At 37.0% G+C, this 72,089-nt stretch overlaps 2 non-coding genes across 2 annotated transcripts; one reads left to right on the top strand and one right to left on the bottom strand.

Annotated features, from left to right (window-relative positions):
* Positions 1-41,433: 41,433 nt before the first annotated feature.
* LOC148555566 (small nucleolar RNA R71) lies at positions 41,434-41,541 on the top strand. The gene has a single exon (XR_015886599.1). It is a non-coding gene; the product is annotated as a small nucleolar RNA R71 (small nucleolar RNA).
* Positions 41,542-54,853: 13,312 nt separating this feature from the next.
* LOC148555565 (small nucleolar RNA R71) lies at positions 54,854-54,961 on the bottom strand. The gene has a single exon (XR_015886355.1). It is a non-coding gene; the product is annotated as a small nucleolar RNA R71 (small nucleolar RNA).
* Positions 54,962-72,089: the final 17,128 nt, after the last annotated feature.

Below are 72,089 nucleotides of genomic sequence, written 5' to 3'. Positions count from 1 at the left end.
AACTAAAATTGGCATTTCATCAAACACATAAAGGGCATAATCATAAAATATGGAAAAATTGGGAAAATGATAAAAGCTATGAATCATAAATGATCAAAATCAACAAAAGCAACTCAATAAACATATAAAAATCATCAAACATCAAATTCATTAACCAAAACTCAAAATTGCAAAACTATGTATATATTAACAAGAGAAATTGAAATAGGAGCAAGTGTAGAATAAGTAATGTGATAAAATGAAAGCAAAATTGAACTATAAAAAGCTACATCAAAACCTAATTAAAACTCTAAGAGAGAATTTTGTATACTACACTACTCCTACTCCTACTATGTGTTTCTAATCTAAGATTGAGCTTCCTAAGCTAATTTAAGCTAATGCCTTCATATGTAATGTTGCCCCCTTCATATAGCATCTAAAATCAGCCTCAAGGCCTTCAGAAATGGGCCAAGAAACCTTCAAAATCGCGAGCCACGTGACTTTTTAATGAAGTCACGCGCTGGTACCTGTGCGTATGCACACATGCTGAAATTTTCTCTTGTGCGTAACAGGGAGTTGTGCATACGCTGATAAACCCCGTTTGTAGGATTTATCTTGTGTTGAATTTAGAACATTTTATTAACCTTTCCTCACATTTATTTAATGAAATAGCATGTTTTTGTGATTCTTCCTTAAATTGAGCTTAAAATGTGAAAACATGCTTTTAGACCTTTAATTAGTTAATTTAGATTCACCTTTGATTCCACTAGATGCCTTGATTTATTTGTTAAGTGATTTCAGGAAGAAAAGGGCTAGGAATGGATCAAAGGAGTAAAGAGGAAAGCATGCAAAGTGGAGAACACATGAAAAAGCCAAGGATTTGGAAATCTTCATCCACGCGCACGCGCACTATACGCGCAAGTGTGGATTGCGAAATCTCAAGGGACGCGCACACGCACTGTACGCGTACGCGTCGGTGGCCGCACGTGATTTTTAAATGGAAAACGTGCCCAGCAATTTCTGAGAAGCTGTGGGGCTGATGAGCGGATAATTTATACGCTTTTTGGCATTGCTTTTAGGTAGTTTTTAGTATATTTTATTCACTTTTTATTATATTTTAATTAGTTTTTATTCAAAATTCACATTTCTGGACTTTACTATGAGTTTGTGTGTTTTTTCTGTGATTTTAGGTATTTTCTGGCTGAAATTGAGGGACCTGAGCAAAAATCTGATTCAGAGGCTGAAAAAGGACTGCAGATGCTGTTGGATTCTGACCTCCCTGCACTCAAAATAGATTTTTTGGAGCTACAGAAGCTCAATTGGCACGCTCTTAATTGCGTTGGAAAGTAGACATCCTGGGCTTTCCAGAAATATATAATAGTCCATACTTTACCCGAGTTGAGATCACGCAAATTGGCATTTAACGCCAACTTTCTACCATATTCTGGCGTTAAACGCCAGAACTGGCATAAAAACTGGAGTTAAACGGCAGAAACAAGCAGCAACCTGGCGTTTAACTCCAAGAAAAGTGTCTACACATGGAAGCTTCAATGCTCAGCCTAAGCACACACTAAGTGGACCCCAGAAGTGGATTTCTGCACTATCTATCTTAGTTTACCCATTTTCTGTAAACCTAGGTTATTAGTTTAGTATAAAAACTACTTTTAGAGATTTATTTTGTACCTCATGACATTTTTACACTTCATATTGTATTTCTGACGGTATGAGTCTCTAAACCCCATGGTTGGGGGTGAGGAGCTCTGCTATGTTTCAATGGATTAATGTAATTACTACTGTTTTCTATCCAATCACGCTTGATTCTATTCTAAGATACTCATTCGTACTTCAATCTGGAGAAGATGATGATTCGTGACACTCATCATTATTCTCAATGCTATGAATGCGTGCCTGACAACCACTCCCGTTCTATCTGAGCTCAACGTAGTCATTGGCGACAGCTTGAGTGTGTATCTCTTGGGTCCCTGATCCATGAGATCATAACCTTTGTGGTGTAGGCTAGAACAAATTGGCAGCATTCCTGGGATCCGAAAAGTATAAACCTTATCTGTGGTATTCCAAGTAGGCTCCGGGAAGGGATGACTGTGACGAGCTTCAAACCTGCGAATGTTAGGCGTAGTGACAGTGTGCAAAAGGACAAAGGTCCTATTCCAACACTAGTGGGAACCGACAGATGATTAGCCGTGCGGTGACAGCGCAAATGGATTTGTTTTCATCCGAGAGGATCATACAGCCTGCCATGGAAGGAAGCCATGCGTGTTTGGAGAAGCAGACAGTAGGAAAGCAGAGATTCAGATGACAGAGCATCTCCAAAACCTCAACCTACTTCTCATTACTGAATCACAAGTACTGTTTATTTCATGTTTTTTATTTTAAAAAATATAACCACTATTATCATTAATCTCCTGACTGAGATTTACAAAATAACCATAGCTTGCTTCAAGCCAACAATCTCTGTGGGATCGACCCTTACTCACGTAAGGTATTACTTGGACGACCCAGTGGACTTGCTGGTTAGTTGTGCGGAGTTGTGAAAAGTGTAATCACAATTTCGTGCACCAAGTTTTTGGCGCCGTTGCCGGGGATTGTTCGAGTTTGGACAACTGACGGTTTATTTTGTTGCTTAGATTAGGAAAAATTTTTCTTTTTTGGTTTAGAGTCTTTTATTATTGTTTTTGGTTAAAATTTTGAAATCCTTATTTTATTTTTCTAAATTATTTTCGAAAATTTCTTTTTACCAATAACTTCATAATTTAATGTTTTGTTTGAGTTTAGTTTCATATTCTAAGTTTGGTGTCAATTGCATGAATTTATTTTTCTTTCATTTTTTTTGTTTTGAATTATCAGTGCTCAGAATATAAAAATTTTTAAGTTTGGTGTCCTTTATGTTTCTGTTTTCTTAAAAATTTTCAAAAGTTGCTCTTAGTGTTCATTTTTGATATTCAAAGCTTCCTTGTTTGTTTTCTTTTCTTTGTTCTAAAAACTTTAAGTTTAGTGTCATTTTTCCTGTTTCTCTTTTTTTTTTTCATTAAATTCAAAAATATCTTTTCTCTTTATTTTAATTGATTTTCGAATTCTACCTTTAAAAATTCAGATTTTTATTTTAAAACTTTTTATTTTATCTTATCTTAGTTTTGGAATTTCAAAATTCAAATATTTTTCAAAAATCATATCCAAGGTTTTTCAACTTTTCTTAATTAATCAATTATTCTAGTTTTCAAAATTTTTATTTTATTTTTCATTTATTTTATTCTATTTTATTCGGTTGTTTTTAATTAAATAAAATAAAATAAATAAAAATATAATTCATTTGCAATTCATAGCAATTCCCTTTTCTCCATCATGGACATAAGTGGAATTGAACAGTCCAGAAGGACTCTGGGGTCATATGCTAACCCCATTACCGCTGCATACGGGAGTAGTATCTGTATACCTCCCATCAAAGCAAGCAGTTTTGAGCTAAATCCTCAGCTTATTATCATGGTGTAGTAAAATTGCCAGTATTCTTGTCTTCCACAGGAAGAACCTACTGAGTTTCTGGCACAGTTCTTGCAAATTGCTGACACAGTACATGACAAGGAAGTAGATCATGATGTCTATAGATTATTACTGTTTCCATTTACTGTAAAAGATCAAGATAAGAGGTGGCTAAATAACTAACCCACAGCAAGCATAAGAACATGGAAACAGTTATCACACAAATTCCTGAATCAATATTTCCCTCCAAAAAGGATGACACAGCTAAGGCTGGACATCCAAGGCTTTAAACAAGAAGATGATGAATCCCTACATAATTTCTGGGAGAGGTACAGAGGGATGCTAAGGAAATGCCCCTCTGAAATATTTTCAGAGTGGGTGCAGTTAGACATCTTCAACTACGGGCTTACAAAAAAAGCTCAGATATCTCTAGACCTCTCAGCTGGTGGATCTATACACATGAAAAAGACTATTGAAGAGGCTCAAGAGCTTATCGATACAGTTGCTAGAAATCAGCATCTGTACATAAGTAGTGAGTCCTCCATGAAAGAAGAAGCTAAGGCAGTATCAACTGACTTTAGTCCTTAGGAACAAGTTGCTGAACTCAATCAGCAACTATCTTCTATAACAAGGCAGTTAGCAGAATTTAAGGAGATGCTACAAGAAACCAAAAATGCTAACAAGGATATGGAATCACAATTGAATCAGACAAAACTGTAGTTATCAAAATAGATAACAGAAGAGTGCCAAGCAGTTCAATTAAGAAGTGGAAAAATATTGAATACCTCAACTCAAAGCAGCAGAAAGCCAAGAAAAGAACAGCTGACAGAGGACGAGCAACCTGCTACCCAAAATCCCTCTGAGGACAGTAAGATCCCAGAGAAGAATATCTCTGGCATTCAAACGCCAGAAAATGGTGAAAAACTGGCGTTAAACGCCCAGTCCATGTCCAGTTCTAGCGTTCAAACGCTAGAAATGGGAGGGAATCAGGCGTTAAACGCCCATCCAGCTCCAAGCCTGGCGTTCAAACGCCAGTGAGGGATCAGACACCTGAAAGTGCTGATGGTAACCCCTCTAATAAGGCTTCTCCAACCACCTCTGTAGGGAATAAATCTGTAGCAACTAAGGTTGGAGAATACAAAGCCAAGATGCCTTATCCTCAGAAACTCCGCCAAGCGGAACATGATAAACAATTTGCCCGCTTTGCAGACTATCTCAGGACTCTTGAAATCAAGATTCTGTTTGCAGAGGCACTTGAGCAAATACCCTCTTATGCTAAGTTCATGAAAGAGATCTTAAATCATAAGAAGGATTGGAGGGAAACTGAAAAAGTCTTCCTCACCGAAGAGTGCAGTGCAGTCATTTGAAAGAGCTTACCAGAAAAGCTTAAGGATCCTGGGAGCTTTATGATACCATGCACATTAGAGGGTACTTGTACCAAGACAGCTCTATGTGATCTTGGGGCAAGTATCAACCTAATCACTGCATCCACTATGAGAAAGCTTGGCTTGACTGAAGAGGTCAAACCAACCCAGATCTATCTTCATCTTGCTGATGGCTCCATTAAATACTCATCAGGCATAATTAAGGACATGATTGTCAAGGTTGGGCCATTTGCCTTTCCCACTGACTTTGTAGTGCTCGAAATGGAGGAGCACAAGTGTGCAACTCTCATTCTAGGAAGACCTTTCCTAGAAACTGGACGAACCCTCATTGACGTCCAAAAAGGGGAATTAACCATGAGAGTCAATGAGGATGAGTTTAAGTTGAATGTTGTCAAAGTTATGCAGCATCCAGACACCCCAAACGACTGCATGAGCATTGATATTATTGACTCTCTGGTGGAAGAGGTTAATATGACTGAGAGTCTCGAATCAGAGCTAGAGGACATTTTTACAGATGTTCAGCCTGATCTGGAGGAACCAGAGAAAACAAAAGAACCTCTGAAAACTCCTCAGAAAGAGGAGAAGCCTGATAAACCACTATTTCATGGTTTATATTATGTTTAATTGTGTGGTTTTATCATGATCCTTACCCACTTATCCATTAAATTAGCATGCATTTAGATTTCCTTCCCTGAATTTATTACATGTTTGAAAACTGCTTCCTAGAGACTTTAATTATTCAATTTTAATTCTCCTTTATTCCATTCGATGCCGTAATCTGTGTGTTAAGTGTTTCAGACTTTATAGGGCATGAATGAGTTGGAGATTGGAAAGGAAGCTAGCAAAAATGGAAGGAGCACAAGAATTTGAGAAGATAACCAGCGAGAAGTGACGCGGTCGCATGGCTCATGCGACCGCGCGAAGGAGAGCAAATCGCAGTGACGCGGCCGCATGGCTCACGCGGCCGCGCGGATTGGAAAAGTTCTGGCGACGCGGTAGCGTGGACGACGCGAACGCGTGGTGAGGAAAAGCGCGAATGACGCGTCCGCATGGATGACGCGATCGCGTGACATGTGCGATCTGCATAATCTGCAGAATTCGTTGGGGGCGATTTTGGACCTTATTTCGACCCAGTTTTCGGCCCGGAACAGTAGACTAGAGTCAGAGAACATGCAGAAACAAATAATTCATTCATTCAGAGACAGTTTTAGATCTAGTTTTACTCTCTTAGGTTTTTCTCTCTAGGTTTTTTGAATTTTAATTTTCAATTGGTCTTAACATTGGAACATTGAGAAGAGTTATTTCCTCATCAAGACTTCATCATTCTAGTTTGTTTTCTTAACTTGGTTTCATTCTTCCATGTTCTTTGCCTCATTCAATTTTGTCATTCAGATACTTTTATGATTATTTAATGCTAGGATTATTTCTTTTTAATTTAATTTCAATTCCAATAATCATGTCTTCTTTTAATTCCCTTTCATGTGCTGTGGATTCTTTATTTACAATGCGTGAGTAGTTTCCTTACTTGATGGGGAGTTGATTAAAAGGAACTCTTGAGTTGGAAGGATTGAAAGAAAAATTTGTAATTGGGTTAAATGTTGGATTGCTATCCTATCACCAACGCCAATCCCTTTGAACTAAGTGGGTTGCAACTTGTGAACAGATCTGGCATCCCAGCTTGTTTGACTTTCCCTTACTTAGTAAAGGATAACCAAACAAAACAACCATTAATTATAAATTAATCTTACAATCACTCCATCAATAGTAGAAATTCCAACCAATCAACTCCCAGTCAAGGCTTTTATTCATATTAATTAAATTTCCTCAATTTAAATTCCAATTTACCCAACTCAACTTCTTCGAACATCTGATTAATAAGATAGCACACTTTTCTGCAACTCGTTGGGAGACGACCTGGGACTTAAAACTCCCAGTAATTTTTAATTCAAACTCTCTGTGACATACTTCTAAATTGATAGGCATATTTTCGGTGAGTTAAGAACTATACTTGCAACGTAACCATTTTAATAATTTTTAATTCACCAGCTTCTGCGTCTCATCAATTTTTGGCGCCGTTGCCAGGAAATTGCAAACGTGTGCCTTATTATTGGTTATTGTAAATATTTGCTTTTTGATTTGTTTTTATTTTTATTTTTATTAAATTAAGAGGTTATTGATTTTTATTTTAAAATTTTTATTTTATCTTATCTTATTTCAAAAAAATCAAATTTCAAAATTCAATTTTAAAAATTTTCAAAATTTAATTTTCAAATTAAAAATTTAAATAACCTTTTAATTTCAATTTGTTTTTAATTTCTATTTACTATGAACTCTCACCCCTTTGGCTATGAGTCTGGTTACAATTATGTTGCAGGAAGAAGAAATTACATTGAGAACAGGCATCAAGGTTGGAACAATCAAAGATGGGATGAGCCACAAGGATTTGATCAACCCTCATGGCAACAACCACCTCCAATGGACTATCAACAACTACCACCATATGCCTATGAACCCTTTCCTCAACACAACTTTGAACTACCACACTCACAAGCCAACTACCACCATTCACCTCCATAAGACCCTAACCCTCAACCACCATACCAACCACCTTATGAGCCATATGAACCATATATAGAACCACCCCAATTCCAATCCAATCACTCCCAACCACCACCACTTTCTTTTGTATCATGTCCAAGTCCGGCAACCCGAGAAGCAGAGGATCGCCTAAGGGAAACAGTAATTAAATTTCAGGCAACCATTCAACAACTGGAGCAAGTATTAATTCAATGGGCTTCTAGACGCTCAAATATACAATGGTCAGCCACAGCCCCATGTGAACAGTCTAACGAAGAGCGTAGCATGAAGGAGATACTAGAGGCTCCAGTGGACAAGACAGAGCATGAATTCATACTAGAACAAGTAGAAGAAGCTGTCATTGTTCAAGAAGAAGAGTTGGTTGAAAACTTAGGAGATGCAGAACCTCCATGGGAAAGTCCAGTCATAGAACCCCCTTCCAAGACGTTTGGAATTGATGCTAAGGAGGGTGTACAACCTCCAAAGCATATCACAGTTAAAGACTTGGAAGAGGTTGATCAAGAGATGGAGATTCAAGAAGAAGAAGCACGACCTCCCATGCCCTTGGAAAGCAATGAAGAGAAGATTGAATTGGAAGAAAGCTACCAAGAGGAAGAGGTTGAAATTGAAGAAGTTTGCAAAGAGGTGGTAATTATCAAAGAAGAGCACAAGGGAGTGGAGCTTGCAATTTCATTAAAAATACCTCCCCCTAAGTTGCCATCATCCTTCACAACATTCAAGTGGGTAAAATTCATATCCCACAGCTTTCTAATCCCACTTGAATATGGGCTACTGGAGACGGATGGTCAACTTAGAGCTCTTTGTGGCATTAAGAGTAAGAGGAAGATGGCCAGTGGTAAGAATTGTCCTGCAAGGTTCATTATGGTTGGAAGCTTTAAGTTTAAACGCAAAGGTTGGTATAAAGCTCAACTGAATGGGTCTAGGAAGCTGTTTGGATGTCTCAGTGAGAATTCTGACTGTTCACCACCCAAGTGGAAAAATGATGATCAACAAGAAGATGGGTGCAAAGGTAAGGTCTGGGACCCCGAAATTCAATCTAGAAATCAGTACTCTTGGGGCCTTGTCACTTGCTTTAACTTACTTAAAGGCTTTCTGCGCCTAGTTTGGGATCCCGGAGGCCATTGGAATTACAAACATTGGTAGAGATTCCTGGATAAGTTCAAGCACAAGCCACCATAACAGGGAGCTCATCAAATGTCCAACTTAAGGACTTTAACTAAAAGTGCTAGGTGGGAGACAACCCACCCTGGTATGATCATTCATTTTTCATTTTTATTTAGTTTTATTTGTTTTCGAGTTTTATTTTATTTTATTATATTGAACCTGGAGTTTTGTATCACATTCATATTAACACTGCATTCTGCATTTTTCAGATTACAAAAAAAAAAAAATTTTTTGCCACGCGACGCGATCGCATTAGCGACGCGTCTGCATCGCAAAGGGGGTGGAGAAAACAAATAAACGAACAGAGAGTTCGGCTGGAGCGTGGCTGGAGGCGTGCCAATGGCACAAATCGACCCACGCGACTGCGTCGCTGACGCGTTCGCGTCACATGGGAATCATGGCCTCCCACGCGACCGCGTGCTCCACACGGCCGCATGCCCTGAATTTTTGACGTAAAAGGGTGCACACTGAAATATTGTGCAAGAGTAGTGCTGGATTGGTGCTGGAAGTACAATCCTTTTCACGCGACCGCGTCGCCGACGTGGCCGCGTCATCTATTTTCTGATGCACCCTCATGGGATCGCGTGCCCCACGCGATCGCGTCACCCCAATTTGGCAATTAAATTAAAATGAACAAAGAGTTGTGCTGGAGTGAGGCTGCACTCGCGGCAGCAGCGTAACATGTAGCGTGACCGACGCGATCGCGTCCCCTTACCTGATGCGCACCCACGCGAACGCGTGTCCCACGCGGCCGCGTCGCATGCGCCGCACAGCTCAACCTAAAATTGCCACATATCTTATCTTCCTCTCCCCCAAATCCTAATTTTTCTTTTCCCTCCTTATTTTTTCCTTCCCCCTTCCCCCTTCTATCTCACCTTTCACTCTCTATCCCTCTCACCACCATTAACAAGGTTTTACTCTCTTCTTCCTTCTTCTCTTTTCCATCATTCTTATTATATTATACTAGCGGCTCAACAGGCACTAACGTGCCTGTTCAGCCGCTTTTCTATTGTTTTTAAGAAATTAATTTTATTTTTCTGTTAATATATTATTTACTTCTCAAATTTATTAGATAAATATTTTTTTATTTTAATATTGACGTGATCTTATTTATATCATATTTTGTTGAAATTATAATTACTATAAAACACTTTAAAATGTTAAATTATAAAACCACACAATAAAGAGGTAATATAAAATCGTCATAGTTTAAAGTTTTAGTTAATATATGAGGTGAAATATTCGATAGAGTAAATTTTTATTCTCAACTATTCTAAAATATACAAAAAGTATTTTCAGAATGATAATGCTTCTATTGTATTTCTTTAAAAATTTTGAATGTGGTCTATTAATTTATAATATTTTTAATTTAATTTTTTAAATTTATTATGACAAAATAACGATATGATGAAGTTTTTGTCCGCTAAAATTGCGAAAATATTTTTAAAAATTAGTTTATTCATTGTACTTTATTTTGTTTTTTTTTTTTGTGTTAATGTTATATTCCATACATTATTAAATTTTAATTTGATAATTTTTTTATCATCAAGGACTTATTATTTAGTTACTGTAATTTAATTAATATTTATTTTTCATCACTAAATGATGTTATGTGTATTACGGTTATTGCCATTAAATAATATTAAATAATATTTGTAGTAGCATTTTTTTAGTTTGTACTTAAATTAGTTATTCAATAAAAATTTGTCCGATAACTCATAAAAATATATACAATGTTATCTATATTTTTAATTTGAGGATTTTTAGTTTAGTTACCTATTGACTTATAATATTTAATATAGTATTTTGATATTTTTTAAAAAATTAGAACACATTTTGCCATGACCAAATTTTACTATCTATTAAATTTTTAATTGGGTAAAGATTCTATAATAAAAAGGATCCATATAATTTATACAATACATTAATAAATACATGAGATAAAATAAGACATATTTTTGTACTATTTTATAATAGTTGTTATTTTGTGTTTAAGGTAGATCTTTTCTAATTTTACTATTTAATTTTAAAAGATATATGTTGTTAACAAAATTTTATTACAAAGTTATTATTATTATTAGTCTTATGAATGTATTGCCTATTTAAAATTTATAGTATTTGTTAATTATTTGTTTTATTTTTTTATTATAGAATTCATAATTTTGTTTAACATTAGGCATTTTATATAGTAGTGCACAATATCAAACCTCTTAATTTATTCAATACAAAAAATATTTTAAATGAATATTATGCGATGAAGATAAAATATTAAAAATATAAGTAGAGTAAGTGAGTACTAACTTCATATTTGCATGGCATTTAGTATTGGTTCATTATAAGATATTAATTGAGGCATTGAATTAGTAGCAGTGGTGTATGTCTCGACCTACACTAATACAAAAAAAAAAAAAATACAAACTTAATATGTTTTAGATTATCTTAAAAGAATTAAAAATTAGTTCTCAGAAACCAAATCAAATCGCGTAAATTAAGTTAATTAATTTTGTTAATCTTCTATATTAACATTTAATGTATAGGCAAAATGACTTAAAATGACGTTATTACATGTTTTGAATATATAGGGTACTAACGAGTTAGGACATCACCACATCTTTTACTTGAACAACTTCATTATAATGTGATTCCAGACCTATATTTTTAAAGAGCAATACAGATAATAAGCATAATTTGAATTCATAAGATTAAAATTAGTTATCATGATTAAAGTTAACTTTTATGTCGCGTATAAAGGTGATTTTAATTATTTTAAATTTGTTTAATTTTATTCTGAAACAGAGAATATTTTAAAAATAATATTCTTCTATTATATTTTTTTCAGTGATTTTTTTCAAAGATTGAATATCGTCCATTAATTTGTGACATTTTTAAATTTATTTTTTTAATTTATTATGATAAATTAACAATATGATGAGTATTTTGTCCGTTAAGATTGCAGAAATATTTTTTAAAAAATAGTTTATTTGTTATATTCTAATTTATCTTTATTTTTTGTGTTTATATTTTAACATTTCACATTAGAAATTTATTACATATTTAATATTATTAAATTAATATATTTTTTAATAATAAATAATGTTACGTGTCTCATGATTATTATTACTATTGGCTAATATAGTAGCATTTTTTGATAATTGATATTTAAGATAGTTATTCAATAAAAATTGATTCAGTAACTCATATAAATATGTAAAGCGTTATCTATGTTTTTAATTTTAGAATTTGAAAATTATTTATCCAATCACTGTTTGTAATATTTAATATAGTATTTAGATTTTTTATAAAGTTATGATCCATTTTACTGTGATCAAATTTTGGCATTTGTTAAATTTTTAAATGGAAAATAATTTTATAATAAAAAGGATTAATTTTTATTTATGCCATGTATTTAAATACATGAGATGAAATATCAATATTCTTGTATTCTTCTTCTGTCATTATGTTTGTATTTAAGTCAGAATTCTCCTGGTTTTATTTTAAAATTATAAAATATATAATATTATTACCAAAATTTTAAAATATGAAAATATATAAATTAAAATAAAAACTAAAAAAATTAAATTAAAGTATATTAAAAATCATTATGTTACATTAATTTAACACAATATATAAATATTATTTTGATAATAAAATTATTATGTTTGACAACTTTTTATAATTATCTTATAACGTAGTATTTTTGTGTTTAAAATGACTTCATTTATTTTTTTAATATGAGAATGCAAATGCATATTTTTTTATTTTTAATATTTTATCCCAAGCATCTATATTAATTTGAAACATAAATATATTTTTTTTGTAATAAATTTATAATAAAAGTTTTAGTTAAAGAGTACTCAATACTTCTTTTAATAATTTAGAGCAATAAATTTATTTTCATTTTATAGTTATTACTTTGTAAAATATATTTAATCACTCAAATTAAAAAATACACATGACAAAAAATAAGCGATATGTTAATATTTTTTCTCTTTATTCTATTTGTTATTATTAGTTTTATGAATACATTGTTTATTTTAATTTTTTAATTATTTATATACTATATGATAAAGATAAAATATTAAAAAATCATTATTTTGTCCACTAAATTTATTTTATGAAATAAATTATGTAAAGATATACGAAGTCTAAAAAAAATTGGACACCAAATTTTAGTAACTTTTTGTATTTTTTATTAAGGAGTGCTCTATTATATATGTAACTTTTTTTAAGTTAAATAATAAGCATCAGAAATATATAAATAGTGTATATTAATTTAATCAATTTTGTTATAGAATACCAACCAATTATGTTACTATGACGTCTGTTATTTGGACCAACTCCATTATCATGCGCTTTCAATTCTAGATTTTTCAAAGAGTAGAATTACAGATATTAAGCAAAAATTGAATTTATAGCCGAAAAAATTAAATTATCATAATACATGTTAAGTTTTATGTTACTTGAAACAAAATGATGATGATGATGATGATGGGTGGCTCTTATCATTTGTCTAATTGTAGTTAATTCTGTACTTGACAATGAATTTGGAATAGGAATTATATTAGTTGATATAATATGATTGCTGATTCGTTGAATTTTTCAATTACATTTGTCAGAACATAAGGTTGCAAGACACAAAGAAGAAAAATGATTGCAAGAGCATGATTGAAAGCGAAACAGATATTTAACTCTCTTGAGTAAAGTACGATTGAAGGCGCAGAAGTTTTTGTTATTGAAAGTGAATCGGTATTTAAATTGAGTACGTATTAATAGTTTTTTTTTATTGAAAGTGAATAAACTTTAAATTCTGTCGTGGGTTGAAAGTGAATCAGTTTTAATGGGTTAAAGCCAGTTTTTAAAAAAATAAAATAAAATAAAAAGAATTGAGTACGTAGTAGCAGTTTTTTTTTTATTGAAATCTGTTTTTAAGTCCTGTCATAGGATAAAGCCAATTTTTAATAAAAAGAAAACAGAGGTAAAATAAGAAGAAAAGAAAAAATTGGATACCACAATTCCATATCCCATTATATATTGGTATAGATAATATTTTTTTAGTAATTATTCATTAATAAATGTTGCATTAACGATTCTGTTTATTATATTTCAATGTGTTTATTTCAATTAGACTCAGTAAATTACCAAAATTCAAACTTATTATCTTGAACTTCTTCCTTGATCATATGGTTAGAATCGTTTAACAGAAGATCTTCAGACCATAAAATTTTTAAAGTAAAAGAAAAATACAATAAAACATATTAGAAAACCTAAAAAAATAAAATAATTTTTAAAATAGAATATATATATATATATATAAGAAAAATAATAAATTAAAACTTACTTGGCCTATGACATAGAAAAATAAAGAGAACCAAATAATCATGAAAGTTGAAATAACGAAAAATATATAACACAGTTCTTATCTTAAGACATTTAAATGTAATTAATAAAAAATAATATTATCCAATATAAAATAGATTAAAAATAAGAAAGAGATTAACAAAATCAATTAACAAAGTTCTTATCTTAAGTTGCCAGATTATTTAAAAAATCAATTGACAAAGTTCGTATCTTACTATATTTATTATATTTATTGTGTTATATGTCAATCTAATAATTAATAAAAAATAATATTTTTTAATATAAAATATATTAAAAATAAAGAAAAAAATTAACAAAATATACGTAGAGATTTTTCATTCTACCATTGATAAGTATAAATTTTTTTACATCTTTTATATGCCAATCATATGACAATGAATAATATTAAATTAATTAATCTTTTTACAATAATTTAAAAAATTAGTAAAGGTCAATTTTAGTACTCTTTATAAATAAATGTCAAATTCAATACTCTACATAATTAATAGTTTAGATAATTTAGGAAATTATAAACATAGACTTTACTAATGAGAGAGCGCTGTAATGAGCGTCGATTCAAACACCTCAAGGAGCTACTCAAAGGACACTTCAGAGACTCAGACACCCCGGACTCCACTTCCTTTACCAGCACACGGAGCCATGACGGCCCCGACTGTGGAGATACTGCTACCAACCCACCCCTGTTCCTGACAGATGGCACCGAGGATGGTGCAAAGCCTTGAGTGTGGGGAGGTCGGTCAGTACCTGACTTCCGGAGGTAATTTTTCTTCTCTAGCACCAATAATTAGGATATTTTAGTTAGATTTTCTTTCCTTTATAGAATAGAATAATAGGTTAGGATAGTTGCATGCATGTTCTACTTGATTGAAAAGACAATAAGTTTCTTTTAAAAATCTATCTTTGGAACAAAATTTCACTAATTTTTCAAAATTTTTATGATAAATTTGCTTGAGTTGTATTTGGAACATGATATTTGAGTTAAAGAACACACGACCTGTGAAAAATTTGAGCCTTTATGAATGGTTACATTATTTAACCATAATTATTTCATTTATGTGTGTTTACTTCTCTATGATTGTAATCTATATTTTGTTTTATCTTATATGTCCAATAGTTATTATATTTGCATGCTTGCACATGAATGAGGCCATTATTTGTTTAAACTCACTCATCCAAATTAAGCCTACCCTTTTCAATTACCTTTGTTAACCACTTTGAGCCTTTAATTCCCATTTGTTCGATATTTTACCACATTACTAACCTTAAGCCGAAAAACAATTGTATACCCCAATTCGAATCTTTAGTTAGCTTAAGATAGAATTGTATGTGCTAGTTAAGTATGGGAAATTGTGGGAACAGAAGTTGTTAAGGGAATGTGTCATAAAAATTTAAGGGGAATTTGGATATCTACTCATGTGAAAATATAAGAATGAAAAATCTATGTGCATTGATAAGCTTTATTTATTAAAAAAAATATGAAAAATCAATAAATAAGGGGACAAAATTACCCAATGTTAAATTCAGAATTCAAAGATCAGTGCACATATAATAGAACCAAAATATAAGTTGATACATGAGTATGGATTGAAAAAGGGAATTCTGGGTAGCTAGGTATGAACTTTAAATATGACATTAAGTGTATACAAGTTATGTTAGAGCTTGGGTTAATTTAAGATTCAATTTATTAGCTCACTTGACCAAATATACACCCCTACCTATACCTTAGCCCCATTACAACCTTGGAAAGACCTCATGATGTTTGCATTGGTATATTAACTATTGTTGATTGGTTAGGAGAAGAACAAAAGTTAGAAAGCATGATTAGAGAAGGATAGAGTGACCACCCTATACACTAGAGATTAGAGCGTACATACATTATAAGTGAGGGTTCAATACTTGAATTTTCAAGTTCCCTGCTTTCATCAGCTATCTTCTTGCACTTTTATCCATTTTATTGTGTAATGATAAAATTAGTGGAATTTGATTTGTAATTGTTTTGAAGAGCCTATTTACTTTTGATCAAGTGGACAAGAATCATATAGTTGTATTTATATATATATATATATATATATATATATATATATATATATAAATATATATATATATATATAGGTTTGCATTGCATTTCATGAGTTTCTACATGTTCATACTTATTTCCTTATCTCCTTCAATTAAGCATAAGGACATGCTAATGTTTAAGTGTGGGGAGGTTGATAAACCACTATTTTATGGTTTATATTGTGTTTAATTGTGTGGTTTTATCATGATCCTTACCCACTTATTCATTAAATTAGCATGCATTTAGATTTCCTTCCCTGAATTTATTACATGTTTAAAAACTGCTTCCTAGAGACTTTAATTATTCAATTTTAATTCTCCTTTATTCCATTCGATGCCGTAATCTGTGTGTTAAGTGTTTCAGACTTTATAGGGCATGAATGAGTTGGAGATTGGAAAGGAAGCTAGCAAAAATGGAAGGAACACAAGAATTTGAGGAGATAACCAGCGAGAAGTGACGCGGTCGCATGGCTCATGCGACCGCGCGAAGGAGAGCAAATCGCAGTGACGCGGCCGCATGGCTCACGCGGCCGCGCGGATTGAAAAAGTTCTGGCGACGCGGTAGCGTGGACGACGCGAATGCGTGGCGAGGAAAAGCGCGAATGACGCGTCCGCATGGATGACGCGATCGCGTGACATGTGTGATCTGCATAATCTGCAGAATTCGTTGGGAGCAATTTTGGACCCTATTTCGACCCAGTTTTCGGCCCGGAACAGCAGACTAGAGTCAGAGAACATGCAGAAACAAATAATTCATTCATTCAGAGACAGTTTTAGATCTAGTTTTACTCTCTTAGGTTTTTCTCTCTAGGTTTTTTCAATTTTAATTTTCAATTGGTCTTAGCATTGGAACATTGAGAAGAGTTATTTCCTCATCAAGACTTCATCATTCTAGTTTGTTTTCTTAACTTGGTTTCATTCTTCCATGTTCTTTGCCTCGTTCAATTTTTTCATTCAGATACTTTTATGATTATTTAATGCAAGGATTATTTCTTTTTAATTTAATTTCAATTCCAATAATCATGTCTTCTTTTAATTCCCTTTCATGTGCTGTGGATTCTTTATTTACAATGCGTGAGTAGTTTCCTTACTTGATGGGGAGTTGATTAAAAGGAACTCTTGAGTTGGAAGGATTGAAAGAAAAATTTGTAATTGGGTTAAATGTTGTATTGCTATCCTGTCACCAACGCCAATCCCTTTGAACTAAGTGGGTTGCAACTTGTGAACAGATCTGGCATCCCAGCTTGTTTGACTTTCCCTTACTTAGTAAAGGATAACCAAACAGAACAACCATTAATTATAAATTAATCTTACAATCACTCCATCAATAGTAGAAATTCCAACCAATCAACTCCCAGTCAAGGCTTTTATTCATATTAATTAAATTTCCTCAATTTAAATTCCAATTTACCCAACTCAACTTCTTCGAACATCTGATTAATAAGATAGCACACTTTTCTGCAACTCGTTGGGAGACGACCTGGGACTTAAAACTCCCAGTAATTTTTAATTCAAACTCTCTGTGACATACTTCTAAATTGATAGGCAGATTTTCGGTGAGTTAAGAACTATACTTGCAACGTAACCATTTTAATAATTTTTAATTCACCAGCTTCTGCGTCTCATCAAAGCCTCCTAATCCCGAGCTCAAACCTCTACCACTATCCCTGAAATATGCATTTCTGGGAGAAGATGACACTTTTCTGGTAATCATAAGCTCTGCATTAGAGCCACAGGAAGAGGAAGCACTAATTCAGGTGGTGAGGACACACAAGACAGCTCTTGGGTGGTCCATAAGTGACCTTAAGGGTATAAGCCCAGCTAGATGCATGCATAAGATCCTATTGGAGGATGATGCTAAGCCAGTGGTTCAACCACAGAGGTGGCTGAATCCAGCCATTAAGGAGGTGGTGCAGAAGGAGGTCACTAAGTTACTAGAGGCTGGGATTATTTATCCTATTTCTGATAGCCCCTGGGTGAGCCCTGTCCAAGTCGTCTCAAAGAAAGGAGGCATGGCAGTGATTCATAATGAGAAGAACGAATTGGTTCCCACAAGAACAGTTACAGGGTGGCGTATGTGTATTGACTACAGAAGGCTCAATACAGCCACCAGAAAGGATCATTTTCCTTTACCATTCATAGACCAGATGCTAGAGAGACTAGCAGGTCATGAATACTACTGCTTTTTGGATGGCTATTCAGGTTACAACCAAATTGCAGTAGATTCTCAGGACCAAGAGAAAACAGCATTCACATATCCATTTGGAGTATTTACATACAGAAGAATGCCTTTTGGTCTATGCAATGCACCTGCAACCTTTCAGAGGTGCATGCTCTCTATCTTCTCTGATATGGTAGAAAAATTTCTGGAAGTCTTCATGGATGACTTCTCAGTATTTGGAGACTCATTTAGCTTCTGTCTTAACCATCTAGCACTTGTTCTGAAGAGATGCCAAGAGACTAACCTGGTTTTAAATTGGAAAAAATGTCACTTTATGGTGACTGAAGGAATTGTCCTTGGGCACAAAATTTCAAATAAGGGAATAAAGGTGGATCAAGCTAAGGTGGAGGTGATTGAAAAATTACCACTACCCACCAATGTTAAAGTAATCAGAAGCTTTCTGGGGCATGCAGGATTCTACAGGAGGTTAATAAAGGATTTTTCAAAAATTGCAAAACCTCTGAGTAATCTGCTAGCTGCTGACACACCATTTGTCTTTGACACAGGGTGTTTGCAGGCCTTTGAGACTCTGAAGGCTAAGTTGGTCACAGCACCTGTCATTTCTGCACCAGACTGGACATTACCATTCGAATTAATGTGTGATGCCAGTGACCATGTTATTGGTGCAGTATTGGGACAGAGGCATGAAAAGCTTCTGCACGTTATTTACTATGCTAGCCGTGTTTTAAATGATGCGCAGAAAAATTACACAACCACAGAAAAGGAATTGCTTGCATTGGTTTAAACACTTGAGCGAATAGAGTGCAAACACATCCGGTGAGGGTTCGATTGCTCAATTACATGTTTTCACCTACAATCATCTCTTCATGCAAGTTTGTAAAAATATTTAAGCGCTCACTTCAATTGTGGTTTGGCTTGGTTGTTAATACCTTTAGCCCTAGTGCATATATGCTCCTTGGGGATTGACTTATTTTGACCAAGCAATTGCATTCATTTATATAGTTGCATATAGTTTAGCTTCATTGAATAAATGCCATACCCTTTACTTCATTCTTCGTTCAAGCATGAGGACATGCTTGGTTTAAGTGTGGGGAGGTTGATAAACCCCATTTGTAGGGTTTATCTTGTGTTGAATTTAGAGTATTTTATTAACCTTTCCTCACATTTATTCAATGAAATAGCATGGTTTTGTGATTCTTCCTTAAATTGAGCTTAAAATGTGAAAACATGCTTTTAGACCTTTAATTAGTTAATTTAGATTCACCATTGATTCCACTAGATGCCCTGATTTGTTTGTTAAGTGATTTCAGGAAGAAAAGGGCTACGAATGGATCAAAGGAGTAAAGAGGAAAGCATGCAAAGTGGAGAACACATGAAAAAGCCAAGGATTTGGAAATCTTCATCCACGCGCACGCGCACTATACGTGCACGCATGGATATCGAAATCTCAAGGGACGCGCACGCGCACTGTACGCATACGCGTCGGTGGCTGCACATGATTTTTAAATGGAAAACATGCCCAGCGATTTTTGAGAAGCTGTGGGGCCCAGTGCAACCAACTTTGGCGCCAAAATGCAAAAAAGGACCAAGGATTGAAGGGGAATGAATCACTACACACATTCGGAATCATTAGGATTAGTTTTCGTTAGTTTTAGAGAGAGAAGCTCTCACTTCTCTCTAGGATTAGGATTAGGATTAGGTTTAGGTCAATAATCTTAGATCTAGGTTTAATTCATGCTTTCATCTACTTCTCCTTCTCAATTCTTTGTTGATGCAATCATCACTCTTCTATTCTTTTGTTGTAATTTCTTTTACTTTGTTTCTATACTTTGTTGTAGATCCATTCTCTTCTCTTTCAATTCAATTTGAGGTAATACATAATAATTGTATTTCTTTTGATTGTTCTTGTTAATTCCTTGTAATAATTGTTGTTAGATTTCATTCTAGTTGTCAATTTACTATGCTTTATTCTTTTGCCTTCCAAGTGTTTGATGAAAATGCTTGGTTGGATTTTAGTATAGATTTTGTTTCCTCTTGGCCTAGGTAGAGTAATTAGTGATGCTTGAGTTATCTAATTCCTTTGTTGATTGACAATTAGAAGTTGCTAATTGATTTGGATACCACTAAAGCTAGTCTCTCCCTTGGGAGTTGGCTAGGACTTGTGGAATCAAATTAATTCATCCACTTGAATTTCCTCCATGGTTAGAGGTTAACAAAGTGGTAGCAATGGACAATTTGTTGTCACTATTGAGGAGGATAACTAGGATAGGACTTCTAGTTCTCATACCTTGCCAAGAGCTTTGTTAGTTGTTAGTTTATTTCCTTTGCCATTTATATTTCTTGTCTAAAATCTCAAAAATCCCAAACAACTCATAACCAATAACAAGAACACTACCCTGCGATTCCTTTGAGAGACGACCTGAGGTTTAAATACTTCGGTTTATAGATTTTAAGGGTTTGTACTAGTGACAAACAATCTTTTGTATGAAAGGATTATTGTTTGGTTTAGAAACTATACTTACAATGAGAATTCATTAGTGAAATTCTAAACCGTCAAAAATCCAATCATCATATGCACACATGGCTGTCTGCTTCTCCTTTCTTTTCTTCATGTTTTCTCCCTTTGTACATGCTTCCTTCCACTTTTGCCTTGCTAAACTTGCCTCTAGGACCTAAAATTACTCAACAAACATGTCATGGCATCGAATGGCATAAAAGTAGGGTTAAAAGCACTAATTTATGCACAAAAATGCATGTTTTCACATTTAGGTCCAAATTGGGGAGGTAACACAAAACTATGCTATTTTGGTGAATAAGTGTGAGTTTATGTGATGAAATCCATTCAAACCAAGCCAAAATATATCATCAAATATGGACTCATCATACGCACATCGATTTCAAAACTCATTGAAATGAAAAAGATCAACATTCCTTTTCCATCGATGGTGATTAGGAGTAGAGAGGCGATCTTCAGACGTCATGTTCAAGATACCAAGAGACAACAAATTCATTCTATGTGGAGATTTGGATGGATCGACAAAGAAGACACCCTCCAAGAGGAAAGCACCTACAGCACCATCATGAAATCGACCAACTTTATCAACTCCTCTACCATTTCTCCGGTCTCTTTCGGACTTCTTTCAAGACATATTGCATGATATCCACAACATGGAATGACTTGAGCACAATCGTTTTGAATGGGTAGTGGCAAAACTACAAGGAAGAGACCCCGGCCCAACTCCCAAAGCTTTATCTGAGTTAGTTGGGGAGGAGGATGATGGAAGTCATCAACCCATGTCAGTGACCACCAGCTGAAGGTGGAGCTCCCAAGTTATCGTTCTCCCAGATTATGCGAATGCACGGAGGACCATGCATTAATTAAGTGTGGGGGAGGATCGGCAACTTTAAGGGGAGTAAATTTCTTTTCTTAGACACTTTGCAATACCTTCTGGTCTTTTTCTTCATTTTAGTAATTTTGTTCTTTTTGCACTTTTTGTTTGGTTTGTTTGTAGATATTTCTTTAGTGCTTATAGTTTTATGGTAGTAAATATTTGTATGTTACATGATAGAGTAAATAAGTTTAGTAAAACAACAAGAAATTTTTATGAAATCTCTCTTAGGGCGTGCCATTGATTGAATTTGAAAAAATTTGTTTTTCAACTTGCTTGAAGTATTCTTGTCATAGAAAATACAAAAGGAGCTAGAGCAACATACCTTGTGAGATTTGAGCTCTAATAGAAGGTTGCACATTTTCAACCATAAAGTTTGTTCTTGTGTGTTATACTCATTTTTTATTGTGATCTTAGATTTGCTTGAATCTTTATGTCTTATATTTGGTATTTGAATGCATTTAGTATAATTGTGGCCATTTTTGATATTGAACTCGCTAACCCATATGGGCAACCCTTACATTCACCTTTGTAACCCCTTTTTGAGCCTTTAAATTCCCTTTTGTTTTGATTCTAAGCACATTATTCTCCTTAAAGCGAAAAACCATTAATGTCCTTGGGTTGTTTCTTTGATTAGCTTGGGTGGAATAGTATGTGTGTTACTCAAAGTGTGGTGAAAAATTATTGGAAAACATTGGTGATGAAGTTACATGGGGTATTGATTGTGAAAATTTAGAAAATGGTTAAACACTCATGCATTCATTGTTTGAGACATATGCATCTATTGTTGTTGACAAAAACAAGAAAATTTTGATTTTTTAAATAAAAAATCAAATCAAATCATGTGCATAATAGCATATGAAATAAAAAGGTAAATAAAGGATGCTTATGTTTGTATTTTGGAAAGAAAATGCCTAAGTGGATGTGAGAAACGGGATAAATGGGTGGTTAGGTTGTTTTATTATGTGTATATAGGATTATCTAGGATTAGGTGGAACACTTGAGCTAATCAAAGATCTAATTCACTAAGTCCACTTAACCATATTAATCTTACCTTAATCCTAGCCCCATTACAACCCTCCAACGACCTCATGATATTTGTTTTCATGCATCAAATATTAGTTGATTGTTAGATAACTTGCAAATCTTTGAAAAACATGATTAAAGGATAATTGAGTGATTAAGCCCTAAACACTATGCGAATAGGGTGAATACACATCCGGTGAGGGGTTCGATCGCTCGATTCTATGTTCTTATCTATTATATTATATCTTCTCGCAAGATGTTTGTTAGTTTTAAAAATCTCAATTCAATTCTTTGGACATTGATCATAGTGCATTGACTCTTTGCCTTGGCCCTAAGGCTTTCTTGGGATTGATTGGAATTTCATGGTTTGTTTTTACCAACTTTCAGTAGAATAGATATTAGTAGGTAATATCTAGGATAGTTGCATGCATATAGGTAGTACATTAAATCAATTGTTTGCCCTTTCATTCATCTCCTTTGATTGTGATTAGCATGACGATATGTGACGTTAGGATTTTTGCTAGTAAATAATGTCATAAAAACAGTCGCGTTGTAGATATAGTCTCTAAACCGACAAAAATCCCTTCGTACAAATGTTTTGGTTGTCACAAGTAACAAACCCCTTTTAAAATTGTTAACCGAGTATTTAAACCTCGGGTCGTCTTCTCAAGGAATTGCAGGGAGGTATGTTCTTATTATTGGTTATGGAGATTGTAAATTTGGGGGTTTGAATGTATAAGATAAAAAGAAAGAATAGTAAATGGCAAGAAAGTAATATTGTATTAAATTAAATAAATAATAAAACTCTTGGCAAGATATAAGAACTGGAAGTCCTATTCTTGTCAATTGTGATGAGAATTGGGTTTTAATCCCACTTTGTTAACCTCTAACTATGAAGGTAAATCAAGTGGATTAATTAGCTTAATCCTTAGGTCCTAGTCAATTCCTATGGAAAGACTAGAGTTATAGGAGTAACTCCCAATTTCAACCACTGCTTTATTTGACAGCTCAAGCGTTACCAATAAATTAACCAAAACCAAAAGGGGAAAAAGTAAAATTGCTGGAATGATAAAGAGATCCTTAGATGGGGAGCAATTGTAACTTAAATCAAAGAGAACAATCATATACTGAAAATACCTCAATTATCATTAATTCAATTAGAAATCTGTAACATGGAATAATTCATAAATTATAATAATCAATTCAAATGTTGGAATAAATAAAAGTAAAACTAAAAGAACATGAAACCTGGATTCAGAGTTACTCTTAAAACAAGAAGAAATCCTAAATCCTAAAAGAGAGAGAGAGAAGATCTCCCTCTCAACTAAATCTAAATCATTGAAAGGTGAAAATATGCGAGCTCCCTTTGAATGGAAGTATTCCCACACTTTATAACCTCTGGTCTATGCTGTCTGTACTTGGATCTGGGCCAAAAAGGGCTTCAGAATTCGCTGGGGGCGTATTCTATAATTTCTGGTGCGTTGCCTCTGTCACGCGTCCGCGTGGGTCACGCGGTCGCGTCATTCGGAGCTTTTCCTTGCCACGCGGTCGCGTCAGTCATGCGACCGCGTCATGTGTATTCTGCTTAAGGCGCGCGGTCGCGTCAGTCATGCGGCCGTGTCGCTGCTGATTTGTGCTTGGCACGCGATCGCGTCATCCATGCGATCGCGTGGATACCAGTTTCTTTAAAGCTCCGTTTTGCTTCCTCCTTCCATTCTAGTATGTTTCCTTTTTCATCCTTTAAGTCATTCTGCCTTAGAAAATCTGAAAATACTCAACACACTAATCACGGCATCGAATGGAAATAAAGGTAATTAAAATAATTAATTTTTAAAGCTTAGGAAACATGTTTTTCACAACATGACATAATAAGGAAGGGAAAGTAAAACCATGCAATTAATGTGAATAAGTAGGTGAAGAGTTGAATAAATCACTCTAATTAAGTACAAAAGAACTCATGAAATATGGGTTTATCAACCTCCCCACACTTAAACACTAGCATGTCTTCATGCTAAATCCAAGGTAAATAATTAAGGTTAAAGTGATGGAATGTTTATGAAATGCAACCTATGCTAAATGCATCTACCTAATGAGTCATGCAATTCTAATTCATCCACTCATATATAAAGCTTACATGTAGCTAAGTTAATTCACATTCTCAAGGAGTTGTGTTTATATATATAGCCAACCCTTAAATAATAAAGCACTTTAGCAAATGAGATGGGAAAGAAAACATTGTACAAACTTGCAAAACAATTAGTAAATTTTAAGCACAGATATATGTTGATGAGTTATTGAACCCTCACTGGATTTTGTGTTTATTCTCTAGTCACTCAGTGTTTATTGGGTTTATTCACTCTATTTTTCTTTTTATTCTTAATTTCTACAGCTTTGTTTTTCATCTAACCAATCAACAATTATAAAACATAGTCATACCAAAAAGTCATGAGGTCTTAATTAAGGTTGTAATGGGGCCAAGGTAAGGGTAAGGATTTATGTATAGGGTTAAGTGAGCTAATAAGCGAATCCCTAATTAGACTAAGATCTCACCTAACATACATATTCAGCAAGATAAAACTTCTTTACCTATTTTCCCATAATTTCCCACTTATTGTTACATGCTCATGTTTCACTTTTTATCATTTTTTTTAATGCACATGATAATTGAATCATTTAGATTTTCTCATGAGCATGCTTTCCAAATTTTGTTTTATTCCTTTTAACTTCTCTACCTTTTGTTTCTATCATCCATGTTCCCAAAAGGTTTCCCACATTTAACTCTATTTATAATTTTCTATCTTAAGCTAACCAAGGATTCACTTGGGATTTTATTTTGTTTTTCTGCTTAAGGCTAGTAATTTGGCTAAATAGAATAAAGGGGTTTTGAAAGGCTCAAGGGGACTAACAAGGGTAATGTAAAAGGTAGGTTAATTTGGGGTGAGTAAGCTAAAATCAAATGATGGCCTCAATCATTCTCTTGGTATGTATCTATTCTATATTCTATAATTGGACATATAGATTAAAGCAAAGTAAAGAACATCAGAATAAAAAGAAATGTGACACACAGAAATAAAATTATGGTTTGAATGCAACCATACAATTTAAGCTCAAGACTCACAGGCTGTGTGTTCTCTAACTCAAGCATCATATATCATTCATATATTGTATGCAGGTTTAGTTAAAAATTCCCATTATTTTCTTGAAAAAAATTATTTAGGGTAGCTTTTAAAGTTTTAATGTTCCTCCTTATGAAATATTGTCAACTAACATGTAATGCTATATATACAAGGTGTGGGTTGTTTTGATTCTGTTAAAGTTTCTAGTTTACTTCCTTTTTATATTTTTCTATTTAAACTATACTATCTTATGCTAAAAAGGGTAAACTATACTAATTAATCCACTAATAAATCAGAATTGCAAACTAAACTAAATAACTAAAATAAACTAAATGGCTAAAGTATGAACTAAAGATGCAAAATGCAGCACATAGAGTAAAATACACAAGTAGCAATGTATAAGTACTCAGAAAATAACAATAAAAGAAAAAGAGAAAAATACAGAAAAATATCCAAAATAAAATAAAAAGTATGTAGTGGTTCACCAAAATAAACGCTAGAGATGGCGACCTCCCCACACTTAAAATGAAGCATCGTCCTCGATGCTCAATCAAGCCTGGTGTGAAGGAGTGTCATCAATGGTAGGGATGGTAGCTGGGGTCTCCGTGGTGGTGGTGGGCTGAGGGTCTGGCTGCTGTGGAGGTGGGACGGACTGGAGCGGGATCTCCGGATCTGCAGCCTCTATCTGGGGCATAACCTCCTGATGCGGGGTAGCCTGCTCTGTGGCTGCCTGCTGATGAGGCTCCGCCTGGGAATGAGGCTCCTCCTCGTGCGCATCCTTCTCCTCGTGCTCATCCTCTGATGGCTCTGAAGGGGTGTCGGGCTCGGAGGGGATGTCGGCGCCCTGTCTGATCATCAGCTTCAGATGGGAATAGCGTCACCTGCTGCGGCGCTCTAATCTCTCATACCGGCGCCTGTTACGGCGCTCTATCTGATCAAGCTGGCAGAATAGACGGTGCACGAGGCGATAGACCGGCTCAGAGGCGGGTGGAGGTGCAGTGTTGGCAGCAGGGGCAGCTGGGGCAGCTGTGGATGAAGAGGGTCCAGCAGACGGAGGGGCTGTCTCATCAGTAGCAGTGACAGGTGGTGGTCTATAGCCCAAAGCAAGGAAGTTCCTGCTGTGCGGGATGATCTTCCTGCAGTCCGCTGCTGGTGGTCTCTCATAGGCATCCTCCCAAGGCACATCAGCCTGACGACCTAGCCGTGTAACCAGGTAAGGAAAGGGGAGGGTGCCTCGTACGTGGGCCCTGGCCATATAATGCCGGATAAAACGAGGTAAGTATATGTCCTTACCCTCCAGCACACACCAAAGGAGGGTGATCATGGTAGCCGGGATCTCCGTCTCGTGAGTACTCGGCATCACAAAATTACTCAAGATCTAATGCCATAGCCGAGCCTCATCATTTAAGTACACTCTCTTGATCCCTCTAGGCATAGTGGTGTTCTGACCCATCTCCCAAGGAACAGCAGGGTCGAGAGCTATCCGTGCCTTTACAGCATCCCAGTCAAACTTCATCTGGCCCATGTCCTCCTCAGCCTGTGCAAAACCATCTGGCTGATCGGACTTGGCTGGGAGCTGGAGAATGGTTTCTATGGCTTCCTCTATGACTAGAATTTGCTTTCCCCTCAGGTTTACTGCATCAAGGGTAGTAAGGTAGTAGTTGCAATAGAATTCCCTAACCCAAGATGCATTGACCTCTGTCAGTGGTCTCTCCAGAATGAACCAGCCCCGTTGCTTGATTTGCTCAGTAGTGTACTGCTGGAGGGCCTCTGGAATCTTCAAGGTACGTTCCAGGTATAGATTTCTGGAGTTTGCAAAAGCCGGGTACTTCAGTTCACAGTACCGGTTTGCAAATTTTATAGGATCATTTGCAGGAAGCAGCTGGTTAGCTTTCTCCTGCGGTGTGAAGTTCTTCTCCCGCCATGAGGTATTGTGCATTAGAGAAATGATGGACTGGGAGGAATCTCCTCTCTTGCGCTTGCCAGTGGCCTTGCCTTTACCTTTCCTGTGTGAGGCAGACATCCTGAAAAACAGAAAATCAGGAATGGATAAAAAATACGAAAGCAAATAGGCAATTTAAACAAAGGGAACTCAAAGCGGTAAGGGAGGAATAGAATAAGGAAAATGAGTATATGAAATGTGATTGAATTTATGTTAAATGGAAAAAAAAATAAGCAATATGCCATGGTTAGAAAGTTAGAGGAAAGTGAAAATAATAAGAAAAGAGATCAAAAGGGTTAGTATGGTTAGGATTTGAAAAAGAAATTAGTAAATTAAAATTAGTGAGTTAGGAAGGTAAGTGGCATAGAAAAAAATTCCATATAACAAGAATTCATAGGTAAGAATAGAAGTACTCATAATTGAACAAGCAGTTTATGAACCAGGAAATCAAAAAGGGTGAGAAGGTCTGCCATAGCATTCATGTAGTGGTTTGGGTAAAGCAGAGCAAAACAGATTTCAGAAATGCCAAACCAAAACATGAATGAAAACAAATTTAAAAAAATTTGGGCAGCATTCCGGCTAAAATTGGATTGTCCCGGAAAATAAACAGCAATTTAATCAGTTCATATGAATTAAAAAAATCAAGTTGCATGTACATAGATATAAAATAAACATAAAAACTCAATGTAAACAGCAGCAACATACAAGAAAGCAGCATATGAATCATGATTATAGCAGCAACAGATTTGCACATAGGATAAAACAGAAGTAAGAACAGTGCAAGTAAACAGACCTAGATCTACTAACCACAGCCTAAGCTACCTAACAACCTGAAAATCCACTACAACATGCAAGTCTAACTATCCTAATTATGAACATAAATGGAATAAAAAATACAGAAAAATAACGAACAGATAGAAAGGGCTGCGTATTGCGGAACCTGGTAAGCGGAAGGGGTAGGACAGGGAAGAAGGTGGCTGCGGCGACGTTCGGCGCGGTGGTGGTGCACGGCAACGCGGTGGTGGCGGCGGAGGGGGTTGGTGGCGGAGAGAGGGTTTAGGTTAAGTGTTGGAGGAAGAGGATAGGGGTGGGAGGTGGGGGTTGGGGTTGTTGGTTGAAGGGGTGGGGCGCGGTGGATGGCCGTCGGTGGTGGGCGGTGGTGGCGGCGAGCAGCGGTGGAAAGGGGAGGAGAGAGGAAGAAGGAAGGAGAGAGAAGGGGTGGGGGTGGTACGGTGGTGGTGGCGGGTCGGCGGCGGCATCTGGGGGATGGTGCGGTGGCGGCTGGAAGGTGGTGGGTGGTGGTTGGAGGGAGAGGAGGCAGAGAAGGGGAAGAGGGTTGGGGGTAAGGGCTGCGCGACTGATAGGGTTCGCGGGCTGAGGGGGGTTATATTTTCGAATCCACGCGGCCGCGTGGGGCACGCGGTCGCGTGGTTGGGACGAGAATGGGAGTGACGCGATCGCGTGGGGTGTGCGATCGCATGAGAGGGGGGAAAGAAGGGTGACGCGATCGCATGGGTCGCGCGATTGCGTCGCTGGAAGTCGTGCTAAACGCACGACTCCAGCGCCATTTTAGCGCAACTCTCTGTCTCCTTTTGGGGTGATGTGCAATCCATGCGACGCGATCGCGTCGCTCACGCGGTCGCGTGGGATTGGTATTGGGTAAGTGACGTCATCGCATGGGGCATGCGATCGCGTGGGCCAATTTGTGCGAAACGCACAAGGGCCGCACGATTCCAGCCCAACTTTCTGTTCATTGGATCCTTACGCCGATATATATGTCACGCGGCCGCGTGGGTCACGCGGCCGCGTGGGTCACGCGGCCGCGTAGGTCACGCGGTCGCATGGGTGGTGTTTTTCGCAATATGACGCGATCGCATGGGGCATGCGGTCGCGTCATGCAAACCCTTTTTTTTTTATATATGCATGAAAAGTGCAGAATGCAATGACTATCATGGATGCTTATGCATGATTCCAGGTTTAATAAATTAAAAAGAAAAAGGAAAAATGAAAGCAATTAATAAGAAATAAATTGAAAAAGAAGCGACCATACCATGGTGGGTTGTCTCCCACCTAGCACTTTTAGTTAAAGTCCTTAAGTTGGACATTGGAAGAGTATCCTATTATGGTGGCTTGTGTTTAAATTCGTCCAAAGATCTCCACCAGTGCTTGGAATGCCAATAGCCTCCGGGGTCCCAAACTAGGCATGTAAAGCTCCTGCGCAGCTTTAAACAGATATCCAGCCTCCCGGGATGACGAATGTCAGAATATAATCCATGATCCCAAGCTGTGTTTTTAGATCCGCCTCCGTTTTGATTTGTAAGATTCCATTCGGGCGGGTCAAAGAGTAGAATCTCACCGTGGCGACCAAACGTCCTCCGTGATCCATGCAATTGAGCACGATACCAATCTGTGTACTTCGAGGTGAAGCGTAGAACCTTATTGAACCTGGTGCACCAGCTCTGAATACGAGCCATTTCCCTCTTACTCTTAAAGCCGCAGAGAGCTCTATGCTGGCCATCTGTTTCAAGCAAACCATATTCAAGTGAATAAGTAAAATTATAAGTTAAGGATTGTACCCACTTGAAGCTTGTATTGGGTGGCAATGGCCTTGGGATAGGTATTTTTGGTGGTTCTGCAAGTTCCGTTTCCTTGTGCTCTTCTGTGAATTCTTCCACTTCCTTGTAAAGATCTTCGATTGTATCTGTATTCTGGTCAAAGTCTTCTGTGTCTTCCTCATCACTTGAGTCATAGATTGGAGGTTGAGAGAAATCTACCTCCGCATCATCTTCATATTCACTTGGGGAAGATTCTTCGATCTCAGAGAATTCACTTGCGGACGCAAATTAATTACTAGGAGCACTAGACTTGTGACTATCATCATCAAGGAAATTTGCTTCTTGGATTATTCCGTCTGATTCTTCGTAAACGACTTGCCTTGGAGATTGTACAGTATCCTCCTTAGCATCAACTGTGGCATCTTGGACGGAGTTTTCCTCACTTCTGGATTCCCAAGGAAGTTCGGCATCGCCTAGATCTTCAACCAACTCTTCTTCTTGAACAATGACAGCTTCTTCCACTTGTTATAGTACGAATTCATTCTCTGTCTTGTCCACTGGAGTCTCTAGCATTTCTTTCATGCTACGCTCTTCATTGGGCTGTCCACATGGAGCTGTGGTTGATCCTTGTATATTTGAGCGCCTAGTGGCCCATTGAATTAGTGCTTGCTCCAGTTGTTGAATGGTTGTTTGAAAAAAGAGCAGAATGATTGATGGTTTAGAGGTTATAGAAACTCTCGTTGTGAGTATAGTTACTAAACCAAGCGATCAACCTTTCTTGCAAACGTGTTGGGTGTCACAAGTAACAAACCCCTTTAAAAATTGTTAATCGAGTATTCAAACCTCGGGTCGTCTTCTCAAGGAACTGCGAGGAAGTATGTTCTTATTATTGGCTATAAAGGTTGTAATCGGGGTTTAGAAGGTGAGAAGCAAGTAATTTAAATGACGAGTGAATTAAATGGCAAGTAAAAATAAATAATAACTGTAAAACAACTTTTGGCAAGATAAGGGAAATTAGAAGTCCAACTTTGTTATCCTTCTCAACAATAATAAAAGTTGTATCTTAATTCCACTTGGTCGACCTTTACTAGAGCAAAGGAAAGTCAAGGGACTAATTAAATTGACCTTTGAATCCTAATTATTTCCTAAGAAAAGGTTGGGATTATTTAAGTTCAACTTAATTAGCAAGATAACGATTATCAATTATGTTGAGTTTAATAACTGTTGAGTTACTGAATTCTTAACCAAAACCAAAAGGGGAAAAAGTAAAATTGCTGGAATGATAAAGAGATCCTTAGATGGGGAGCAATGGTACCTTAAATCAAAGAGAACAATCATATACTGAAAATACCTCAATTATCATTAATTCAATTAGAAATCTGTAACATGAAATAATTCATAAATTATAATAATCAATTCAAATGTTGGAATAAATAAAAGTAAAACTAAAAGAACATGAAACCTGGATCCAGAGTTACTCTTAAAACAAGAAGAAATCCTAAATCCTAAAAGAGAGAGAGAGAAGATCTCCCTCTCAACTAAATCTAAATCATTGAAAGATGAAAATATGCGAGCTCCCTTTGAATGGAAGCATTCTCACACTTTATAACCTCTGGTCTATGCTGTCTGTACTTGGATCTGGGCCAAAAAGAGCTTCAGAATTCGCTGGGGGCGTATTCTGTAATTTCTGGTGCGTGGCCTCTGTCACGCGTCCGCGTGGGTCACGCGGTCGCATCATTTGGAGCTTTTCCTTGCCACGCAGTCGCGTCAGTCATGCGACCGCGTCATGTGTATTCTACTTAAGGCGCGCGGTCGCGTCAGTCATGCGGCCGCGTCGCTGCTGATTTTTGCTTGGCACGCGATCGCGTCATCCATGCGATCGCGTGGATACTAGTTTCTTTAAAGCTCCGTTTTGCTTCCTCCTTCCATTCTAGTATGTTTCCTTTTTCATCCTTTAAGTCATTCTGCCTTAGAAAATCTGAAACTACTCAACACACTAATCACGACATCGAATGGAAATAAAGGTAATTAAAATAATTAATTTTTAAAGCTTAGGAAACATGTTTTTCACAACATGACATAATAAGAAAGGGAAAGTAAAACCATGCAATTAATGTGAATAAGTAGGTGAAGAGTTGAATAAATCACTCTAATTAAGTACAAATGAACTCATGAAATATGGTTTATCAATATGCTAGTGTTTAAGTGTGGGGGAATTGACGAATCCATATTTTACGATAATTTTTTGTTAGAATTGAGAGGATTTCATCATATAAACCTACACTTATTCCCTTAAATAGCATGCTTTTGAGATTTCCTCCTAAATTATGCTTGGTTGTGAAAACATGCTCATTTATGTTTAATTTAACCTATTTTATTCCAATTGCCTTCCATTCGATACCTTGATGCTGTTGGTGAGTGATTTCAGATATAAAAGGTAGGAATGGCATGTTGAGAATGGAAGAGGAGCATGCAAGGAGGAGAAAGCATGAAGAAACAAAGGAGAAGAGCATCGCGATGTGTACGTGTTCACAGCCTCTTGTGCGTACGTACAGGTAGCAAAGCAAAGCGAAGTGTGTGAGCGCACAGCATCGTTCGCGTCGCACGATCATCCAAAGTATTGCAAAGTGTGCGTACGCACAAGTACTTGCGCATGCCTTCATTAAAAACGCACGTGACTCGCGTTTTTGGGGGATTGGAAGCCCAATTCTGATGGCTAGAGCTCATATTGCAAAAGGCAAACAATGAACAGGATAGCATATCATTAGGAGTAGTTTTTTAGATAGTAGTTAGAGGCTGTAGGTTTAGTTTTTCTTCAAGTTTTCTCTCAACACCATTAGGATTTCTATTAGGGTTTTACATTTCAAGTTCCATTTTTCATTTTTTATCTTGGATTTTTGCTTGACACCATTGTAAATATTCCTTAATTACTGTTTTTTATAGTTACAATTTTTATACTCTTTCTTGTAGTTAAATTCATATTGTTAATATATATACTTCTTGCAGTTTTGATCTCTTGTTGATGATTTTGATGATTGATTATTATTACATGCTTGGTTGAGTTGCTATTATTGCTTTTGATTAATTGTTGCTTATAGTTCAAGCATCTTCTTAATTTTGTCATGATTTGTGTTTATGCCTACCAAGTGTTTATGGAAATGTCAATTTTGATTATGGGTTAAATTTTCACCCCTTGGCTTGGGGAAAATGAATATATGGGTTTCTAGAGTTGGAATGTCCAAGATTTAGTGATAATTCTTGGATTATTAATTGTTCTTGTTTCCACTAACACTAACTTGTTGCTAAGACAATTAGCAAGTGAGTTAGGATTTGTGGATTAAGAACAACTATGCTCACTTGACCTACTCTTCGATGTAAGGGTTAACTAAGTGAGATTAATCCATTACAATTGTCATAGTTGTGGTTGCAAAAAGGATAGGATCCCCTAGCTCATCCCAAGCCAAGATTCCTTTTATGCTTTGAATCACACACACACATACATCAATCACTTTTATATCTTACTTGTTAATATTACATAGCTAGTTCTTTAATCCCTTTATCAGTTCATTAATTGCAATTTTGAATGTTCTTTTATTCCTTTAATTGTTTATCTCTTTATTGAAAATCCCTTTTGTCTTCACAACCGAAATTGCGCACTCATTGGCACTAGTCCTTGGGAAACGACCCGGAAATTAAAACTTCTGGTTTATATTTGTTCCGAATAGTGACAATTTGTAATTCTAAACTTTGGAGTTGGTCGATTGTTGGGTTGGGGCTATACTTGCAACGCTAATTCCATTTTTGAGGAAAAAAATTCCTAACCTTCTCTAGGCCACGCACCACCCACCAACCCCCACCCACTTCAAAATCAAATTTTCCTCCCATTTAACCCACCCATGACCAAACCCAACTCTAGCCCACCCCTATAAATACCCCTCTAACTAACCCTTCAAACATACACACCTCATACACTCTAAAGCCCCCTTGGCCAAATTGCTTTCTCTCTCCATCTCCATCTATTTTCTTCTTCTTATACTCCATTATTCTCTTTTATTTATTTTTGCTCGAGGACGAGCAAAACTTTTAAGTTTAGTGTCGGAAAAGCGTTACTTTTTTGCTTTCCATTCCCACTTATGGCACTCAAGGTTGGAGCACCCTCTAGAAAGAGGAAAGGAAAGGCAGTAGCCGCCACCTCCGTATCTTAGGAGATGGAGAGATTCATCACCAAAACCCATCAAGATCACTTCTATGAAGTACTGGCAGAGAAGATGGTGATCCCTGAGGTCCCTTTCAAGCTCAAGAAGAATGAGTATCCAAAAATCCGAAGAGAGATCCGGAGAAGAGGTTGGGTAGTCCTAACCAATCCCATCCAAGAGGTTGGGATCTTAGTGGGGCAAGTGTTCTATGCTCATGCATGGGTTACGAAAAATCATGACATTAGTGTGAACCCAAATCCCAAGAATTGGAGCACCATGGGCGCTTAAAATGCACAAAATGAGCTTCCTAGGTGTTTTGGGCGCCACTATGGGCGCTTGAGGATATAACCATCACTTTGTTGCTCTTTGTTCATAGCCCAAATGGAATAGCACCATAGAATATCATATATCATTGGAAAGATCAGCTGGCTCCTTTTATGTTGGTGCTGTGTTGTGCACGAAATCGTGATTGTTCATTCCTTGGTAACAGCGCCAAAAACTTGGTACACACGTTCATAATCTTAATTCTTTGTCACAACTTGGCACAACTAACCAGCAAGTGCACTGGGTCGTCCAAGTAATAAACCATACATGAGTAAGGGTCGACCCCATGGAGATTGTCAGCTTGAAGCAAGCTATGGTCATCTTGCAAATCTCAGTCAGGCGGATTCAAATGGTTACGGTGAATTGATAGTTAAAATATAATTAAAATATAAAATGGGATAGAAATACTTATGTAATTCATTGGTGAGAATTTCAGATAAGCATATGGAAATGCTTTTGTTCCTTCTGAACCTCTGCTTTCCTACTGTCTTCATCCAATCCTTCATACTCCTTTCCATGGCAAGCTGTATGTTGGGCATCACCATTGTCAATGGCTACATCCCGTCCTCTCAGTGAAAATGGTCCAAATGCGCTGTCACCGCACGGCTAATCATCTGTCGATTCTCGATCATGCTGGAATAGGATTCAGTAATCCTTTTGCGTCTGTCACTACGCCCAGCACTCGCGAGTTTGAAGCTCGTCACAGCCATCCCTTCCTAGATCCTACTCAGAATACCACAGACAAGGTTTAGACTTTTTGGATCTCAATAATGGCCGCCAATAATTCTAGCCTATACCACGAAGACTCTGATCGTAAATCAGGAGGCTAAGAGATATGCATTCAAGCTTGCTTTCATGTAGAACGGAAGTGTTTGTTAGGCACGCGTTCATAAGTGAGAATGGTGATGAGCGTCACATAATCATCACATTCATCATGTTCTTGTGTGCGAATGAATATCTTAGAGAAGAAATAGGCTTGAGTTGAATAGAAAAACAATATTACTTTGCATTAATTCATGAGGAACAACAGAGCTCCACACCTTAATCTATGGTGTGTAGAAACTCTACCGTTGAAAATACATAAGTGAAAATAGGGTAGACATGGCTGAGTGGCCAGCCTCCCAAGGAGGTCTCAGAACGTAAAAGTTACATAATGTGTTCCAGAGATGTGAAATAAATTACTAAAAGTAGTTTTTATACTAAACTAGTAACTAGGGTTTACAAAAATGAGTAAATGATGCAAAAATCCACTTCTGGGCCCACTTGGTGTGTGCTTGGGCTGAGCATTGAAGCTTTCTCGTGTAAAGGTCTTCCTTCGAGTTGAACGCCAGTTTGTAACTTGTTTCTGGCGTTTAACTCTGCTTTGCAACTTGTTTCTGGCGTTTAACGCCAGAATAGGACAGAAATCTGGCGTTGAACGCCAGTTTGTGTCATCTAAACTTGGGAAAAATATAAACTATTATATATTGCTGGAAAGCCCTGGATGTCTACTTTCCAACGCAGTTGAGAGGCGCCATTTGGACTCGTGTAGCTCCAGTAAATCCACTTTGAGTGCAGGGAGGTAAGAATCCAACAGCATCTGCAGTCCTTCTTCAGCCTCTGAATCTGATTTTTGCTCAAGTCCCTCAATTTCCGCCAGAAATTACCTAAAATCACAGAAAAACACACAAACTCATAGTAAAGTCCAGAAATGTGATTTTTATTTAAAAACTAATAAAAATATACTAAAAACTAATTAAATCATACTAAAAACTATGTAAAAATAATGCCAAAAAGCGTATAAATTATCCGCTCATCACAATTCCAAACTTAAATTGTTGCTTGTCCCCAAGCAACTGAAAATCAAATAGGATAAAAAGAAGAGAATATACTATAAATTCCAAAATATCAATGAAACTTAGCTCCAATCAGATGAGCGGGACTAGTAGCTTTTTGCTTCTGAACAGTTTTGGCATCTCACTTTATCCTTTGAAGTTCAGAATGATTGGCATCTTATAGGAACTTAGAATTTAGATAGTGTTATTGATTCTCCTAGTTTAGTATGCTGATTCTTGAACACAGCTACTTTATGAGTCTTGGCCGTGGCCCTAAGCACTTTGTTTTCCAGTATTACCACCGGATACATAAATGCCACAGTCACATAACTGGGTGAACCTTTTGAGATTGTGACTCAGCTTTGCTAAAGTCCCCAATTAGAGGTGTCCAGGGTTCTTAAGAACACTCTTTTTTGCTTTGGACCTTGACTTTAACCGCTCAGTCTCAAAGTTTCACTTGACACCTTCACGCCACAAGCACATGGTTAGGGATAGCTTGGTTTAGCCGCTTAGGCCAGGATTTTATTCCTTTAGGCCCTCCTATCCACTGATGCTCAAAGCCTTGGATCCTTTTTATTTTCGCTTGCCTTTTGGTTTTAAGGGCTATTGGCTTTTTGCTCTTGCCTTTTGGTTTAAAGAGATTTTGGTTTTTTCTGCTTGCTTTTTCTTTTTCTTTCTTTTTTTTTCGCTATTTTTTTCTTTTCTTTTTTTTTTCTGCAAGCTTTTGTATTCACTACTTTTTCCTGCTTCAAGAATCATTTTTATGATTTTTCAGATTATCAAATAACATTTCTCCTTTTTCCTTATTCTTCAAGAGCCAACATATTTAACATTCATAAACCACAATATCAAAAGACATATGCACTGTTCAGACATTCATTCAGAAAACAAAAAATATTGTCACCACATCAAAATAATTAAACTAGTTTCAGGGATGAATTCGAAACCATATACTTCTTGTTCTTTTGTAATTAAAACATTTTTCATTTAAGAGAGGTGATGGATTTATAGGACATTCATAGCTTTAAGACATAGACACTTAAACACTAATGATCATATAATAAAGACACAAACATCAATAAAACATAAGGCTCAAAAATAAAAAAACAGTAAAATAAATAGACAAGGAGATTAAGGAATGAGTCCACCTTAGTGAGGGTGGCGTGTTCCTCTTCTTGAAGAACCAATGGTACTTTTGAGCTCCTCTATGTCTCTTCCTTGCCTTTGTTGCTCCTCCCTCATAGCTCTTTGATCTTCTCTTATTTCATAAAGGATGATGGAGTGCTCTTGATGCTCCACCCTTAGTTGTCCCATGTTGGAGCTTAATTCTCCTAGGGAAGTGTTGATTTGCTCCCAATAGTTTTGTGGAGGAAGATGCATCCCCTGAGGCATCTCAGGGATTTCATGGTGGGAAATTTCCTCGTACTCTTGTTGAGGTCCATGATCTCTTGTTTGCTCCATCCTTTTCTTAGTGATGGACTTGTCCTCTTCAATGAGGATGTCTCCCTCTATGTTAATTCCAGCCGAATTGAAGAGGTTGCATATGAGGTGAGGAAAGGCTAACCTTGTAAAGTTCTTGAGGTATAATCTCATGGACTTCCACCTCCTCTCCAATCATGATACTATGGATCATGATGGCCCGGTCTATAGTAACTTCAGACCGGATTACTAGTAGAAATGATAGAGTGTTGAATGAACTCTAGCCATCCCCTAGCCACTGGTTTGAGGTCATGCCTTCTTAATTGAACCGGCTTGCCTCTTGAGTCAATTTTCCATTGAGCTCCTTCCTCACATATGTCAATGAGGACTTGGTCCAATCTTTGATCAAAGTTGACCCTTCTTGTGTAGCGGCGTACATTCTCTTCCATCATTGGCAGGTTGAACGCCAGCCTTACATTTTCTGGACTGAAATCTAAGTATTTCCCCCAAACCATGGTAAGCCAATGCTTTGGATTTGGGTTCACACTTTGATCATGGTTCCTAGTGATCCATGTGTTTGCATAGAACTCTTGAACCATTAGGATCCCGACTTGTTGAATGGGGTTGGTGAGAACTTCCCAACCTCTTCTTCGAATCTCATGTCGGATCTCCGGATACTCATTGTTTTTTAGCATGAAAGGAACCTCAGGGATCACTTTTTTCTTGGCCACAACTTCATAGAAGTGATCTTGATGGACCTTTGAGATAAATCTCTCCATCTTCCATGACTCAGAGGTGGAAGCAATTGCCTTCCCTTTCCTCTTTCTAGAGGTTTCTCTTGCCTTAGGTGCCATATATGGTTATGGAAAAACAAAAAGTTATGCTTTTACCACACCAAACTTAAAATGTTTGCTCGTCCCCGAGCAAAAGAAGAAAGAAAAAAGTAGAAGAAGAAGAAAATGGAGGAGATGGGGGAAGAAGATGTATTTGGCCAAGGAGAAGAAGAGAGGGTTGTGTTGCGTGAAAATGAAGAAGGAGTGAGGGGTTTATATAGGAGTGAGGGGGGGTGTAGGGTTCGGCCAATAGGGTTGGGTTTGGGAGGAAAATTAGTTTGAATTTTGAACGTAGGTGGGGTTTATGAGGAAGAGAGGATGGATGTGAGTGGTGAAGAGGTGATGGGAAAGAGTGATTGAGGTGATGGTGAAGGGTATTTGAGGAAGAGAGTTATGAAAAGGTGTGAAGAGGAGAGAAGAAAAAGTGGGGATCCTGTGGGGTCCACAGATCCTGAGGGGATCCTGTGGGGTCCACAGATCAAGTGGGGTCAGGGACTTAACATCCCTGCTCCAATTAGGCGTGTAAAACGCCCTTGCTATGTAATCCTGGCGTTTAACGCCAGACTGCTGCCTGTTTCTGGCGTTAAACGCCCAAATGTAGCTTGTTTCTGGCATTTAACGCCAGGCAGATACTTGTTTCTGGCGTTAAACGTCAGCTTGGTGCCTGTTTCTGGCGTTAAACGCCAGACAGATGCTTGGTTCTGGCGTTTAAACGCCAGACTACTCTCCTCCAGGGTGTACTATTTTCAATGCTGTTTTTCATTCTATTTTTGATTTTTCAGTAGTTTTTGTGACTTCACATGATCATCAACCTAATAAAACATGAAATAACAAAAAGAAAATAAAATAGATAAGATTAAATAACATTAGGTTGCCTCTCAACAAGTGCTTCTTTAATGTTAATAGCTTGATAGTGAGCTCTCATGGAGCCTCACAGATAATCAGAGCAAGGTTGGAACCTCCCAACACCAAACTTAGAGTTTGAATGTGGGGGTTCAACACCAAACTTAGTGTTTGGTTGTGGCCTCCCAACACCAAACTTAGAGTTTGACTGTGGGGGCTTTGGTTGACTCTGTAGTGAGAGAAACTTTTCATGCTTCCTCTCCATGGTTACAGAAGGAGATCCTTGAGTTTTAAACACAAGGTTGTCCTCATTCAGTTGAAGGACCAACTCTCCTCTATCCACATCTATCACAGCTCTTGCTGTGGCTAGGAAGCGTCTTCCAAGGATGATGGATTCATCCTCTTCCTTCCCAGTGTCTAGGATTATGAAATCAGCAGGGATGTAAAGGCCTTCAACCTTTACTAACACATCCCCTACTTGAGTTGTCTGCCATCTTTAATGAGATTCTAGCAGCTTGCACCTCAAAGATCCCTAGTTTCTCCATTACAGAGAGTGGCATTAAGTTTATTCCTGACCCCAGGTCACATAGAGCCTTCTCAAAGGTCATAGTGCCTATGGTACAGGGTATTAAGAATTTGCCAGGATCCTGTTTCTTTTGAGGTAATTTCTGCCTATCCAATGCATTCAGTTTATTGGTGAGCAAGGGAGGTTCATCTTCCCAAGTCTCATTACCAAATAATTTGGCATTCAACTTCATGATTACACCAAGGTATTTAGCAACTTGCTCTTCAGTAATGTCTTCATCCTCTTCAGAGGATGAATACTCATCAGAGCTCATAAAGGGCAGAAGGAGGTTCAATAGAATCTCTATGGTCTCTAGATGAGTCTCAGATTCCTTTGGTTCCTCAAAAGGATACTCCTTATTGGTCACTGGACGTCCCATGAGGTCTTCTTCACTAGGATTCACGTCCTCCTCCTCCCTTGTAGGTTTGGCCATGATGGTCAAATCAATGGCCTTGCATTCTCTCTTTAGATTTTCTTCTGTATTGCTTGGGAGAGTACTAGGAGGAGTTTCAGTGACCCTTTTACTCAGCTGGCCCACTTGTGCCTCCAAATTTCTAATGGAGGACCTTGTTTCATTCATGAAACTTACAGTGGCCTTAGATAGATCAGAGACTATATTTGCTAAGCTAGATGGATTCTGCTCAGAATTCTCTGTCTGTTGCTGAGTGGATGATGGAAAAGGCTTGCTATTGCTAAACTTATTTCTTCCACCATTATTAAAGCCTTGTTGGGGATTTTGTTGATCCTTCTATGAGGGATTATAGGTGTTTCCATAGGGTTCACCCATGTAATTCACCTCTGCTATTGCAGCGTTTTCAGGATCATAAGCTTCTTCTTCAGAAGATGCCTCTTTAGTACTGTTGGATGATTCCTTCAATCCATTCAGACTCTGAGAGATCATATTGACTTGCTCAGTCAATATTTTATTCTGAGCCAATATGGCATTCAGAGTATCAATTTCAAGAACTCCCTTCCTCTGAGGCGTCCCATTACTCACAGGATTCCTTTCAGAAGTGTACATGAACTGGTTATTTGCAACCATGTCAATGAGTTCTTGAGCTTCTGCAGGCATTTTCTTTTGGTGAATGGATCCACCTGCAGAATGGTCCAATGACATCTTTGATAATTCAGACAGACCATCATAGAATATATCCAGGATGATCCATTCTAAAAGCATGTCAAAAGGACACTTTTTGGTCAGTTCCTTGTATCTCTCCCAAGCTTCATAGAGGGATTCACCTTCCTTTTGTCTGAAGGTTTGAACATCCACTCTAAGCTTACTAAGCTTTTGAGGAGGAAAGAACTTGGCTAAGAAAACCGTGACCAGCTTATCCCAAGAGTTCATGATATCTTTAGGTTGAGAGTCCAACCATATTCTGCTAGCTCTGTCTCTTACAGCAAATGGGAAAAGCATAAGCCTGTAGACCTCGGGATCAACCCCATTGGTCTTAACAGTATCACAGATCTACAAGAATTCAGTTAAGAACTGAAAAGGATCTTCTGATGGAAGTCCATAAAACTTGCAGTTCTGTTGCATCAGAGAAACTAATTGAGGTTTCAGCTCAAAATTGTTTGCTCCAATGGTAGGGATTGAGATGCTTCTTCCATGTAAATTGGAATTTGGTGCAGTAAAGTCACCAAGCATCTTCCATGCATTGTTATTATTTTTGGCCATGTCTCCTTCTTTTTCGAAAATTTATGTAATGTCCTCTTCAGAGTGTTGTGTTTTAGCTTCTCTTAGCTTCCTCTTCAGAGTCCTTTCAGGTTCCGGATCAGCTTCAACAAGGATGTTTTTATCTTTGCTCCTGCTCATATGAAAAAAGAAGAAAACAGAAAAGAAAATATGGAATCCTCTATGTCACAGGATAGAGATTCCTTTATGTGAGTAGAAGAAGATATGAATAGAAGAAGGAGAATCCAAACACAAGGGTGAGGAATAGGTTCGAATTCTTAGATGAAGAGGAGTGTTAGTAAATAAATACATAATTAAAAGGAGATGAGGGAGAAGAATTTTCGAAAATCAATTGAAAAGAAAAGAAAAATATTTTTGTTTTTAAATTGAATTTAAAATAAAAAAATAAAAATTAAAGTTCGAAAATTAAGAATGGAAAATTGAATCAAATTAAATTAAATTTAGAACAATTAGTTAATTTAAAAAGGAATTTTTAAAAAGAGGGAGGAAATTTTCGAAAATTAGAGATAGAATTAGTTAGGTAGTTTTGAAAAAGATATGATTGAAATAGTAAACTTTTAAAATCAAACAAAAAGTCAAGTAGTTAATTGAAAAAGAATTGAAAATCAATTTTTGAAAAGATAAGAAGTTAGAAAAGAAGTTGGAAAAGATTTTGAAATTGATTTTGAAAAAGATATGATTGAAACTTAATTTGAAAAAGATTTAAAAAAAGAAATTTAAAAACATTTGATTTTTGAAATCAAAGTTGATTACTTGACTAACAAGAAACTAAAAAGATATGATTCTAGAGTTTAAAGATTGAACCTTTCTTATTAGGCAAGTAACAAACTTAAAAATTTTGAATCAATCACATTAATTGTTAGCATTAATTTCGAAAATATGAAATAAAAATAAGAAAAAGATTCTGAAAATAATTTTGAAAGTTTCGAAATTTATAAAAGAAAAATGAAAAAGATTTGATTTTTGAAAAAGATTTGAAAAATATAGAATTTTTAAATTGAAAATTTGATTTGACTCATAAGAAACAACTAAATTTTAAAAAGTTTTGAAAAAGTCAACTCAAATTTTCGAAAAATTAATGAGTGAAAAAAGGAAAGATATTTTTTTGATTTTCGAATTTTTAATGATGAGAGAAAAACACCAAAAAGACTCAATTATCACTTATGTATTTTCAACGGTAGAGTTTCTACATACCATAGATTAAGGTGTGGAGCTCTGCTGTTCCTCATGAATTAATACAGAGTACTATTGTTTTTCTATTCAATTCAAGCTTATTCTGATTCTAAGATATCCATTCGCACTTCAATATGAATGTGATGATCATGATAGTCATCATCATTCCCAACCTATTAATGCGTGCCTGACAACCACTTCCGTTCTACCTTAGATTGAATAAGTATCTCTGGGATTCCTTAATCAGAATCTTCGTGGTATAAGTTAGAATCCATGGACGGCCATTCTTGAGATCCGGAAAGTCTAAACCTTGTCTGTGGTATTCCGAGTAGGATCTGGGAAGGGATGGCTACGAAGAGCTTCAAACTCGCGAGTGCTGGGCGTAGTGACAGACGCAAAAGGATCAATGGATCCTATTCCAGTATGATCGAGAACCGACAGATGATTAGCCAAGCAGTGACAGCGCATTGGACCATTTTCACTGAGAGGACAGGATGTAGCCATTGACAACGGCGATGCCTAACATACAGCTTGCGATAGAAAGGAGTATGAATGATTGGATGAAGACAATAGGAAAGCAGAGGTTCAGGAGGAACGAACGCATCTCTATACGCTTATCTGAAATTCTCACCAATGAATTACATAAGTATCACTATCTTTATTTTATATTTTATTTATCTTTTAATTACTAAATCTCCATAATCAATTGAATCCGCCTGACTGAGATTTACAAGGTGACCATAGCTTACTTCAAGCCGACAATCTCCGTGGAATCGACCCTTACTCACGTAAGGTTTATTACTTGGACGACCCAGTGCACTTGCTGGTTAGTTGTGCGAAGTTGTGACAAAGAACTAAGATTATGAACGTGCGTATTAAGTTTTTAGTGCCGTTACCAAGGAATAGAACCGTCACGATTTCTGCGCACCAAGTTTTTGGCGCCGTTGCCGGGGATTGTTCGAGTTTGGACAACTGACGGTTCATCTTGTTGCTCAGATTAGGTAATTTTATTTTATTTTCAAGCTTTTTATTTCTTATTTTCGAAAAAAAAATAAAAAAAACCAAAGATTTCTTCTTTTTCGTTTTTCCAAAATAATTTTCGAAAAATCCAAAAAAATTATAAAATCATAAAATCTAAAATAATTTTTGTGTTTCTTGTTTGAATCTTGTGTCAGTTTCTAAGTTAGGTGTCTTGCATGTTTTCTTTTATTAAAAATTTTTCAAAAATACATACTTGATGTTCATCATGATCTTCAAAGTGTTCTTGGTGTTTATCTTTGCATTCAAGGTGTTCTTGCATGTTTCCTTTGTTTTGATCCAAAATTTTCATGCATTGAGTCTTTTTGATATTTTTCTCTTTCCTTGTTAAAATTCAAAAATCAAAAAAAAAATCTTTCCCTTATTTTTTCATAAATTTGTCGAAAATTTGAGTTGACTTTTTTATGAGCGAGTTTTGCTCGATGGTCTAGATTTTCTTCTTATAGAAAGAATTACTTCATTGTAAGCATAGCTCCAAACCATCAAACAATTCCCACATCAAAAATTTAAGTTGTCACAATTAACAAACCCCAATGAATTTATAACCAGAGTATTTGGGCTCCGGATCGTCTCACGAAGAGTTGCAATGAAATGTATGATTATTGGCTATGAGGGGTATAGGGGGGTTTTGGTTGATTAGAGGGGCAATAAAATAAAAAGACAAGAAAAGTAAATTGAGCAAGTAATTAAAGAAAGCAAGTAATAAAGAGAGACATTCATCGCAATGGATTGAGATCATAGGCTTTCTATCCTAGTCATGCATGATTAATTCATCTTATTTAGTTAACTCACACATCGAGAGAATGTCAAACAAGACAAATTAATCATGTCACAAATATAAACAAGAATTTATCTCATTACGTCAACTCTAACAAATAGGGAGAAAGTCTAATGAGACTAGCTAATCTCAATCCAAAAGTCCTAATCGACTTACTAATTAAAATAGCAAAAGATTAGCGTCAATGGAAACAATATTCCAAAAGTCCTAATCAACTCACTAATTTAATTAGCAAAATATTAGCGTCAATGGAAACAATATTAGCTAACAACTCTAGATCACCAACATAAGTTGGGTTTTCATGACTCAAGATTGCCTAATTACTCTCTCCAAGCCAAGAATGCTCAAAAATCTACACTAAGGCCCAACCAAGCATTTTGTCAAACACTTGGTGGGTACAAAAGAAAAGCATGGTAAATGAGCAAGAATAGTAAAATCTACCAACTACAAATTGCAAGGAAAGTAAATTCACAACTCAATTGCAAGGAATTAAACAACAACAAATCAAATCAACAATAAAGGAACATGAATCATAAATTGCATTAAAGGAAAATGGAAGAACAAAAGTGTATCAACAACAAAGTAAGCAATTATAAGAATGAAATACAAAATTAGAGAGAGGAAGAGTAGAGGAACAAGAAATTGTAAAGAAAAAGTAAATCAAAGCATGAATTAAACCTAGATCTAAGATGAAAATTATCCTAACCTAATTCTAGAGAGAAGAGGGAGCTTCTCTCTCTAGAAAATTAACTAAAGGTTTATGTTGGCTAAACTAATTGCTCCCCCCTTGCCCAAGCTTGAATTCTGCATGAAATAGCATTAGAAATGAGTTGGGTTGGGCGCAAAGTGCTTCAGAAATCGCTGGGGGCGATTTCACCTTAGTGGGCCACGGCAGAATCGGCGCGCACGCGTACATGGCACGTGCGCGCCCCTGAGCGCAAAGTAACATATGGTAAAATTTATATCATTTCGAAGCCCCGGATGTTAGCTTTCCAATGCAACTGGAATCGCCTCATTTGAACCTCTGTAGCTCAAGTTATGGTCGATTGAGTGCGAAAAGGTCGGGCTTGACAGCTTTCCAGTTCCTTCATTTCTTCATTTGTTCTCCCGCTTGCATGCTTTTCTCCTCACTTCTTCCATCCAATACTTGCCCTATGAACTTGAAATCACTTAACAAATACATCAAGGCATCGAATGGAATTAAAGTGAACTAAAATTACCAATTTTAGGGTCTAAAAAGCATGTTTTCACATTTAAGCACAATTCAAGGGAGAATTACAAAACCATGCTATTTTATTGAATAAATGTGAGAAAAGGTGATAAAATCCCCCAAAATAAGCACAAGATAAACCACAAAATCAGGGTTTATCAAATCTCCCCACACTTAAACTAAGCATGTCCTCATGCTAAAATCAAGAAAGAAGCAAAGGGACATCAACATTTATTCAATGCAAACTAACTACATGCAATCTATCTATATGCAATCTATCTACATGAATGCATCCACTTGGTCAAAATAAATCAATTACCAAGAATACATATACAGACACAAGGGCTAAGGCAATAGCAATCACTCAACCCACAATTGAATTAAATTATTAGGAAGATTTTACAAACTTGCAAGAAAAGACATGATCATGGGTGAAAACATGTAATTGAGCAATCGAACCCTCACCGGATGTGTATCCGCTCCAGTTACTCAAGTGTATGGGGTTGATTCACTCAATCCTCCCTTAATCATGCTTTTCAAGATTTGTTTTTCATCTAACAATCAACAATTATTTCATGCATGCATACAAATATCATGAGGACTTCCCATAGGTTGTAATGGGGTTAGGGTCAAGGTAAGATGCATATGGTCAAGTGGGCTTGAGATTTGAATCTTTGATTAACTTAAACTTCCCACCTAACCTATGACAACCTATATAATTCTAAACAAACCTAACTACCCATTCTTCACTTTTCACACACACTCATGTATTCTTTTTTTTCTTTTTTTTTTCACCACACATATGCATTGATTTTTATTGAACCTTGAACTTTGGGGCATTTTGTCCCCTTTTTATTGCAATTCTTTTTCTTTCTTTTTCTATATATATATTTTTGTTTCTTTTTGTTGTTCTCATTCATTTTTTTTCATAAAGTATTTATACAAGTACCAATGCATATGGTTTTACATTTGATTAATACATGAGTATGTACCCAATTTCCAAAATTTTTCAACAAAAATTCAAAACACACTTTTATCTCTACCCAATGTTTCCAATTCTCCCAAAATCAAATGATAAACACTCTCATTAGCCTAAGTTAATCAAAGATCCAAACAAGGGATATTTATTGTTTTTCACTTAGGCTTGTAATGTGCTACAATTAAGAACAAATGGGTTAAGCATAGGCTCAAATTGGTTATCAATAGAAGATAAAAGGTAGGCTATTTGGGTAAGTGAGCTATTTGAACAATGGCCTCAATCATATAAATGCATGTATACACAAAATAATGGACATATAGAATTAAACAAATCAAAGATTACAATCATAGGAAGAGAATAATGCACACAAGAATGAAAATAAGTGGTCATATATGATGTAACCACACAATTAGGCTCAAATCTCACATGCTTGTGTTCTTAGCTCAAAACATGATCCACAAAGTATATAATTCAAGCAAGTTCTAAAAAAATTTTTTTTTCAATTGGGGTGCCCTATAGATAAAATCCTAGGAAAATATCATGATTTTGACTAAGCTTAATATATACATATGCAAAATAAGAAAATACAACTAAAAATCCTAAAAGACCTAAAAATGAAATGCAAAAGTGTTGGGATTAGAAACTTGTCACCCAAAAATGCCGAGCGGTCGGACGACCTCCCCACACTTAAAAGTTTGCACCGTCCTCGGTGTACTCAAAAATGAGCAAGGGGGTACGGCGACTCTCCGAGTTGCCACCTTCAGCTGGTAGGTCAACCGGTTGCTGTGTGTTCTTCCTTCCGCTTCCATTTTTGCTTATGGTGCATCGATCATGAAAAACAAAATAAACACCATAAGATGAGAAAATACAAAAGCTAGGAAGCGTGAATTGTTGGAATGAGGTGAGTCACTAGAATTGAGTGAGTGAATTAGTGTGACATTAATGAAAAATAGGTGTGTGGGTTCTAAAATTGCGCGCGGTTTAGAACACACACACACGCTAGTATAAAAAGCTATGTCACATTTACACAAAAGGAAGCATACACTTCACTCATTCTAGTGTGCTTGAAATACTTCAAAAGACTTGTAGGGTAAGGGCAACCAAACAAGTAGTGAAGAAGCATAAAAGCATTCAAGCAAAAATCAAGCAATTGTGAAATTGGATAATGCATGGACATTAATAGATGTGTAGGTAGACTTAGTGAACAAAATGGTTTATGAAACTCACACAACAATCAATGACACATATTAAAGTTGTTGCAACATCTAAGTGACATAGAGGTGAAACACATGGATGCTATGGAACTTAGGAAGAAGAAGATAAAAGTGGAAATCAATCACATAGCAAGCATGGACCACAAAGCTTTACAAAGCTCAAAAATATGTCACTAGGTAAGCTTTCGATCCAATTTCACAATTCCACAAACTCAATGCATGAAATAGGTGATGATCAATTAGAACAAGCATCCTAAAAAAATGCATTGATAATATACAATTGCCTAACAATAGATGATGAATGCATGGTGGCCAAAACATGCAATTCAAAGAGGTAAGATGCATGAAGGCAATGTAACAAGTACTTGGTATTCACAAATGTTCAACATGAAAATTCAAGACCAAGTAATAAATTGCAACCTCAACAAAGGAATCCAACAATGACAATAACAACAATGATGTTAAACTAACATCCCATTAGTAATAAGCAGCAGTAAATGGTAAACAAGATTAGTAATCCAACACTTATAATGGAAATCAAAAATTAAACTAACTAACTAACTAAAAGAAACGGTGTTATATGATGTTTGGTAGTGTCGGATGATGTTTTAAGAGTGGAAAGAAAAGAGAAGGAAAGAAATGGAAAGAGGAGAAGAAAAGAGGGTGAGTGAAACAGGGCAATCCATGCGTGCGCGTCATGTGCGCGTAAGCGTGGGTTGATGAAAATGGAAGCGACGCGGACGCGTACAACACGTCTGCGCGTCGGTGGGTTATTTCGAGAGTGGCGCGTCCGCGCAAGGTACGCGTGCGCGTGCCTTTGGGCACAAAGTTGGCACACTCCAGGCACAACTCTCGGGAAAATGTATGGAGGGGTGGAAAAGTTCAATCCACGCGTACGCGTACATGGCGCGTCCGCGTGGATGGTCAAAAATGCTTGAGGCGTGCCTACGCGCCAGGTGCGCGCACACGCGGGTTGGTGCTCTATTTTTCAAAAATTGTTTTCATTGTTTTTGCACCAAACCAAGCATTCCAAACCTCCAAACAGCTACCACAACATCATAGAACCTTATTTAATCTACTAGAGTCCCAAACAAACTTAACAAATCAATTCAAAACATGAAATTAAATCTAAATTACCAATATTTACAAAGAGGAAAAGGGAAAGATGTTACCATGGTGGGTTGTCTCCCACCTAGCACTTTTGTTTACTGTCCTAAAGTTGGACTTATGGGGAGCTCCTATCAAGGTGGCTTGTGCTTGAATCCATCCTTGAACATCCACCAATGCTTGGTTCTCCATTGTGCCTCAAGATTCCTTATCATTTGCACCAAGTGTTGATGGAGTTCTTCACAAGTTTGGGGCTCCCAAAATTGATTTTCTCCTTGTAATCCGGGGTCCCACACTTTGTTTTCACACCCGTCTTGAAGTTGACTCTCATTATTAGCCCATCCGGGTGGTGAGCAAGGTGAATTCTCTATAAAGTGACCAACAATCCTTCTAGACCCATCTAGGTGAGCACTACTCCAACCTTTATATCTCATGTTTGATGCATCAACCATAATGAGCCTTGATTTGCAACGCCAACCACGAAACATCTTTCTTTTACGCTTCATCCCACAAAGCATCCTAAGTTGGCCATCCATTTCAAGCAAACCATATTCAAGTGGGGTAATAATGATAATATAAAGGGGTTTTACCCACTCAAATGAAGGTGTAGATGGCAACCTAGGCAAAGGTAATTCCAAGGGTCTTGACAAGGCATCTTCAATTCCCATCCTCCTTTTTCTAAGGACTTCCACCTCTTCACAAGATCTCTTAATTTCAATCCTTTGTTCAATAATTTCATCTAAACATTTTCCCTTACTCAAATCACAAATGGGAGGACAAGAGAGATTTACCTCCACATTGCTTTCCATCTCTTTGGGAGAAAGTTCTTCATGCTCAAAGGATTCTTCACCACTAAGACTTGATGCTTGATCTCCATCACCATGGGAACTCAATTCTTGCTCTATCCCATCCAATTCTTCATAAGAGATATGCCTTGGAGGTTGTGCACATTCCTCCTTAGCATCAAATTCAATCATCTTGGAGGGGTTTTCTTCAATCCTAGACTCCCAAGATGGTTCCGCATCTCCTAAGTCTTCAACCACTTCTTCCCGTTGTTCAATAATCCCTACCTCCTCCTCTTGTTGCATTTCTTGATTTAACTCCTCTTCTTCACCTTGGAGCTTCAAGTTCACTCCCTCGCTAAGCTCCTTGGTTGCTTCTCCACATTCCACAATGGAAGTGCCTTGATCGCATAGGCTTAGGCGGGATGAGACTATGTTGCTAATGGCTTCTACCATGATAGCCGTTTTTGCTCTTAACTCCTCAAATTTCTTTTCATCCTCCTCGTGTCACCTTAAGAGATGAGATTCAAGATCTCTCAATTCTAGCATGAGGGCTTCATCAGGAGGTGATGGTAGAAGAGAGGGTTCATTGTTTGAGGGAAGTGTATTGTAGTTGGAAGGTGGTTCTTCTTGGTAGGGTTGTGGTGGTTCAATATTTCCCATTCTTTCCATTTGTTGCACAAAACACTCCATGGTTGCTTGAAATTGATCTAATGTCTCCTTGAAATGATCCCTTGACTCTTGTTCTTCTTGGATATCATGAGTAGGATCATATGACTCTTGGATTGAAGGACATGAGTATTCTTCCATGGGAGATTGTGGTGGAAAGTGGTATTCATCTTGTGGTTGGAAATTTTCATACATTGGAGGTGGTTCATCTTGGTAATAATATGGAGGGGGTGGCTCTTGAAAATGTTGATGTTGGAATGGTGGTGGCTCTATGTGTGGCTCATATGGCTCATATGGTTATTGGTAGGATGGATATGGATTAGGGTCATATGAAGATAGTTGGTAAGAAGGGGCTTGTGAGTATGGTTGAGGGCTATGTTGAGGATATGGCTCATAGGCATATGGTGGTGGTTCTTGAAAGTCACAAGGGGATTCACCACAACCATTGGATTGATATGCATCATAGAATGGCTCTTCTTCATAGTGCATTGGTAGAGGTTGTTGCCATGAGGATTGATCATAAGCTTGGGGCTCCTCCCACCTTTGATCTCCAAATCCTTGATGCACATCCTCATTGAAGCTTCCATTTTCTACAACATAGTTTGAACCAAACTCATGGCCAAAGTGATAAGAATTCATGGTGATAAGAGAAAACAAAAACAATTTCTAATAAGAAACAAAGAAAATCAAATCCTAAAACAAATGAAGACTAACAAACAAAACCAAAAATCAAGCTATTCACAATATATACAATAGCCAACAATATAACACCATTGCAACTCCCCGGCAACGGCGCCATTTAGATGAACAAGTTTTGCTCGATGGTCTAGATTTTCTTCTTATAGAAAGAATTACTTCGTTGTAAGCATAGCTCCAAACCATCAAACAATTCCCACATCAAAAATTTGAGTTGTCACAATTAACAAACCCTAATGAATTTATAACCGGAGTATTTGGGCTCCGGGTTGTCTCACGATGAGTTGCAATGAAATGTATGATTATTGGCTATGAGGAGTATAGGGGGGTTTTGGTTGATTAGAGGGGCAATAAAATAAAAAGACAAGAAAAGTAAATTGAGCAAGTAATTAAAGAAAGCAAGTAATAAAGAGAGACATTCATGGCAATGGATTGAGATCATAGGCTTTCTATCCTAGTCATGCATGATTAATTCATCTTATTTAGTTAACTCATACATCGGGAGAATGTCAAACAAGACTAATTAATCATGTCACAAATATAAACAAGAATTTATCTCATTACATCAACTCCAACAAATAGGGAGAAAGTCTAATGAGACTAGCTAATCTCAATCCAAAAGTCCTAATCGACTTACTAATTAAAATAGCAAAAGATTAGCATCAATGGAAAAAATATTAGCTAACAACTCTAGATCACCAACATAAGTTGGGTTTTCATGACTCAAGATTGCCTAATTACTCTCTCCAAGCCAAGAATGCTAAAAAATCTACTCTAAGGCCCAACCAAGCATTTTGTCAAACACTTGGTGGGTACAAAGGAAAAGCATGGTAAATGAGCAAGAATAGTAAAATCTACCAACTACAAATTGCAAGGAAAGTAAATTCACAACTCAATTGCAAGGAATTAAACAACAACAAATCAAATCAACAATAAAGGAACATGAATCATAAATTGCATTAAAGGAAAATGGAAGAACAAAAGTGTATCAACAACAAAGTAAGCAATTACAAGAATGAAATGCAAAATTAGAGAGAGGAAGAGTAGAGGGACAAGAAATTGTAAAGAAAAAGTAAATCAAAGCATGAATTAAACCTAGATCTAAGATGAAAATTATCCTAACCTAATTCTAGAGAGAAGAGGAAGCTTCTCTCTCTAGAAAACTAACTAAAAGTTCATGTTGGCTAAACTAATTACTCCCCCCTTGCCCAAGCTTGAATTCTACATGAAATAGCATTAGAAATGAGTTGGGTTGGGCCCAAAGTGCTTCAGAAATCGCTGGGGGCGATTTCACCTTAGTGGGCCATGGCAGAATCAGCGCGCATGACTACATGGCGCGCGCGCGCCCCTGAGCGCAAAGTAACATATAGTAAATTTTATATCATTTTGAAGCTCTGGATGTTAGCTTTCCAACGCAACTAGAACCGCCTCATTTGGACTTCTGTAGCTCAAGTTATGGTCGATTGAGTGCAAAGAGGTCGGGCTTGACAGCTTTCCGGTTCCTTCATTTCTTCATTTGTTCTCCCGCTTGCATGTTTTTCTCCTCACTTCTTCCATCCAATACTTGCCCTATGAACCTGAAATCACTTAACAAATACATCAAGGCATCGAATGGAATTAAAGTGAATTAAAATTACCAATTTTAGGGCCTAAAAAGCATGTTTTCACATTTAAGCACAATTCAAGGGAGAATTACAAAACCATGCTATTTTATTGAATAAATGTGAGAAAAGGTGATAAAATCCCCCAAAATAAGCACAAGATAAACCACAAAATCGGGGTTTATCACTTTCTCAAAACTTTTTAAGATTTAGTTGTTTCTTATGAGTCAAATCAAATTTTCAATTTAAAAATTCTATCTTTTTCAAATCTTTTTCAAAAATCAAATCTTTTTCATTTTTCTTTTATAAATTTTGAAACTTTCAAAATTTTTTTCAAAATTTTTTTCTTACTTTTATTTCATATTTTCGAAATTAATGCTAACAATTAATGTGATTTATTCAAAATTTTTAAGTTTGTTACTTGCCTAATAAGAAAGGTTCAATCTTTAAACTCTAGAATCATATCTTTTTAGTTTCTTGTTATTCAAGTAATCAACTTTGATTTCAAAAATCAAATCTTTTCAAATTTCTTTTTTTAAATCTTTTTCAAATTAAGTTTCAATCATATCTTTTTCAAAATCAATTTCAAAATCTTTTCCAACTTCTTTTCTAACTTCTTATCTTTTCAAAAATTGATTTTCAATTCTTTTTCAATTAACTACTTGACTTTTTGTTTGATTTTAAAAGTTTACTATTTCAATCATATCTTTTTCAAAACTACCTAACTAATTCTATCTCTAATTTTCGAAAATTCCCTCCCTCTTTTTCAAAATTCCTTTTTAAATTAACTAATTGTTTTAAATTTAATTTAATGTGATTCAATTTTCCTTTCTTAATTTTTGAACTTTAATTTTTATTTTTTTATTTTAAATTCAATTTAAAAATAAATATATTTTTCTTTTCTTTTCAATTGATTTTCGAAAATTCTTCTCCCTCATCTCCTTCTAATTATGTATTTATTTACTAACACTCCTCTTCATCTAAGAATTCGAACCTATTCCTCACCCTTGTGTTTGGATTCTCCTTCTTCTATTCATATCTTCTTCTACTCACATAAAGGAATCTCTATCCTATGACATAGAGGATTCAATATTTTCTTTTCCGTTTTCTTCTTTTTCATATGAGCAAGAGCAAGGATAAAAACATCCTTGTTGAAGCTGATCCAGAACCTAAAAGGACTCTGAAGAGGTAGCTAAGAGAAGCTAAAACACAACTCTCTGGAGAAAATCTGACAGAAATTTTCGAAAAAGAAGGAGGCATGGCCAAAAATAATAACAATGCAAGGAAGATGCTTGGTGACTTTACTGCACCAAATTCCAATTTACATGGAAGAAGCATCTCAATCCCTGACATTGGAGCAAACAATTTTGAGCTGAAATCTCAATTAGTTTCTCTAATGCAACAGAACTGCAAGTTTTATGGACTTCCATCAGAAGATCCTTTTCAGTTCTTAACTGAATTCTTGCAGATCTGTGATACTGTTAAGACCAATGGGGTTTATCCTGAGGTCTACAGGCTTATGTTTTTCCCATTTGCTGTAAGAGACAGAGCTAGAATATGGTTGGACTCTCAACCTAAAGATAGCCTGAACTCTTGGGATAAGCTGGTCACGGCTTTCTTAGCCAAGTTCTTTCCTCCTCAAAAGCTTAGTAAGCTTAGAGTGGATGTTTAAACCTTCAGACAAAAGGAAGGTGAATCCCTCTATGAAGCTTGGGAGAGATACAAGGAACTGACCAAAAAGTGTCCTTTTGACATGCTTTCAGAATGGACCATCCTGGATATATTCTATGATGGTCTGTCTGAATTATCAAAGATGTCATTGGACCATTATGCAGGTGGATCCATTCACCTAAAGAAAACGCCTGCAGAAGCTCAAGAACTCATTGACATGGTTGCAAATAACCAGTTCATGTACACTTCTGAAAGGAATCCTGTGAGTAATGGGACGCCTCAGAGGAAGGGAGTTCTTGAAATTGATACTCTGAATGCCATATTGGCTCAGAATAAAATATTGACTCAGTAAGTCAATATGATCTCTCAGAGTCTGAATGGATTGAAGGAATCATCCAACAGTACTAAAGAGGCATCTTCTGAAGAGGAAGCTTATGATCCTGAAAACCCTACAATAGCAGAGGTGAATTACATGGGTGAACCCTATGGAAACACCTATAATCCCTCATGGAGAAATCATCTAAATTTCTCATGGAAGGATCAACAAAAGCCTCAACAAGGCTTTAATAATGGTGGAAGAAACAGGTTTAGCAATAGCAAGCCTTTTCCATCATCCACTCAGCAACAGACAGAGAATTCTGAGCAGAATCCATCTAGCTTAGCAAATATAGTCTCTGATCTATCTAAGGCCACTGTAAGTTTCATGAATGAAACAAGGTCCTCCATTAGAAATACGGAGGCACAAGTGGGCCAGCTGAGTAAAAGGGTCACTGAAACTCCTCCTCGTACTCTCCCAAGCAATACAGAAAAAAATCCAAAGAGAGAGTGCAAGGCCATTGATTTGACCATCATGGCCGAACCTACAAGGGAGGAGGAGGACGTGAATCCTAGTGAGGAAGACCTCCTGGGATGTCCAGCAACCAATAAGGAGTATCCCTTTGAGGAACCAAAGGAATTTCAGTGAGCTCCTTCTGCCCTTCATGAGCTCGGATGAGTATTCATCCTCTAAAGAGGATGAAGACATTACTGAAGAGCAAGTTACTAAATACCTTGGTGTAATCATGAAGTTGAATGCCAAATTATTTGGTAATGAGACTTGGGAAGATGAACCTCCCTTGCTCACCAACAAACTGAATGCATTGGATAGGTAGAAATTACCTCAAAAAAAAACAAGATCCTGGCAAATTCTTAATACCCTGTACCATATGCACTATGACCTTTGAGAAGGCTCTGTGTGACCTGAGGTCAGGAATAAACTTAATGTCACTCTCTGTAATGGAGAAACTAGGGATCTTTGAGGTGCAAGCTGCTAGAATCTCATTAGAGATGGCAGACAACTCAAGAAAACAGGCTTATGGACAAGTAGGGGACGTGTTAGTAAAGGTTGAAGGCCTTTACATCCCTGCTGATTTCATAATCCTAGACACTGGGAAGGAAGAGGATAAATCTATCATCCTTGGAAGACCCTTCCTAGCCACAGCAAGAGCTGTGATTGATGTGGACAGAGGAGAGTTGGTCCTTCAAATGAATGAGGACAACCTTGTGTTTAAAACTCAAGGATCTCCCTCTGTAACCATGGAGAGGAAGCATGAAAAGCTTCTCTCACTGCAGAGTCAACCAAAGTCCCTACAGTCAAACTCTAAGTTTGGTGTTGTGAGGCCACAACCAAACACTAAGTTTGGTATTGAACCCCCACATTCAAACTCTAAGTTTGGTGTTGGGAGGTTCCAACCTTGCTCTGATTATCTGTGAGGCTCCAGGAGAGCTCACTGTCAAGCTATTGACATTAAAGAAGCGCTTGTTGGGAGGCAACCCAATGTTATTTAATCATATCTATTTTATTTTCTTTTTGTTATTTCGTGTTTTATTAGGTTGATGATCAAGTAAAGTCACAGAAACTACTGAAAAATCAAAAACAGAATGAAAAACAGCATTGAAAATAACACAACCTGGAGGAGAGCAGTCTGGCATTTAAACGCCAGAAACAAGCATCTGCCTGGCGTTAAATGCCAGAAACAAGCTACATTTGGGCATTTAACGCCAGAAACAAGCGGCAGTCTGGCGTTAAATGCCAGGATTGCACAGCAAAGGCATTTTACACGCCTAATTGGAGCAGGGATGTTAAGTCCTTGACCCCACTTGATCTGTGGACCCCACAGGATCCCCTCAGGATCTGTGGACCCCACAGGATCCCCACTTTTTCTTCTCTCCTCTTCACACCTTTTCATAACTCTCTTCCCCAAATACCCTTCACCAATCACCTCAATCACTCTTTCCCATCACGTCTTCACCACTCACATCCATACTCTCTTCCCCAAAAACCCCATCTACCTTCAAAATTAAAACTGATTTCCCTCCCAAACCCAGCCCTAATGGCCGAACCCTACACCCCCCCTCACTCCTACATAAACCCCTCACTCCTTCTTTATTTTCACACAACACAACCCTCTCTTCTTCTCCTTGGCTGAATACATCTTCTTCCCCCATCTCATCCATTTTCTTCTTCTTCTACTACTTTCTATCTTCTTTTGCTCGGGGACGAGCAAACATTTTAAGTTTGGTATGGTAAAAGCATAGCTTTTTGTTTTTCCATAACCATATATGGCACCTAAGGCCAGAGAAACCTCTAGAAAGAGGAAAGGGAAGGCAATTGCTTCCACCTCTGAGTCATGGGAGATGGAGAGATTCATCTCAAAGGTCCATCAAGACCACTTCTATGAAGTTGTGGCCAAGAAAAAAGTGATCCCTGAGGTTCCTTTCAAGCTCAAAAAGAATGAGTATCCGGAGATCCGACTTGAGATCCAAAGAAGAGGTTGGGAAGCTCTCACCAACCCCATTCAATAAGTCGAGATCCTAATGGTTCAAGAGTTCTATGCAAATGCATGGATCACTAGAAACCATGATCAAAGTGTGAACCCGAATCCAAAGCATTGGCTCACCATGGTTCGGGGGAAATACTTAGATTTCAGTCCGGAAAATGTAAGGCTAGCGTTCAACTTGCCAATGATGGAAGAGAACGCACGCCCCTACACAAGAAGGGTCAACTTTGATCAAAGGTTGGACCAAGTCCTCATAGACATATGTGAGGATGGAGCTCAATGGAAAATTGACTCATGAGGCAAGCCGGTTCAACTAAGAAGGCATGACCTCAAACCAGTGGCTAGGGGATGGTTAGAGTTTATTCAACACTCAATCATTCCTACTAGTAACCGATCTGAAGTTACTATAGACCGAGCCATCATGATCCATTGTATCATGATTGCAGAGGAGGTGGAAGTTCAATAGATTATACCTCAAGAACTCTACAAGGTGGCTGACAAGTCCTCCACTTGGGCAAGGTTAGCCTTTCCTCACCTCATATGCCACCTCTGCAATTTGGCTGGAATTGACATGGAAGGAGACATCCTCATTGAAGAGGATAAGCCCATCACTAAGAAAAGGATGGAGCAAATAAGAGATCATGGACCTCAGCAAGAGCATGAGAAAATTTCCCACCATGAAATCCCTGAGATGCCTCAAGGGATGCACTTTCCTCTACAAAACTATTGGGAGCAAATCAACACCTCCCTAGGAGAATTAAGTTCCAATATGGGACAACTAAGGGTGGAGCATCAAGAGCACTCCATCATCCTTCATGAAATAAGAGAAGATCAAAGAGCTATGAGGGAGGAGCAACAAAGGCAAGGAAGAGACATAGAGGAGCTCAAAAGCACCATTGGTTCTTCAAGAAGAGGAAGATGCCACCCTCACTAAGGTGGACTCATTCTTTAATTTCCCTGTCTATTTATTTTACTATTTTTCAATTTTTGAGCCTTATGTTTTATTGATGTTTGTGCCTTTATTATATGATCATTAGTGTTTAAGTGTCTATGTCTTAAAGCTATGAATGTCCTATAAATCCATCACCTCTCTTAAATGAAAAATGTTTTAATTAGAAAAGAACAAGAAGTACATGGTTTCGAATTCATCCTTGAAACTAGTTTAATTATTTTGATGTGGTGACAATATTTTTTTGTTTTCTGAATAATTGCTTGAACAGTGCATATGTCTTTTGATATTGTTGTTTATGAATGTTAAATATGTTGGCTCTTGAAGAATAAGAAAAAAGGAGAAATGTTATTTGATAATCTGAAAAATCATAAAAATAATTCTTGAAGCAAGAAAAAGCAGTGAATACAAAAGCTTGCAGAAAAAAAAAAGAAAAGAAAAAAAAATAGCGAAAAAAAGAAAGAAAAAGAAAAAGCAAGCAGAAAAAGCCAAAAGCTCTTTAAACCAAAAGGCAAGAGCAAAAAGCCAATAGCCCTTAAAACCAAAAGGCAAGGGTAAATAAAAAAGATCCAAGGCTCTGAGCATCAGTGGATAGGAGGGCCTAAAGGAATAAAATCCTGGCCTAAGCGGCTAAACCAAGCTGTCCCTAACCATGTGCTTGTGGCGTGAAGGTGTCAAGTGAAAACTTGAGACTGAGCGGTTAAAGTCAAGGTCCAAAGCAAAAAAAGAGTGTTCTTAAGAACCCTGAACACCTCTAATTGGGGACTTTAGCAAAGCTGAGTCACAATCTGAAAAGGTTCACCCAGTTATGTGTCTGTGGCATTTATGTATCCGGTGGTAATACTGGAAAACAAAGTGCTTAGGGCCATGGCCAAGACTCATAAAGTAGCTGTGTTCAAGAATCAACATACTGAACTAGGAGAATCAATAACACTATCTGAACTTTGAGTTCCTATAGATGCCAATCATTCTGAACTTCAATGGATAAAGTGAGATGCCAACTATTCAAGAGGCAAAAAGCTACAAGTCTCGCTCATCTGATTGGAACTAAGTTTCATTGATATTTTGGAATTTTATAGTATATTCTCTTCTTTTTATCCTATTTGATTTTTAGTTGGTTGGGGACAAGCAACAATTTAAGTTTGGTGTTGTGATGAGCGAATAATTTATACGCTTTTTGGCATTGTTTTTACATAGTTTTTAGTATGATTTAGTTACTTTTTAATATATTTTTATTAGTTTTTAATAAAAAATCACATTTCTGGACTTTACTATGATTTTGTGTATTTTTCTATGATTTCAGGTATTTTCTGGCTGAAATTGAGGGACTTGAGCAAAAATCAGATTCAGAGGTTGAAGAAGGACTGCAGATGCTGTTGGATTCTGACCTCCCTACACTCAAAGTGGATTTTCTAGAGCTAAAGACCTCCAAATGGCACGCTCTCAATTGCTTTGGAAAGTAGACATACAGGGCTTTCCAGCAATTTATAATAGTCCATACTTTGCCCGAGTTTAGATGACGCAAACTGGCGTTCAACGCCAGCTCCATGCTGTATTCTAGAGTTAAACGCCAGAAACAGGTTGCAAAGTGGAGTTAAATGCCAGAAACAGGTTACAAACTGGCGTTCAACTCCAAGAGAAGCCTCTACACGTGTAAAGCTCAATGCTCAGCCCAAGAACACACCAAGTGGGCCCCGGAAGTGGAATTCTGCATCATTTACTCATTTCTGTAAACCCTAGTAACTAGTTTAGTATAAATAGGACTTTTTATTATTGTATTCAAAGGTTTTGGTGACTCCGGTTCCCCTCTGGGGCCGAGACCAATGAACTCCATTATCACTTATGTATTTTCAACGGTAGAGTTTCTACACACCATAGATTAAGGTGTGGAGCTCTGCTGTTCCTCATGAATTAATACAAAGTACTATTGTTTTTCTATTCAATTCAAGCTTATTCTGATTCTAAGATATCCATTCGCACTTCAATATGAATGTGATGATCGTGGTAGTCATCATCATTCCCAACCTATGAACGCGTGCCTGACAACCACTTCCGTTCTACCTTAGATTGAATGAGTATCTCTGGGATTCCTTAATCAGAATCTTTGTGGTATAAGTTAGAATCCATGGACGACCATTCTTGAGATCCGGAAAGTCTAAACCTTGTCTGTGGTATTCCGAGTAGGATCTGGGAAGCGATGGCTGCGAAGAGCTTCAAACTCGCGAGTGCTGGGCATAGTGATAGACGCAAAAGAATCAATAGATCCTATTCTAGTATGATCGAGAACCGACAGATGATTAGCCATGCAATGACAGCGCATTGGACCATTTTCACTGAGAGGACAGGATGTAGCCATTGACAACGGTGATGCCTAACATACAGCTTGCCATAGAAAGGAGTATGAATGATTGGATGAAGACAATAGGAAAGCAGAGGTTCAAGAGGAACGAACGCATCTCTATACGCTTATCTGAAAATTTCACCAATGAATTACATAAGTATCACTATCTTTATTTTATATTTTATTTATCTTTTAATTACTAAATCTCCATAATCAATTGAATCCGCCTGACTGAGATTTACAAGGTGACCATAGCTTACTTCAAGTTGACAATCTCCATGGGATCGACCCTTACTCACGTAAGGTTTATTACTTGGATGACCCAGTGCACTTGCTGGTTAGTTGTGCGAAGTTGTGACAAAGAACTAAGATTATGAACGTGCGTATTAAGTTTTTGGCGCCGTTACCAAGGAATGAAACCGTCACAATTTCTGCGCACCAATTACCTCAAGATTGATTGTATGAGTTTTGTAGAACTCTCCGTGGTGAACGCATGGCCGTAAACAGTACGGCAATCAGAGCTCTAGATCAAAAGTTATGGTGGTTTGAAGATCAACCAAGGGTTAGAACTTAGAGAGAGTGTTCTTCCCCCATTTTGCCCCATTTCAGCGTTTTTGAGTGATAAGTGAGGAGAGAGAGTGCTGAAATTAGTGTTTTAGGGATTAGTTTAGTTGGGCCAAGGGCCCACTATGTGTTCGGTTGGTCCGGTTTAGCCCGTTCGGTCCAATCTTGGTCCGATTTCTACAAAATTGGTACCAAAATTCTAGTCTCAATCTCCTCTATCATATTTTGGCTTTCTAGAATAAATTCTCGTTTATGGGTTAATTAGCCATTAATTAACTGGGTTTTACATGCATGCATATAGATAGTTGCATTTAATAAGTTGTTACCCCTTTGATCATTCTCTTTCTTTGGTTTAGCATGAGGACATGCTATTTTTTAACTGTGGGAGAATTGGTGAGTCCATATTTGATGATATATTTTGGCTTGGTTTGAATGGATTTCATTACATAAACTCACACTTATTCACCAAAATAGCATACTTTTGTGCTATCTCCCCAATTTGGACCTAAATGTGAAAACATGCATTTTTGTGCTTAAATTAGTGATTTTAAGCCCACTTTTATGCCATTCGATGCCATGACATGTTTTTTGAGTGACTTTAGGTCCAATAGGCAAGTTTGGCAAGGAAAAAGTGGAAGGAAGCATGAACAAAGGGAGAAAACATGAAGAAAACAAAGGAGAAGCACATAGTCATGTGCGCTTATGCACAACACCCTGTGCGTATGCACAAGAGAAAATTTCAGCATGTGTGCGTATGCACATATCTGCGCGTACGCATAGGTACCAGCGCGTGACTAAGTCACGTGGCTCACGATTTTGAAGGTTTCCTGGCCCATTTCTAAAGGCCTTAAGGCTGATTTTGGATGCTATATGAAGGGGGCAACATTACATATGAAGGCATTAGCTTAAATTAGCTTAGGAAGCTCAATCTTAGATTAGAAACACATAGTAGGAGTAGGAGTAGTGTAGTATACAAAATTCTCTTAGGGTTTTAATTAGGTTTTGATGTAGCATTTTATAGTTCAATTTTGGTCTTGGATTTTGCTTTCTCATTATAAGTATTTCCTTCATTTCCCATTTTATCACATTACTTGTTCTACACTTGCTCCTATTTTAATTTCTCTTGTCAATATATATATATTTTTTTCAATTTTGAGTTTTGGTTAATGAATTTGATTTTTGATGGTTTTTATATGCTTATTGAGTTACTTTTGTTGATTTTGATCATTTGTGGTTCATGGCTTTTATCATTTTTCCAATTTTACCATGTTTTATGGTTATGCCCTCTATGTGTTTGATGAAATGCCAATTTTAGTTATGGGGTAAATTTCCACCCCTTGGCTTGGGGGAAGTGAGCATATGGATTACTAGAGTCATAATGTCCAACATTTAGTGATAATTCTTGGGTTGTTAGCTGTTATTGTTTCCACTAACGCTAGCTTCTTACTAAGGTAATTAGTAAGTTAGCTAGGATTTGTGGATTAATAACAATTATGCTCTCTTGACTTACTCTTCGATGTTAAGGGTTGACTTAGTGAGATTAATCCATCATAATTATCATAGTTGTGGTTATGGCAATGAAGGAATTCCATAACTCATCCAAAGTCAAGGTTTCATTTATGCTTTGAACCACTTTTCCATCAATTTTGAGTCTTACTTGTCCATATTACATACATAGTTCTTTTATCCCTTCATTACTTTGTTAATTGCAATTTTGTTTCGTTCTTTTATATCTTTATTTGTTTACTTCATTATTGAAAAACAACCTTTGTTCTTGCAACCAAAATTGTGTGCACTCGTCGGCATTAATTCCTAGGGAGAACGACCCGAGGTTTTATTACTCTCGGTTATTTTAATTGGAAAAATTAAACTTTGATTGGGAGGATTATTTGTTGGTTTGGACTATTCTATCAACTAAGAAATTGTTTTGCTAAATTTCTGAACCATCGTAGTTCTCTCTATCAAGTTTTTGGCGCCGTTACCGGGGAGCCAGCGCCATGAATGCTATAGTTTTGGTTGTTGTTAATATGTCAATAGTATGAATAGATACTTTTTGGTTGTTTGGGTTGTTTTGCTATTAATTAGGATTTTGTTTCTTTTTTTAATTGATGTCTTTTGTTTTTATTTTTAATTTTCTCTATGAGTTATCACCCTCTTGGTTTGGAGTTTGGTTGTGATCATTTTGTAGGGATTGATAACTTCAAATTTGGATTGCATCATGGGATTGGAACACCAATTTTGGAAGGAGCAACCTCCTCTATACTACAATAAACCAAACCCTCCCCAATATGCATACCTAAATCAATGATATGGTGGGTTTCACAGTGATTATACACCTCCACCACCATATACCTATGACCCATATCCCCAACATAATCCTCAATCACCACATTTTCCAATACCACACCAATACAACCATCTACCTCCTTACGTACCACCTCAAGTTACCCATCAACATGAACTATCTCCCACATATACAACCTTCTTCCCAAACAATGAAACCCCTTTTTCACCACAATGTGAAGGTTTCCCACCCTTGGTCCAAGACCATCTAGACCTGCAAGTTTTTCTCCAAGAGCAAGAAGGATTCCGAGGAACACAAGGGCAACTTATGGGTACCATAGCCGAGGCAGTGAACTGTATTGTCCTCTCATGCTCATCCGATCAAGGCATTCCTCTTGAGGAATGTGGAGGCTCAACTAAAGATTATAGTGAAGAGGAGAGCATAGAGCCACAAGGGGAAGAAGAAGGGTTAGAGCATGACATGCAACAAGAAGGAGAAAGTAGAGTATTAGAATTAGAGGAGAGAAAGGGAGAATTGAGGGAGATTGATCAAGATGAGGATTCCATCATTGATTATTTTTTGTCCTCCTTGATCAAACCCCTTAATGATCCTAATGAGGCTCTTCCAATTGACTTTGAGAGAGACATGGAGGTAGACTTCTCGCAACCTCCTTATTATAACATGAGTGATTGGGAAGAGGAAGTTGGTGAGGAAGGAACTCCGGTCCAAGAGCACATTGTGTGGGTGGCAATTTCACCTATGAGCTTTATTGGCCCCCACCAATATGGCATCCTGGAGACGGATTACCAACTCAAGATCTTTCTTAGATTGGTACATGGTGGAGGAAAGGGTGTTGGTTGCCAAGCAAATCCAAGGTTCTCCAAGAAAATCCATTCATGACTTGGAGTTCAAGCATGGTGTGAAGCACTATTGGGTGATTTTCGGAGAATGTCGGGGTGCTACAAGGGTAAATTGAGAGCTTGTCCATCCAGCTTGGAGCATAGAGATCAACAAGAGCGAGAATGGGAAACTAGGACATGGGATCCCGGAGGACCTTTAAAGACCAAGCTTGGATGGAGATTTAAGGAGGAGTGGAAACATAAACCACCCTAGCAAGAGTCTCCTCAAAGAGTCCAACTTAAGGACTATAAACCAAAGTACTAGGTGGGAGACACCCCACCATGGTGACATCTTTCTTACCCTTTCTCTTTGTTTATAGTCTTAGTTTATTGGATTTTTATTTGTCCTAGCTAGCCTAGAATTAGTTTAATTTTGAGATTTGTTAAGTTAATTTGTGTATGGATCATGATTTTTTGATGTTTTGAATGTTTTGGGGTTGAATTTTGGTTGAGATAAGGCTTGGTACCTTAGATTTAGAAGATATATTTTTGGGAAAAACAGGACATGTGCATGTGCACACACTTGTCGTACGCACACCCAACAACTAAAAATCGCGTCCTGTGCGACTGCACCCAGCTGTGCGTACGCACACTCCCTTATACTCCCTCTGTTGGGAGCACTAGCACACCTTGTGCATATGAACCCCATCCATTTTCGTACTTGTGCGTGCGCACGGACCTGTGTGCGCACGCACACGTGATCCCTTCTAAAAAAAAAGAAAAGAGTGTTCTGTGCGTACGCACAGGCTTGTGTGTGCACACACTTCTAAATTTCCTCTCTGTTCGGAGCACTCGCACACCTTGTGCGAGCGCACACCTCCCCCTGTTTCACCTTGTGTGCGTACGCACACATGCCTGTTTATACGCACAGGTGCTGTTTTGGGCAATTTTTGTTTGCAGTTTTCATTAAGCCCTAACGCACTTTCCGCCCGCTCCATCCCTCTCTTCTCTCCCTTTTACCTTATTTTCTACTTGTTTTACTTAGTTTTCATTGCATCTTATTTTTCATTTTAGTAATTATATGTGGTTTGGTTTAGTTATTTGTTAATTGAATAAATTGCAAGTGTGTTTGATGTTGATTGGGTTGCTTCTTGTTTGAAATTTATATCAATGCACTTATACCTTGCCTTAATTTACTAGTACCTAGTGGGTTTGAATACTCATGTTTTGATTGTACCACTAGGACAAATTATGTAAGTGCATTGAATTGAGTGAATTGAGTTGAAATTACTTGTTCATCATGATATTTATATTAACTTCATCACATGACTGGTACTTGTTCCTTGTTAATGCTTTGTATTTGTTTGAGTGACTCAACTTGATTCTTATCAAGCTTGTCACTTTTTGTAACAAGTATCTTTACCATATGACTATTTCTTTATGTTTCATGATGAATAAGGAGTTTTCCATTCATTATTGGATTGGTTATTGGTTATTGTGCTTCTATATCAATTTGCGCTTTCACTCACACAATTTCAATATCCAAAACCTCCTATATTCAATTCACTTCTGTGGTTACCTAGGGTTGCTTGTGCCTTAAGTTTTACTTATGCTTTACTTGCAACCTAGGCTACTTAAATGAGGACCATGCTATTTCTTTTGATTATGTGGTTGCCGTTTTCACCCGGCCAATGTGTGTGTTCTAAACCGTGCACACTTAGAATACACACATTGCCATTTATCACACCACACACATCTTACTTCTTCCTCAATTGTTATTTATGTGTTTATATAGCAACCCAGAGCCCCCGGTGCCCACCAGCTGAAGTGGAGCCCCAGAGTTCTTCACACCCCAGATTGAGTTAGTGCACAGAGGACCATGCATCAATTAAGTGTGGGGGAGGTTCGACAACTTTGAGGGGGGTAAAATTCTTTTCTTGGACACTTTGCAATACCTTTTTAGTTTTCTTTTTAGCTTCTTTTTCTTCAATTTTTGCAACTTCGCTTAGTTTGTTTGTATATATTTCTTTAAGTGCTTATGGTTTTATGATAGTAAATATTTGCATGTTGCATGTTAGAGTGAATAAGTTTGGTGAAACAACAATAAATTTTCATGAAATTTCTCTTAGGGCGTGCCATTGATTGAATTGAAAATTGTTATTTTTTTCAACTTGCTTGGAGTATTCTTTTCATAGAACATAGAAAAAGAGCTAGAACAATATACCTTGTGAGATTTGAGCTCTAATAGATGGTTGTACATTTCCAACCATAAAGTTTTTTCCTGTGTGATTATACTCCTTTTTATTGTGATCTTAGATTTGCATGAATTTATATGTCCCATATTTGTTGTTAGGATGCATTTTGTATGATTGACGCCATTTTTGATATTGAACTCACCAACCTATATGGCCAACCCTTGCATTCACCTTTATAAACCCTTTTTGAGCCTTTAAATCCCCTTTTGTTCTGATTCTAAGCACATTATTCTCCCTAAAGCAAAAAATTATTGATGTCCTTGGATTACTCTTTGATTAGCTTGGGTGGAGTAGTGTGTGTTACTCAAGTGTGGGGGAAAATTGATGGGAAACATTGGTGATGAAGTTACATGTGGTACTGATTGAGAAAATTTGGAAAATAGGGTAATACTCATGCATTCATTGTTCAAGTCATAAGCATCTCTTATTGTTGACAAAAAAAAAGAAAATTTTGATCTTGCAAAAAAAGAAGAAGAAGAAGAAGAAGAAGAAGAAAATCTTGTATATAATAGCATATGAAACAAAAAGCTAAATAAAGGATGCATATGTTTGTGTTGTGGAAAGAAAATGCATGAGTAAATTGATGTGTTGGAACCGGAATTCCAACACCAAAAACTCACCGGCAAGTATACCGGGTCGCATCAAGTAGTAAAACTCACTTAGAGTGAGGTCGATCCCACAGGGATTGATGGATCAAGCGACTTTAGTGGGTGATTAGTTTAGTCAAGCTAACATTGAAGTGAAATTGAGTGAAAATTGGAGCAACAAAACATAAATTGAAAGGAAATTTAAGTTGCAGAAAGTAAATGAGCAGAATCTTAAAGAGCAAGAAATGTAAACTGCAGAAACTTAAATGACAAAAAATGTAAATTGCATCAAATGTAAAGGGGGTTGGGTGCTGTAAATTAAAAAAAGCAATAGATGAAAGCTTAGAACTCTTGCAGAAAGCTTAAATTGCTGGAAAGTAAATTGAGAGCAATGTAAATAGAGAAGCAAAATTGCAGTGAATCAGAATTTAGAGCAATTGCAGAGGAATTTAAAATTGACAGGAAATGTAAATGAGATTTACAGCAAGCATCAAATGTAAAGTGCAGAGGAACAAGGAGATTTAAATTGCATGAAAGTAAATTGAAAGCAATGAGAACAGAAAGCAATGGGAACCAATGGTCAAAAGCAAACTCAATGTAAATTGAATTTTAACTTGCAGCAAGAGGAAATTGTAGCAAATCTCAAACAGAAAAGTAAAATTACTTGAAGAAGCAAAACAGAAATGAAACTCAGCTTAATTGCAAACTAAAGTTAAAGATCTCAAGCGATCAAAGAGACTAGAAAACAAGTCTAGATCTCAATTCCTTCCTTGATCCAACCAAGAACAATTGCAAAAGAAGTAGAAGAGTAAATTGTAGAAGAAGTAGAAGATGACAGTAAACAGAATTTGGATTCAAATATCTCAGTTTCTAGAATTATGCAGAAAAATAAACAAAGAGATCTCAAGGTGAGATTGAAACAGAATTTCTTCAATTCTCCACCCAAGATCCAAGAAAAGAAGTAAAGAGTGCAGAAGTAAGAAAAAGGAAGAAGAGAGATCAATTCTCCTTCCCAATTCCCCAATCCCAAATTCAAAGAAGAAAATTAAAAGAGAGCTCCTACTACCACTGCTCTCTAGTGGAGCTAACCTCCCTAATGAATTGAGAATGATGCCTTTATATAGGCTTTTTACAAAATGAAAATGAAAATGAAATTAAAAACAAATTACAAAATAAAATTCCTAATCTAGTTTCTCTGTGTCTTGTGTTATGTCCATGAGTCTTGCTTGCTTTGGTGTGTCAATGGGCTTTTCAAAATGGTGAAGAATTGAATTAAATTGGAGTTTTGGTTGAATTTTGGCCCATGGGGATTGCTCCCAGGGCAAAGCTCGGCTCTTGGCAAGAGCCCTTGGCAAGAGCTTTGGTGCTCTTGGCCTTGCCAATGTGTTGTGCGTTTCCTCATTGTGACAAGGAAACAAAGCTCTTTGCAAGAGCTCTAAGCTCTTGGTAAGAGCTTTTCTTGTCCCTTGAGATCCATGGTTCGATCCTTGTGTGGAGCACTTACTGGCCATTTTCCTTGGCACATGAGTAGCGCTTAAGTCCTTGCTTCCTTGAAGCCCTTGGATCGAATCCCATGGAGTGTTTTTGGCTTGTTTTTCTTGTGAGGTAGCGCTGCCCCCTCCCCCTTTGGTCTTGAGTTCAAATCTTGGTGAGTGCATTGGCAAGCTTTTCTTCCTTGATTTTCTTTGAAGCATGCCCGATAAGGCTCTTGGCAAAGCTCTTGGCAAGAGCTGAGCTTTGAAGTTTGCCTTGATTCCTCCTTGCTTGTAGTGCTCCTTTGCTTTAGAGTGAGGCTCCCTCTTCGAGCCTTGGTGATTTCACTTTGGCTGATTTTTGCTTATTTTTGGTCCTTAATGATGCCTTTCACTCATGCCTTAATTTTGTGCCAAATCTGGATTGCCATATATCGTTGGAAAGCTCTGAATGTTAGCTTTCCAATGCAACTAAAATCACATCAATCAGACATCTGTAGCTCAAGTTATAGCCCTTTGAAGGAGGCATGGTCATGCTGTGAACGCCCAGATTTTAACTTAGCGAAATTTCTTGCCTCCAAGCATTTTTCTTGTACGGCAAAGCTAGGCTCTTGGCAAAGCTCTTGGCAAGAGCTGAGCTTTGAGTGCTGATTGCCAATCTCCTTAAATTTGGTCATGGGCCACGCTTTTAAAAGCGTGGCCTAAGCCTCCAAAGTGTGCTCCAACTTCAAAGTGTGCCCCAAAACTCTTTTTTTCTCCTTTTCAGCTTATTTTTTGCTTCTTTGCTTCTTTTTCTCTTTATTTCATACAAGATTTATAAAATTAAAAGATCAAAAAAATATACCAGTTAAGTACAATAGCATTCAATATTTAAGCTAAAATCATAAATTTCTTGTATGAAAAAGCATAGAAAAACATGACACGGTGACATGTCATCACAAATGTGAGATAGGGGATAAATGGGTAGTTAGGTTGTTTTGTTATGTGTACATAAGATGATATAGGATTAGGTGGACACTTGAGCTAATCAAAGATCTAATTCATTAAGTCCACCTAACCATATTAATCCTACCTTAACCCTAGCCCCATTATGACCCTCCAAAGACCTCATAATATTTGTTTTTCATGTATCAAATATTAGTTCATTGTTAGATGACTTGCAAATCTTTGAAAAATATGAGTAAAGGAGAATTGAGCGATTAAGCCTTAAATACTGAGTGAATAGAGTGAATACAAATCCGGTGAGGGGTTCGATCGCTCAATTCTATGTTCTTATCTCCTATATTGCATCTTCTTGCAAGTTGTTTGGTTGTTAGTTTCAAAATCACAATTCAATTCTTTGGACATTGGCCATATTGCTATATTTTCTTACCTTAGCCCTATGGATATATTTTGGATTGATTGGAATTATATTGTTTGTTTTTGCCAAACTCAATAGGAACTATAGTATAGATATAGATAGATAGTATTTTGCATAGTTGCATGCACATAGGTAGATGCATTGAATAAGTTGCTTGCCCTTTTACTCTTCTCCTTTGATTGTGCTTAGCATGAGGACATGCAATTGTTTAAGTGTGGTGGAATTGATGAATACATATTTGACGATATATTTTGGTTTGATTTGAGTGAATTTCATCATATAAATCCACATTTATTCAGCTAAATAGCATGCTTTTGTGTTTTCTATATAGATTTTGCCTAAATATGAAAACATGCATTTTTGTGCTTAAATTAGTAATTTTAACCCCACTTTTATGCCATTCGATGCCATGACATGTTTGTTAAGTGATTTTAGGTCCTAGAGGCAAGTTTGGCCAGGCAAAAGTGGAAGAAAACATGTACAAAGGGAGAAAACATGAAGAAAATAAAGGAGAAGCACACAGCCATGTGTGCGTACGCACAGGTACTAGCGCGTGACTTCATTAAAAAGTCCTGTGGCTCGCAATTTTGAAGGTTTCCTAGCCCATTTCTGAAGGCCTTGAGGCTGATTTTGGATGCTATATGAAGGGGGCAACATTACATATGAAGGCATTAGCTTAAATTAGCTTAGGAAGCTCAATCTTAGATTAGAAACACATAGTAGGAGTAGGAGTAGTGTAGTATACAAAATTCTCTCTTAGGGTTTTAATTAGGTTTTAATGTAGCATTTTATAGTTCAATTTTGGTGTTGGATTTTGCTTTCTCACTGTATGTATTTCCTTCATTTTCCATTTTATCACATTACTTGTTCTACACTTGCTCCTATTTCAATTTCTCTTTTCAATATATACATAGTTTTGCAATTTTGAGTTTTGGTTAATGAATTTGATGTTTGATGGTTTTTATATGTTTATTGAGTTGCTTTTGTTGATTTTTATCATTTGTGGTTCATAGCTTTTATCATTTTCTCAATTTTGCCATCTTTTATGATTATGCCCTCTATGTGTTTGATGAAATGCAGATTTTAGTTATGGGGTAAATTTTCATCCTTTGGCTTGGGGGAAGTGAGTATATGGATTACTAGAGTCATAATGTCCAACATTTAGTGATAATGTTAGTTGTTATTGTTTCCACTAACGCTAGCTTCTTACTAAGGTAAATAGTAAGTTAGCTAGGATTTCCACCATGTACCAAACCCAAGAAAGATCTTGAGTTGGTAATCTGTCTCCAAGATGGCATATTGGTGGGGCCAATGAAGCTCATAGATGAAATTGCCACCCGCTCAATGTGCTCTTGGACCGGAGTTGCTTCCTCACCAACTTCCTCTTCCCCATCACTCAAGTCATAACAAGGAGGTTGCGAGAAGACTACCTACATGTCTCTCTCAAACTCAATGGGAAGAGGCTCATTAGGATCATTAAGGGGATTGACCAAGAAGGACTATAAATCATCAATGATAGAATCCTCATCTTGATCAATCTTCCTCAATTCTCCTTTTCTCTCCTCTAATTCCAATACTCCACTTTCTCCCTCTTGTTCCATGTCATGCTCTAACCCTTCTTCTTCCCCTTGTGGCTCCATGCTCTCCTCTTCACCGTAATCTATAGTTGATCCTCCACATTTCTCAAGAGGAATGCCTTGATCGGATGAGCATGAGAGGACTATACGGTTCACCGCCTCGGCTATG

Source organism: Arachis ipaensis, chromosome B6 (assembly GCF_059453495.1).
Source record: "Arachis ipaensis isolate K30076 ecotype BB chromosome B6, ASM5945349v1, whole genome shotgun sequence".
Taxonomy (NCBI): domain Eukaryota; kingdom Viridiplantae; phylum Streptophyta; class Magnoliopsida; order Fabales; family Fabaceae; genus Arachis; species Arachis ipaensis.
The sequence above is the reverse complement of the archived record's forward strand: the minus strand, read 5'-3'. Positions and strand labels throughout refer to the sequence as shown.